Source organism: Corylus avellana, chromosome 11 (assembly GCF_965113065.1).
Source record: "Corylus avellana chromosome 11, dhCorAvel1.hap1.2, whole genome shotgun sequence".
Classification (NCBI taxonomy): domain Eukaryota; kingdom Viridiplantae; phylum Streptophyta; class Magnoliopsida; order Fagales; family Betulaceae; genus Corylus; species Corylus avellana.
In genome coordinates this window covers 1,216,932-1,270,394 of record NC_142500.1, presented here as the reverse complement: position 1 = coordinate 1,270,394, position 53,463 = coordinate 1,216,932, and the positions used below count along the sequence as shown (strand labels likewise).

Sequence of the window (53,463 nt, the reverse complement as noted above, 5' to 3'; positions counted from 1 at the left end):
TCTAACGGTTTAAATAAATGTAAAAGTTTGTATTACCGAGATAAGTGGATTTGACATATTAAAAACTAAAATTATTAAATTTAGTAGTATACAAACTTCTGCATTTGCTTAGACTATTAGATGAAATTGAGGGCTCATATCTTCAACTCAAAAGCTTCTCATCACAATTGAGTTAAAATGAACTCAAACTTACAAAATCTCAGACGTGGAACTCTTGTCACTTATCCCAAAACTAAACAAACAAACAGTATACAAACAGAATGAAAACCCCAAGTAGACAACCAAATAGCAGCTTAAACTGCTGACTCAGGAACTATAACAAGTAGGAACTTTCCAATCAGTCCTATGAAGGATCTGCTCCTCTGAACTCAGTGTTTCCATGCCTACCAGTCCTACATTTTGTCTATGTGGACCGAGAAAAAAGGGGGCTAAGCAGGAAGATGATAGACCACTGCATCAAGCACAAGGTTGCACAGAATATCCCGAAGAGACTTCCCTTTCAGATTCTCCACAGCCCAATCCACAACATCCTCCCAATCAACCTTAGGATTAACCATGTCTTCCATATCCTCTGACTGAAGTTGCAGAGAAGGAATAAATAATCCCTCCCCTCAACACAGCTTCTGCAAAAGGGACACATTTCCTCTGGGTGATTGCTAAATGAGTATGTGGTGAGACTTTTGCAATATAAGAAGATCAAACGTTGAAGTAATTGCAGAGTTTTAGATTACTTAAATCGTAATTATTATCTCAAATGAAACATTTTGTAATTTCAGTATTTATGGCATACGATATGTGATAAATTAAAAAAAAAAAATTAAGAATATTTTTAAATCTTAAATCTCGTCATATATATTCATTTAACTTTAAAAGTAATTAATTAAAATTGAAGGAACTCCAGAATAACATGATCCCTTCACAAACTTGAAGATTAGTTGCTTATCAAAAAAAGGACATGGTTTAGGTCTCCTTCCGTTGTATCACATAAAAAGAAAAAGTAGGAGTGTACAGACCGGGTGGTTATCTAAAAAATTGCTAACCGCTTAGGAGGGGTGGTTAGCGATTTTAGGGATAGGAAAAAACGGTTAATAATTGTTAACCGCCTACTCTTATAAATAATAATATAAATATATATTATATATTTATATTGAAAATATAAAATTAAAACAGAAATATACAATATAAATATATTGTATAGTTTTATCATATTCATTATTTTGAGAACACTTTGATCCAAAATTATTTAAAATAAACTAAAAAAATGAGCACAAAAAGGCTTAAAACACCTCAAAAAGCTCATATAAAAAGAAGTTATTGGTTTGAATAACTACTAACTGCCTAAACAGAATGGTTATTATTATTAAAATTTAATAATCGCCTTAAGCGATTATGGTTAGCAGTTTTAACTATTAACTAATAAGAGTAACTTACACTCCTAAGAAAAAAGGACATGGTTTACGTCTCTCTCACATTCGACTGTGCGTATGGCGACGGACTCGGACTTGATTAATGGACCAGGGCCCGGCCCATGATAGATTCGAGGTTCACTGTCCGAGTTAGCGCGTGTTTAGCAGGGTCTTTTAAATGCGAGACGCAGAGGCATAAACAGTGTGTGAGAGAGAGAGAGAGAGAGAGAGATCCCATTTGGACAGTGTCGTAGTTGAGAGGAGCAGTAGAAGGTGAAGCAGCGATGGAGTCGCAGCCGCAGATCGTGAAGAAGAAGGAGACCAGGGGCAGGAAGCCTAAGCCCAAGGAGGAGAAGAAAGAGGAGGCAGTGAAGGCCAAGGAGGGGAAGAAGGCCCAGCAGCCCAGCGTCGACGACAAGTACACACAGTGGAAGTCCCTCGTTCCCGTCCTCTACGACTGGCTCGCCAACCACAACCTCGTCTGGCCTTCTCTTTCTTGCCGGTAACCACACAAACACGTCTCTCTCTCAGAGTCATTTCTAGGGTTTTGAGCTTGTCTTCAAGTTCTTAGGGTTTATGCTTGTGTGTTCTGTTTGTTTGTTGTTAAGGGGCTAATATTTTTGTTGTTGCTATGAGCAGGTGGGGTCCGCAGCTTGAGCAAGCTACCTACAAGAATCGCCAGCGTCTCTATCTCTCTGAACAGGCAAGTCTGCTAGTTGTCAATTCGATTCGTTAACTAAAATTACGCTATAGGTGGCTTTCTTAAGTACTTTGATTAACGAACGAGTTTATGAGTTTGAGATTTTCTCATGTGAAGCTTGAATTCCACGCTGTTTGCATCAGAATCATACTTTTATGTTGAATATGCAAAGTTTCGTGCGTTTTCTTTTATTATCTCAGTTTCGTGTTGTAAGACGCAAATAATCAATTTGATTAAGATATTTTTATATTATTCTGTTATGTTTGCCAATGCTCTGTGAAGCAAAGAGCTTATTACCATGGCAGTGGAGCGTGATATGCGGTGGCGACTTAACTTTGCCCATCCCACTTTTCCTTTTCCTCCGTTCTATTGTGTAGGGAAAGTGTTTCTCATTGCATGCTTATCCTTAGTGAATCCCTCACATTATTTTGATCTGTTCTGATGCTAATGCTGCAGTTGGATTTTAGATTTGTCTTGTACAAAGCAAGTTTATGGGTCTTCTTTACTATTGGTTATGGTGATTTCCTTGTTCTTTTTGTTCGTTCTAGCTAGGTGCCTCTTTTTGTATACTTCTTGTGTTCCTACGGGTGTCTTATGCTTTTAATGATGTGTCGATCACTTATTAAAAAAAGGGGCCTTCTCTTATTCTTATTATTTTTTTTTTGCCCTTTTTGTTGTCAGACTGATGGCAGTGTTCCAAATACTCTGGTCATTGCGAATTGTGAAGTTGTCAAACCCAGGGTTGCAGCTGCAGAGCACATCTCCCAGGTAACTCATTATTTTGTGATGTTTTTGCTTTCTCCTTCTCGTGCACTACTATAAATCCAATGAGGCTATGCATGCAGCTAAATTCTTTGTTTATCATCAATTGCTTTATTTTTCAGTTCAATGAAGAAGCACGCTCGCCATTTGTAAAGAAGTACAAAACCATCATACATCCTGGAGAGGTACGAGCCGTCCATTCACCAAATGCATGCATATAAAATCACCCATCTACCAAAAAATGAAGTAGACTTTTTTTTTTTTTTTTTTTTTGGTCTGGGTACTTTGTATCAAACCCTTTTAACAGCATGTTACTGTTATTGTGCAAAACTGAAGGAAATAGCTATCCTACAGTTGTAATTTTTCCAATGAAAAGGCTCGTTGCTTTGAGTCTTGTTCAATTTTATTCGTTGTTGCAAATGATGGGGTGCCCATTTATTATTGAATCCCTTGATGCTTATTGCATTAATTATTTAATACCGTTGTTATTATTGAATCCCTTGATGCTTATTGCATTAATTAGTTAATACCAATTTTCAGGTCAACAGAATCAGGGAACTCCCACAGAACTCTAAGATAGTGGCCACTCATACCGACAGTCCTGATGTAAGTGTTTTATGAAGTTTGTCTTGTATATACTTTAGATTGAGTATATTTTATTTGTCTTTGATTTCTATGTTTCATTAACCTGAAAATTTTAATGTTCCTCATAATTGGATATACTAAAACTCAGGTCCTTATTTGGGATGTCGAAGCTCAACCTAACCGTCATGCTGTCCTTGGAGCTACCAATTCTCGTCCAGATTTGGTACATTTTTATTGTCAGAATGTTTTTTTTTTCCCCTCATTGTTAAACTCCCATTTCCTTTATTTATATCATTTTTTTAACTTACTATTTATGGCAAATTCATCCATTATTATCTGAGGGAAAAGCTTCACGTTGGATCTTTATTGTGATGTGAGATTCCTTAGCTTTTGGAATACTAGGATTAACACTACCATTTTGGTAGATTATGCTACAAAAAGTGAAGTTTCTGGGTGCATTTTGGTTCAGGATAGGGCTATAAATGAACCGAACTGTTCACTTATATAGCTTGAACTTGGTTCGAGTTCAGTTTGTTTAATAAATGAGTAACAATATTTTTGGCTCAATTACCAAACAATCCAAGCTTGTATAAATTTGGTTGACTCGTTTTAGGTTCGTGAGAACCTGGTATAAGAACCCGTCTCAAATCGTTTTGAGCTCGTTTGAAGCTCAAAATTGTTAAATTCTTGATTTTGTTTTTCTTTAACCCATCTAGAAAAAAAAAAAAAAAAAAAAAAAAAAAAAAAACTACAGAAAGGGGGCATATTTTTTAATCTTCTGGACCTTCTAGCATCGCTATCTGTGTGGATAATACAATTAATTAGCGGGCCTCTTAGAGTTTCTTTCATGCGGCTAATTTGATATTAGTACAAAATCTGTCAGCCTGTCTCTTTTGTATGGCCTGTACTGATTCTTCTTCTTTCTTTCATGATATTAACATTGATTTTTTTGTTCCTGCAGATTTTGACTGGACATCAAGATAATGCAGAATTTGCTCTTGCAATGTGCCGTACTGAACCCTATGTGCTCTCTGGAGGTGACTATTTTTTCTTTCAAAGTTATTTCTACTATTTCAATTAAGTGTAGAAACTATCTCTCAGATGTTTCTCTCTTTATTCCACAGCCTGAGATGTTATGAATTAACACCTTTCAATATCAATGATAGAATGTGGTGGTAATTTGAGTGAGCTAATGGTGCCTTCTGAGTGTAGGATATCATTTGATGCATGAGTTATCCTATTTCTTTGTTTGCATTTTTAGCAAGCTACGGCTAGTTATCTTGTTCTGGAAGTGTAGTCTTTGTTATATCATGTTTTATGGCATGGATGTGTTGCTTCATGAATCGTGCTGAATGTCACCTCCTATAAATTTGTTGAAATTCCTGCACGCTATGTCCTTTTATTATTATGCTTAATAAAAATGAGTTTTGTCTTCATTAAGATTTTCATCTGAAGAATAAGATTCTTATTTCAGGGAAGGACAAGTCGGTGGTTTTGTGGAGTATTCAGGACCATATATCGACAGCAGCCACATCTCCAGGATCTGGTGGATCAATCATTAAACAAAGCTCTAAACCTGGGGAAGGCAATGATAAAGCTGCTGATAGCCCTTCTGTTGGACCACGGGGTATCTACCTTGGGCATGAAGAAACAGTTGAAGATGTGACGTTCTGTCCATCCAGGTAAATTTGCATGATCTTTGTAAAATGTATCTAGGAATGGTTTGTTATTTCTCTCTCAGAATTCATCATTTTAAATTTCTCTTTTCATGTGGCACATGTAGTTATAGGATTTCATTCATGCTTTCTAATTATCAAGCATCATCTTTAAATTTTTCTATTATGTAATCTATCTGGTGCTGGCTGTAAAAAGTCTGTTTAGTTGCTGAGAAGTTTTAAATTGTGATGATTTCTGATTCCTAATACTTTGTATATGAGTTGGCTTTCCGGAGTGTTGGCATTGTTATTGCTTGGAAATAAAAATATTCTCGATACACCATATTCAATGCGGGATTGGTATTTCTTCTTTTGGAGGTAGGAGTTGGGATTCTTGCATTTTATGGGAATGGGGATGGTCACCTGATTGTGATTATCATGAAACAACAAACTTAATTTCTGTCATTCTCTGAGAATTGACACTTCCCACCTTCAATTCCTTCTTAATGAGTGCAACCTAAAATGTTTAGATGTAACTTCTACTGTTATTTTGACTTTAATAGCAGTGAGCTTACTGGCTATTATGGTTTATGAAATGTCCTATTTCTGACACTTTTATATCTCTGCTGAAGTGCACAGGAGTTTTGTAGTGTTGGTGATGATTCTTGCCTCATATTATGGGATGCACGAGTTGGCTCTAGCCCCGCTGTTAAGGTTTTGTGCCCCATTTTCTTTTTAAATTTTTGGTCTCCTTATTTAAGGCTTTTTATTTTTTTTTGGTTGTCCATTTATGATTTTGGCTATACACTAGTAGCAATACTTTTTTCTTGAATCTGTGACATTTTCTGTAAGATAAGTTCTTGGCTTCTGTTGATTATATTTGTCTGTGTTTTGTTTCTGGTTGACAGGTTGAAAAGGCACATAATGCTGATCTTCACTGTGTTGATTGGAATCCCCATGATGACAACCTTATTCTGACTGGGTATGTTGTAATGTCATGTTTCTTTCAATTTTATCGTCTCACTATATTTTGGGTATGTGATACTCTTCTGGGTTTGATGGTGCTTAATTTTGCACTGGTGGGGAGATACTGAAAACTAGTAGATACATTCAAATTGTTGTAATTTCTTTCCAGGTCAGCAGATAATTCTGTTCGTATGTTTGATCGCCGAAATCTCACTTCAAATGGAGTTGGGTCACCTATATATAAATTTGAGGGTCACAAAGCTGCTGTTCTTTGTGTTCAGGTATTAATAAAGCTTCTTGTTTTCTTCTTCTAAGTATCATACTTTCTACTTTTTATGATGCATATTTGTTGTCCAAACTGGTAGTCTGTAACTTTTGTTATTACTGAAGTATGTTTTCTGTTCCAGTGGTCTCCGGACAAGTCATCTGTCTTTGGAAGTTCTGCAGAGGATGGTCTCTTGAACATCTGGGATTATGAGAAGGTGGAAACTTTTGAACTGTACTTATCTGAGTTTCATTGCTGTTATATGTGTCTGGGATTGCATAGGTCCTTCCTTTCAAGCTGCCAAATATAAACATGTTTGCCTTTTGTATGTTTCTGATTTGTCATTTTGCCACTGTTGATATTGGGTATGTTCACTAACAGGTTTACTTATCAGAAAAAATGTTCACTAACAGGCATGTTTTTCTTAGTCTTTGACAATCTTTTATTTCATGTTGAAGGTTGGTAAAAAGGTAGAGCGAGCAACAAGAAGTCCAAGTTCTCCTCCAGGCTTATTTTTTCAGCATGCTGGGCACAGGTTTGAGTCTGTCTTTTTCACTCCATTGACTTACCCTGAGAAAGACTCTACAGCTAGATAGGGTCTCAGCTACAGGATTATTTTTTACATTCTGTTGTATCTTGGACCATATCTTCTTCTGAACCAGGCCATTATCGACCTGACTCAAAATGCTCCTCATTTGAACTTGGTTTTTGTTTCGTAGCCCTTCAATTATTGGTTTTCTTCTTATCCTGTATTTTCCATCTCATCTTCATGTCCATTTGTACATTTGTTTTATGATCTTCACCATGCTACCCGTGTATACGCACCATGTCCATGAGAACTTTACTTGACTATTGCTGATCTGGTTTGTTGGTTGTCAAAAAGTATATTTTTCTATTTGAGATATGCTTAAATCTCCATGTTGATAGCACTCAGAAACCTTTGCAAACTTGGGAGTCAAATTTTTTTCGTGAAATGGCAATTGTCTAAAGTCCTTTTGCTTGACTTATTTTATCTCTAATGGTTCTTATGTTCCATTTCAAAAAGTTCTCCTTTGCTTGTTTTCGCATTGGGAAATTCTCAACTCGTGTTATGAGATGCACTAGCATAGGGGCCACTGTCTGTGTAATGGCAAAAGTCTTGGGCTGTCAAACACAAGTGTGCAAGTTTGAGCTTTAAGAGCGGTCACTCTATGCCAAAAGAAAAGAAAAAAAATGTTGAAGGATAGTACCATATCCAATTCACCTCTTTCCCAATCCCACTCAAGTGGGACCTGCACTGGGTACTGGCCTTGTTATGAGATGCCCAGCATATAATATTGCACTCCTTTTTAGTCCTGGCTTACATGGTTTAATTGGAAAATTTTGCTTTTCTTCAAGGTGTTTTTAAAGTGTTTGTTTTACTGATTTACTCATAAAGTCTTCACTTTTATGCAGGGACAAAGTTGTTGATTTCCATTGGAATGCATCTGATCCATGGACTATTGTTAGTGTCTCTGATGATTGTGATACTACTGGTGGAGGAGGGACATTGCAGGTATGATGCTCTTGGTTTTCATTTTATTATTTGCTTGCTTGAGTTTTATAATATGTGAACATATAGGTGATCAAATGGGAAATTAGTTCAAGAAATTATTGCCGTACAAGTAATTCAAACATGCACACTGGGAAATATGAGGGAAACTTATGAGAAATTGTGTTGAGATGGACACAAATGAAGCTATAAGCCTGGAGAGATATCTCGTAATTTGTTATAATATCAATGTGCAGCTGCTCAAAAGGGTTCTTACAACAAAAATTGTATTTAAATTTGAATAGCATTATAAAAGTTCTCCATAAGTTTGTTTCAGTTGATTCACAAGACTGACTCTAATCTCTGCACAGATATGGCGCATGAGTGATTTGATCTACAGACCTGAAGAGGAGGTTCTTGCAGAGCTTGAGAAGTTCAAGTCGCATGTGGTTGCTTGTGCTTCAAAGCCTCGAGAGTCCTAAGGACACTTTTACAACACCTGTAAAATAACAGGAAACAAATCTTCTTAGGACCTTATTACATGGGATTTGAGCTTCTGTTTTCAAATTTAGGCGGAGAAATTGCTAGCAATGTCTTTGTAGTTGTAATTGTTGTGGACAAGTCTACAAAAACCCCTTCTCAAGTTCCAGTATGACCCTATTCTATGGATCTAATTTGACTTAACCACAACCGGGCGGTGCATGATTAGCCCTCAATCTCAACTCCCTTGCTAGGAAGTCGAGTTTAGAGCATTATCATGCTTGGAAATCTTTCTCCTCTGGGTAGCATCAAGATCAATTTTGATGCGGCTCTATGGCCACCATTTTATGTCGGGATTCATCAGGGTGGGCGCCCATTTGATGTGGTGTCTATACCCTCTACCTCTTGCCTTCCTAATATGGGTCAAGCGTATGCTATGCTGGTTACTGGTATTCATCTCGCTATTGAATCAGCCTCTTTCTCCTAGCTGGAAAATATATTTCTCGAGGGCGACTCCCTTGCAGTCATTTTAGCTACACCATTTCTGCCGTTGCCATGGACTCTCTTCAACATCTAGCCACCATAGCCAAGTGGCTGGCTTATTGGTTTCCCCTAATGCATATTTTAATTTTAAATTATAACTTTAAAGTTTAATTATATATATCAATCACATAGTCTTTAATAATTTTAATTAATTACTTCCATTCTGCACTTTACAATAAAATCATCGACACAAATTTGTCACATGAGATACATGGGACTCAATACACTCACTGATGTAATATCCAATAATTTTCGCTTGACGAGTTTTTGTTAATTAGTTAAACAGAACGTGATTACAAAAAAAAAAAAGAAAGAAAGAAGTTAAACATGTAGATGGAAGTGCTTATTTAGAATAATTGTATATCACTAAAGATGTGATTAGAAAAATAAAGGACAAGGGTCATGAGTGTATTATGCAAATTAGTGAACCTTGTCTTCCAAATGAAGGTGAAGCTTGACGGCACAAGCAACTACCTCTTTGGCAGTGTCATTACAGCCGAGCCTCTTTATCCTCGAAGGCGATTTCCAAGTTGTTATGATGGCTTTCATCATTATCCTATTATCTAATATTAGAGAATCTTTACTCTAATTTTACATATTATTAATTTTATTCTAATTTCATTTTTTTGAGTTGCTAAAAAAGTTAACATAAGTGCAAACTTCTGCACCTCCTATGTAGCACATTTTGCCGCATCTAGATGTTACTTTGGCTGCATTCCCATATCTCCTCCTCCTCTCCCCTCAGTCCAAATTGTAAGTAAGAAAGACCCACCCCTTTATGTAGTTTAGTTTTTTTTTTTTTTTTTAAATTTTTTTTTATTTGTATATATATATTAGCAAAACACAAATCTACAAGAAGTAAAAGATGTCTAATCCACATTATATTTTACTCAAGATTCGTTCAATTTAACGGTACATAATTTGTTTTATTATATCTAATAATATACATTGTATTACATCATTTAAAAATTTTAAATGACGTGACACCATATACATTATTAGATCTGTATACATTATTAGATTTGTAAAATTTAATATAGAGATGATTTTCTCCCTCCTGTGCACAAATATTAGCATAAAAAATTCTTGCCTATAATAAATTTCATTTATGATCATTCTTGAGAGAGAGATCCGGCCTCGTTTTCTGTATCTTCCTCACCAACACCCTGCATAGGCTGCATACCATGGGCTTCGGAAACAGTACTACTGCATGCATAGTATTGATAAAAATGAATTCTTATCAAATTGAACCAAAATTACTTAAAAACAATAATATGAGATCATGATTTGTACTTCTCATTGATAATTAAAAAGCTAGAACACCAAATTGATCATCAATGTATACCTGGATTCTGCTGGTCCACTGAAACTTGTAATAACAATATTCTCCTGCTGCTCATAACATTCCAACATTTGATCTACAGGCTGGATGTCAAAGGGTTTCACATCTACACCTTCTTCCAAGGTTGACTTATAGTTATAATATCCATCATCGCAGTTGTTCATGTCACATATATAGTCGTAATTAGGCTATAATCATATACAAATTAACCATAATTATAATTAGTCCGACAAAGTATTCTGTATTTTTCAAAAAGCGAAAAGTCATAGCCTTACTAGTTCATGAGGCAGGATTGTTGTGAGATACTTAAACCCATCAAGCTTTTGCTGCTGCTCAATCTTCTCTGTCTCCCGGAAAAAGGCAAGGTGATGATTGACAATCTCAAGTTGCTTTTCGTAAAACTCAATCTGGGACTTGAGACTACGCACAATACCAAGACAGCCATGCACCGGATCATTTCTCCTTGCATTGCCCTCCGTTAGTATTGAGTCAGCAGCTGCTTGCCTCTGGTGTGGCTCAATTACTGCGTTCATGATCTTCACTATGTTGCTCACACCGAATACCCTGTGAGCATTTTGGAATTCCGGATACCTTTTTGCCGGAAAGTATGGAGCTAACTCACATGTTTCGTCACATCTTTTCCTTTGATGTCTGCATGAGGCGCAAGCCTGAGGATTTCCGGCCTCCCTGTTCATTATTGTTTGTCAGCAGTCAGCAGAAGAGAAAATGTGGGAAAAATTGCTTTTCTTTTCAACCAAACACCAATGCATGCACAACAAGACTTTAAATGAGTGAAATATTGTCAGATTTTGTAGAAGATTTTTTGGTATCTTGAATTCAATGGAGTCGGCTGATATATTGCATTACCCGACAAAACCTTAGATTCCCGTTTTAGAAGGCTGTCTGGTCTTAGAGTTTTACAACACACGATGATTATGTCTGTTTCAAGACCATGCAAAGAACTTTCCATCTTAGCGCCAAAGTATTTATGACACAGAAAAAGAAAAAAGAAAAAGGAAAATCAGCTATTGAATTTATAACATCCACGCTGAATTTACAAGAGAACAAAAACGATGACGTAAAGAGATTTAGAGAGACGAACCTCGTCGGGGAGGGAAGAAAGTGATTTAGGGTTCCAAGCCAAAAAATTTATAATTAAAGGCCTTTTAAGATGGGATTCGAATCCTCTTCAATCCATTATGGACGGGAGGGTATCCAATTCATGATTAGGATTTCTTTAACCACAAATATGCCACATGGCATTTCAATAAAAAAATATTAATTAAAACTTAAAAAATTAATAAAAACTATAAAAAAAAAATGGTGGCCGGCCACCCTTTAAGAGGACACGTGGCACATTTGTGACACTTAAAGAAATCCTAGCTATGAACTGGATATCCTCCGGTCCAAGATCCTGTTCCTTTAAGACGATGTTGTTTTCTCCTAAAAAAAAAAAAAAAACCATAAAAACCATGTTTTTTTTGTTAAAAAATCATTAAACATAGAATTACGTCTCTTGAAATTCCATCATAAACTAAAACGGGCTCGTCCTTGCCTCCGACCTTCATTAGGCCCAAATTTTTAAGACAAATTGGTAATGAAGTTTTAAAATGTTCACTATTATTTTTTGGGGTTCATTAGGCCCAAATATAAGTTCATGGGCTGGTAAAGTAGGATCCAAAATGTCTAAACCCGGAAACAGGTCCATGCCCAAAACGACGTCGAGTCTTTTCCTCAGATGCTTCACCATCGAAACGCAACCTTTTTGCTTTAACGCCTCGCCGAGGCCCAGAACCAGAAGAGGCGGCACAGCACCAATACAAAACAAACTTCGTCGCCAAAACGCACCGTTTTGATCCTTAACCATCACTTTTCGGGGGGAGAGAGAGAGAGAGAGAGAGAGAGCGAGAGCAATCATGTCGGAGAAGCCCCAACCGATTCGCGTGTTGTATTGTTCGGTGTGCAGTTTGCCGGCGGAGTACTGCGAGTTCGGACCCGATTTCGAAAAATGCAAGCCCTGGTTGATCCGAAACGCTCCGAACCTTTACCCGGATCTCATCAAAGGTCTCGCCAAAACTCTAACCCTAATTCCGCTCTTTTTTTTTTTTGGAATTTTTTTTAAAGTAATTATATGTGCTTTTTGTGCGCAGAGGCGAATGCGAAGGAAGCTGATAGAGTTACTGAGCAGTTACAGTCCACCGGTATATCTTCGGATGGGGCTACTCCTTCAGGTATGCTTTTGTTACTGGTTTTGATTCTTTAGTTTAATTTCTTTTTTCATTTGGAGAAAGTTTAATTGATTGCTTTAGACTGAAAGAAGAAGAAGAAGCAACAATAGCTATGTGATTTGATATCCTAAGCGCAGGCTCTGGGGATGCCCATCATAGTTGCTCTCCCGATCTGTGGAATTATTACAAAAGAAAAAAAAATGCTCTTTGTGAAATTATAAAACCAAAAATAAATATTTTTTACAAACTGACTTGGCACATGGCACTGCTAATATGGGCTTCTATGGACATTTTATTAATGTTTATTATTGTGTTGAGTTTTTTTGTGCCTGTAGCATCACAATTTTTTTGATACCGTGCAATTTGCAGACCCGTTTGTGGTTTGCAACTCATGGTTGAAAACTGGGGGAAGTTTGACCAGCAAAAGGGTCGGGAAACAATGAATCGCCCTTATCCGTACTTATAATGATGCTTTCTAATTTCTGAACATGACCTCTCATTTTGTTAGAGACTCATATGTGTTAATTGGCCAAAACCCTTCTTGGAGGGGCAGCCAATTTGCAAATAATGACTAATGAACTTAATAGCTGTGTTGTGTTAACTTGACAAAGTATTTTGTTTCTCTGGGTTTTACGTAGCAAAATAATTTATAGTACTCATAGCATTCACATGAGGCATCATCGCAAGGGATTCTGTGCATCAATTTGTTTTTCTGGATGGGGTACCAACCATTAGGATGAGGGCCATATCTCTTTTGAAAAGCCATATGCACAAAAGTGATTAAAAATTTGTATTATTAGTTTAGCTGGATGCACTTTGTGCAACTAAAATGTCAAAATCATTTTCTTTCTTTTTTGAAAGAAAATCATTTATGCCTTTTTTAAGCTGATAATTCTTTATTTATTTATTTATTTTTATGTTGGCACTGTAAAAGATTTGCTATATAGGGTTCAAGGTGTTGAATACTTTTCTCTGTACTTAGATGTGACATTACCTGGTTTATTCTTGTAATTTGATGTTGGGGTTGAATTTTGGACAATATATATGTTTCGTGATATTAATCAGTTCTATTTCTTTCATAAAGTTTGGCATCGACTTGCAAGTTCAAACTTTGCTGACATTCTTTACCTCTCTCTCTCTCTCTCTCTCTGTGGGTTGTTGGGTTTACTTCAGCGCCAAAGGAAGAAGTAAAACGTCTTCCTGGTGGGAAGATAAAGAAAAAAGTAAGAGCTCTGAAAATATTTGTTCCATTGGATTCTGTTTTCATGCAACCTGGTTCGCATGAAACCAGTAATGTAATATAAGATGTTGGGAAACATTGAATTCAATATGATTGAAATTGCTGTTTGATTTCTGTAGGAGAAGCAAGAAGTGGTTATTGAAAAGGTTGTACGTAACAAGCGAAAATGCATCACCACTGTAAAAGGGCTGGAGCTTTTTGGTGAGCACTATGCTGGTTTAAATTTTAAATTTGTTATCTCATCGCCATCATTAACACAGTTCTTATGATTACATTCAGGTGTCAAACTTAGTGATGCTTCAAAGAAGCTTGGGAAAAAGTTTGCTACAGGTGCTTCTGTTGTTAAGGTATGATAGGTTTTGGCAGTAAGTACGAATATCTGTTCTGGTGAAAAATGGTTCTGATCTTTTATAATATGTTTTAAATGATGTTTTCAGGGGCCTACTGAGAAGGAGCAGATTGATGTTCAAGGAGACATATCTTATGACGTTGTGGAGTTCATTACAGAGACCTGGCCTGATGTAAGATACCTTATCTCTTTCTTCAAATGTTATGTGTTGGCTAGACACGTGCTTGATTATTTTCTCATATTGTTGGAATTTAAACAGCATAAAATTTCGACTTGCTCGTTGCCATTAGAAAGGTCATGCCTTTGTAAGCAGATGTGCCAGTATTGAGTAATATATTCTCATCCCAACATGGCTTATCAACATAAGAATATGACTAATATGCGTCCTTCAACCTAAACCTCAACAAACTCTGGCCAAAGTTTAGGTTTTTGGCAAAGGGACAACAATGCACTTTAAATACTTGCTGTTCTTGTTGTATGTTCATTTGCAAATGAGTTTGCTGATTTCGCTGGTATCAGAGACACACATAGTTGGACTAGTTTCTTTGTTTTGGTGGTCAGAGGCATGGATTTCACGTTCTCCAAAACCTCAATTGGGCTTTTGCATTTGCTAATCATGATTGGGGATTTGTTAATAGCGATCCTAGGTTGTGGTGAGGGCATCTGGGTATAATTGTAACTTAAAGCTCATTGAAAGGTCGAAACCCTGTTTTAAACTAATGCTGCTCAATTCTTTTTCTATGGAGAGCTAAGTTCGACAAACCCGAAATTTGTTGTTGACTTCGGTCGCTTCTGAATTTGGATTAATGGTGGAATACAGTATTCAATTTATAGCTGTTGTACCTTGAAGACATTATATATTTGGGAGTTTTGTTTTGTTATCAGAGATGACTTACGATTATTTGAAAACTGAATATGATATTGGCTGTAGGGATGTATTTTTCATTGGGGGTGTAATGAGTTGAACTTTTAACAGTGAACGAAGGTTCAGATTATTTTGCAGGTTCTTTGTCCGGTTGTTTTGGGTGATGTATTATCTTAGTTACTATTTTGGGCTTGATTCCCCTTGAATTTTTTTCCATGCGATGATTATTTTCTCATATTGTGTATTCTGTTCATAAACAATTCCATATTTGTTAAACTATACCTTTTCTTTTTCTTCTCAGGTCCCAGAAACTGCAATTTTCTTTATTGAAGATGGAAGAAAGGTCCCAGCTGCTTGATTTTGGAATCAAGGCGAATAAATAAAATGGAGTGTGGTACCTTGCTTTCATCCTGCCTTTTGTGACTCGTAACCTGATTTCCTGTATATGAGAAAGTAAAGGGGGGCCAGAATTACTAGTTAATGTTACAAGGATCTACTCCCAGTGAGAGTTTTCGGCCCTCTCTACAGTCTCTTGTTATCTTTATGCCAAAGAATAGTAATTGTTTTTGCAGCTTGAAACTGTGTTTTATATATTAATGGATGTGCTTTGCCATCTGCCTTTGTTGTGTATTCTTGTTAATCATAATATCTTACGGAGAAGTAATAGAAAAAAAGCTAATTAAAGGAAAAATCGTTCCATTGTTATGGTCTACATGATGTTCTCATATGAATGATAGCCGTTTATCCAATTGTAGGGGAAAGCAATGGCTGTCAATGAGGCTACAAATTTGGATTTATCCAACTTTATTCTCGAGGGTGACTGTCTGTCAGTGACTCTAAGCTCTCCCACGCAGATATCCTAGTGTCGACTGCAAGATTTTTTCATTTGGCCATGATTCTAAGAACGCTGGCTTGCATGACTGTTCAAGCACGCCAGACTTTTTTTTTTTTTTTTAATAATTAAAATAATAAATCATCCCGGCGTGCAACACGCCAGGCGTGATGTTTAGCATCACCTTTTTTGATTTCATCTCGGATTTGTTTTTTTTTTAAAATAAATTTTTTAATTTTTATTTCAACTATTTTTTTTTTCTACTTGGAGGACAAAAAAGGTTCATAGAAGTGGAGCGAGAATTAACCTGATTTCTTATGCATTAACGAGGATTTAAGTCTAATTTTAATTAAATTTAAATTTAATAGGGGTCAAGTCTAATTTTTAGGCTTATATGTACTAACTATATATAAATATTATATATATATATATATATATATATATTCAAAACTAGGTGAGGGCCGGGGAGGGGGCCATCCGGTCATGGTCCCCCCCTCTAGTGCCGTCCCTATATATCTGGTTGGATGGTGGGAAAAAAAACCTGCCTCTTTAATTTTCTCTCTTTATCTTCTTGTTAAGTACTTATTCTCAATAGCATGTATTACTTACATGTGGCTCAAAGGCTAGGCAGCAAAGGCAGTTGCCTAATTAAAAACACAGTATTAAAAAGCCCTTCAGAAATAAAAACAACTTTAATAACCTCATAAAGTCAAACATTAATATACCTTTAATATCTTTTTGCTACTTTGCTTTTCAAGACATACAAATAAAAATATGAACAACAATTCTAGTGTAACTTATAAAAAAAAAAAAAAAACAATTCTAGTGTAATTTAAATAAAGTAAATAGGAAACTCTATATACCCCTTCAAACTACAACTCAACTGATGATGTCTTCTCTAAACTTTCAATTGTGACAATGTTCCCCTAAACTACCAAAACATTGTCAATGCCCCCCATTGGCGAAACTAACCTTAAAAAAAAAAAAAAAAAAAAAAAAAATTCTAGAGAAAACCTAAAACTAAAAAAAAATAAAAATTCTTTTTTTTTTTAATAAGAAAAAAAATAAAAAAAATTCAATTTTTTTAATAAATATTGAAAACTTTCGTTTTAAAAAAAAAATCGTTTTTTTTAAATTAAATTTTTTCCTTTTTTTTTTAAAAAAAAATTATTTATTTTTTCTAAATTTATAGGGGTATTTTTGTGTTATCGAGAAATCTATAGGAACATTTTTATTTATTTATTTTTATATTTTTGCTAGTCTTGAAGGGACATTGACAATATTGTTTTAGTAGTTTGAAGGGGTATATTGACTATTGTTACCATTCAAAGTTTGGGAGGGGAACATTGTTAATTAGGTGAAAGTTTGAGAGGAGGTATGTGGACTTTACTATAAAATAAATTATAAAATTAAATAATTAATATTTAAATATAAAAAAAGATCTCACTTAAATTTGTTGCTTAGGCTTCAAAATTTATTGAGTCTACCCTAATTAATATTACAAAAGAAAAATAAAAGATAAGGTTGAAATGTCAACCCTAGCTAGCTAATTAGTAATTGGTGTACGTACTAAGAAAAGAGTAGCCCTCAATTAAGTTGTATCCCAACCGAAAGAGAAAGTAGGAAGATTGAATAAATGAAGTTGGAAGTCAAAAGCTGGAAAGAATATTAAATGAGAATAAAAGATTTAATTAGAACTCTTAAACTGCATGAATGTTTTAAAAACTCTCATTAATTATAATTAAATCAATGTCAAACGTGAAAGTATCTTCCAACAAAAGTTATTATGGTATGGTCGGCGCTGTATATGCTCTAAATTAGGAGTTAAATATTTATTAAATGCTCCCTAATTGAGCAAGCCTGGCCGGATAGTCATATTCAAAAGCATGCATTGAACACTTTATTTATTTTTATGTATCTTCCAATCAACGTTATTATGGTAATGTCGGTGTTATATGCCCGTTAAGACAAGTTAAGTAAATGCTAATTTCGGGAATTATTTACTCATTAAGATCCTTCTCTAAAGTAAGTACTCATTCAATTCATCTAAAAAAACAAAGGAGTAATTTTATGGTTAAAATTAGATTTCACATGCTTCATTAAATTCCATGCCATGTATTGTCATTTTCATTTAGGAAATCTTCCAATTCAGTCTGGAGAAATACTTTGTGAATATCGAGTAATTCTATGTGGCCTACTTGTGTCTTACTAAAAATGATGTTGCTATTAAAATCACCACTGAACTTGTGATTGATTATTATTGAATTTTGATCAAAAAATAATTTTAATAGCTACATCATTCTTAATAGGACATAAGTAAAATACAAGTAGATCACCTAAAATTACTCGTAGATATCCGATGTCTTCTCCGGCGTCGTTGCGTGTATCCATAAAAGCGACAAGTTGAGCCGACCTCATTTCCCAAGTCAACCACCAAGATTTCCTTCTATATATATATATATACACTTCTTCTTCCTCCTCCACCATCAACCTCATTTTTCTCTCCAAGAAAGAAAAAAATGGCAGAAATATTCGCAAATATTCCAAAACACTTCGCCATCATGATATCTACTGTAATAATAAGTTTTCTGATACTTTCCACCGTGGGAATATCTCTCCCACCCAATGACATTGCAGATAGATTTCGCAACGACAGTGAAACCATCAAACTAGCCTCAACAGATTACGGTCATATTGTTCAAGAAATCCCAGCAGCAGTTTTTCATCCAACCTCCATTAATGATGCAGCAATCTTGATAAAATTCGCGTACAATTATTATAATAACGCTGTTCCCATGATCACCATAGCAGCCAGGGGTCGGGGCCACTCGGTTCGGGGGCAGGCTATGGCTCGGGGTGGGGTCGTGGTCAACATGACGTCTTTGCAGAATCGAATAAATGGGTCCGGAATATCAGTCTTACGGAGCCCTTTTTTGGGCTTTTTCGCCGATGTGGGAGGCGAACAGCTTTGGATCGACGTGCTGCATGCAACGCTAGAACATGGACTTTCGCCGGTTTCGTGGACCGACTACTTGTACCTCACCGTCGGCGGGACGCTCTCCAACGCAGGGATTAGCGGCCAAACTTTCCGATTTGGTCCTCAGATCAGCAATGTTTATGAATTGGATGTTATCACCGGTATGTTAATTAATTATCTCTCTATTTGTACGGATTTTTCACATTTTTGACCTTATTGATCGATGCAACTTGCAAGACTACCTTTGTTCATTAAAAAGAAACGGCCAACATCGTTTGTTCAAAGGAGTGTTCTCCTATTTTGAGAATGTCAAGACCACTTTTCCTGTTTAGAGAGGTGGTTGAGCGGTCATCTCCATGATCTCGTGATTATTCTTCACATGTTCATGTTGGCCACATGTTATATATCTTTGTGTCTTTTTTTTAATAGGGTAGTTTGGTAATTTAGGCACACGTGCATGAAACACGCTAATGTGTTCCATTCTAAATAACGACCAATTTTGACATGTGAAATTTGAAACTTTGTGGCCGTGTATAGGTTCGGATTGTAGTTAGTTGTAGTTTGGAGGTCAAGTGATGCTAAATTGGGAGAAAAAAATTAAGGTACATTTTACTCATGAGTAAAATGTACCTTAATTTTTTGGCAAATTCTATAGTGAATTCACTCATCTACTATACAAAGATGAGTGAAAAATGGGATGAATAATGATTTTTATCATTTTTAAAAATTGAATGGATAAAGTCCATTTAACTCCCTCAAACTACCACCCAAATGACAATCTACCCCCCAAACTATCAATTGCGACAATTTACCCCCCAAACTACCAAAACAATGACAATATACCCTCAATTAAAAAAAAAATGATGAAATTACCCTTACTAAAATAAAAATAAAAATAAAAATACTAAATTTTAATTTTTAATTTTTTTTTTCAAAAATTTAAGGGTATTTTTGTCCTTTTGAAAATTTTATAGGGGTAAGTTCGTCATTTTGCTAGCATTGGGGGGTACATTGTCATTGTCTTGGTAGTTTGGGGAGTAAATTGTCGTAATTGATAGTTTGAAGGGTAGATTGTCATTGAGGTGATAATTTGAAGGGGTTAAGTGGACTTTACCCAAATTTAATTTACCCTTAAAACACACGTTGTAAGAAAGTTCCATATATAAAGAAAACAATATGATGATATGCTCAAATTAACGAGATTATAAAAAAAAAAAATAATGTGTGAATCTAGAGAGATTGGGATCAAGATCTTCTAAAATTCTTGGAGTATTAATCTAGAGATATGTTATAGTGCAATAAAAAAACCATTTTTTGCGCATAAAAGTCTTAAGTGGCAAGAAGCCACATGCCCATTAGTGAATGGGACCACAGCAACTACAGATAGAGTCTATGACCTCTTGCCACCTAAGACTTTTATCGGTCAAAAAAGATTTTTTTATTGCATTATAACATTAATATCTAAGAAGAGATCGAAAGAATCTTATATTTATTTTGATGAATGCTTTATTGTATTCTCCCATCCTCTCATTTTGAAAATTAACCATTGAATATATATGTAGGCCACCCATTAGCTTAGTTAATACAAAGTAAATATGGCAATAAATATTGATATGAAAAAATCTATCAAAACAATGATTTGAGATTTGAATAAATCAATTCTAATATAATACTCTAGGAATTCCTTTAAGCAAGCATATTTTTTTTATGGGCAATCCAAGAGCTAGATTGAATGAATCGGTTATGTTCAAACTTTGTGCATAGAAAACTAAAATGTGTTGATCCTCCTCTCATTATTTGGTCAACGAAATATAAACAATCACTTCATTCCATATTCTGATAATTAATCTCAGTAATTTCAAAATGGATAAAACCATGAACTTTTATTATTATTATTATTATTATTATTATTATTTTCTATTCATAGGTGTTAGGACTCTTGCAAAAGGGAAAGGCAAAAGAAGTTCCGTTGATTTTATTAGCTAAAATGTTGTGGGTTTAAACTAATTAATTACTTCCCATTGACAACGAGTTCAATTTAATTAGTTGGTTTCGAGAGTGCATATATATAAATATTAGTTTTCATGAATTTAGTTGTCTTGGGCTAACTTACGAGGTTGTTTTTGTTTTGTTCAGGAAAAGGGGATATCGTGACTTGCTCCACCAAGGACAACTCCGAGCTATATTACGCTGTGCTTGGAGGTTTAGGCCAATTTGGGATTATAACCAGAGCAAGGATTGCCCTAAAGCCAGCTCCAACAAGGGTACAATTTACAACGGAATTTGTGTCTTGTTTTATTATTACTAAAACTTCTAATAAATTCACGTAAATGTAACGGTTTGTATTTTAGTAGTTGATACGGCAAGTGTCACGTTATAAGAAAAGTAATACAACGTGACACTTAATGTTCGCGTTTAATTACAATATTAGCTTTGTTTTTTTTGTAGGTTAAGTGGTTACGAATGCTTTACAGCGACTTCTCTGCATTTTCAAGAGACCAAGAACATTTGATCTCAATAAATGGAAGGAAGCAAAGCAATGCATTTGATTATTTAGAAGGCATGCTTCTTCTGAACCAAGGTCCTCCAGATGTTTCCTTTTTCCCAGAACCCTATCAGCCGAGAATAATCTCCCTAGTAACCCAACATGGCATCATCTACTGCATAGAAGCAGCCATATATTATGATGATCGCACGGTTAATACGGTTGACAAGGTACATTAATTATCAAGTTTAAGGTTTTTCTCCATGCTGGGTCGATGGAAATTTCTTCGACCAATTAGTCTATTAATATGATTTTCACGACGATGTTTTATTTCCTTTCTTGTATAGGAACTTCAAGTTTTGGTGAAAGGGTTAAGCTTTCTTCCGGGGTTCATGTTTGAGAAAAATGTATCGTACGTAGATTTTGTGAATAGAGTGGAAAGGGAAGAGCAAATACTTAGATCGAAAGGACTATGGGACATTCCTCATCCATGGTTGAATCTCTTTGTACCAAGATCTCGTATCTCGGATTTCGATTCGGGTGTTTTTAAGAACATCATTCTTAAACAAAACATTTCTGCTGGACTCGTCCTCCTTTACCCCATGAACCGAAACAAGTAAGTTTTTAATTTACAAGTTAAAATTATTAACATATATATTTTAACATGCATGTAAATTGACGTTAAATGTTTCATTTGCAGGTGGGATGATAACATGTCTGCGGTTATACCGGAAGAAGATGTTTTCTACGTTGTAAGTTTGCTGCGTTCAAGTGGCTTCAATATGTGGGAGGCATTTGATCGACAAAATGAAGAAATATTGCAATTTTGTGAGAATGTTGGCATTAAGGTTAAGACATATCTTTCACATTACGAGACACAAGAATCTTGGATAAAACATTTTGGCTCGAAATGGGGATCTTTTCAAGAGAGAAAAGCTCAGTTCGATCCGAAAATGATATTAGCTCCTGGACAGAGAATTTTCGATAAATAGTCAGCCACATGTTCTTGTGATCATACATTAATTCTGGTTTTATTTAATTAAAACAAATCCCTCATTTTGCATTAATTAAGATAAATTCTATTCATACATGAGCTAGCTAGGCAAATGGAAAATGGAACATTTTGTGGATATTTTGTTGTCTTTGAAACACTTTGCCCAGCCCGTGCATTTTTAATTTAAAAGTATATATGTGAGAATTACATGCTCTAAGACAGCATGTCAAATTAATAGACGGGATTAGAGTAATTTTCTCAAACCCAGTTTACCAATATAAGATACAAGTTGTTTTGATTAAACATCATGTTGGTAAACCCAGTTTACCAATATATTCTCAAACCCAGTTTACCAATATAAGATACAAGTTGTTTTGATTAAACATCATGCATGCATGGTACGTACGAGTCGTACGTTCAAACCCGTACGTTATTTGATTTTGGGCCAGTATATATGTCTGTTTATTGAGGAAGTGTAATGCCCATATAATGCACTAGTTAATTAATAGTTTCAAAACATGGTTTTGCTAATCAACCAAACTTGTAAAACTTAGGCTACATGCATGTTGGGCTAGGTTTTGGCCCAAGCTCAGTATATGCAAGGCACAAAGTGTTTAGCTCTAATTATTGTTGAAAATTGTTCAACCAAAAAAAAAAAAAAAAAATTGTTGAAAAGCTTTAATCAAAACTAATGACTTCCATTTAAGATTTGAAGTTATTTTGGAGGTGACATTTGAACAGTGGCATCACCTTTGCTGATGTATCACTTGATAAAAAAGCCTTCAATTAATTAGTGATGTTTCAACCACAAGCGTCACTATTCCTGAATCTCAACCCCACGTTTTGTGATGTTTGATAAGTATTACTATTCAAACGTCACTACTTGAAAATTGACTCTCTTTTTTTTGGGGGGATATAAAGTTCACTTTTCATGCATCACTAATTGTGTCTTTTTTGTTTGTTTGTAGTGTGTCACTCATGCCTCCTCATTTTGTACTAGGCATATATTAACTTTGTTTTTTTTTTTTTTAATGAAAAAGCAACATATATATATACATCAGCCATCCTCAGAGCTGAAAACCAATGTCTTCACAAGCAAAATGGTTTTCACCAAACAGAAAAATAATATAATAACTTCAAAAGGATCATGTTTTCTTAAGTAACTTAATTAAGGTCAAATTGTTAGTGCAATAATTACTCCATAAATAGTATTTTACACATTTTAACTAATTAAATTTCAATTAAAATTTTTTATGTCAAAAAAAGATTTCGTTAGTTATTCCATAAATATTTAATTGGAATATAAATATTTTTTCAATTTAAGGGTGCATGCATGGTTCATATCTGATTCAAAACAATAGAGACTTTTGGTGTAATTTTATAAAACCTCAAGGAAAGTTATAATTAAGTGTAATTTTTTCTTAATTATATTATAGACAAAATAAGAACTTTAATTTATTGCTATTATATGCCTAAATGAGTAAATAATACATAGAATCATGAATCGTTTTTCTTTAACCTATTATATTATTAATCCTGACAACATTTATTAATTATCTATAACCTATTATATTATCTATATATATATATATATATATATATTATCTATATATATCTATAACCTATTTCTTTAACCTATTATATTATCTATATATATATATATATATATATAGATAAAGCCTGCCACCTTCTGTTTAGCACCATGCAAAACCAAAGCATGCCAAATGGGAAACAAAAAGTTGGAAAACAATGATTGAAACGAGTGATATTATCTACAACTCTAGGGACAACTGCTTTATAGTCGGTCCTACGGATGTTTTGCCCTACAATTTTATATCCGTGGGAATCTAGGGCCGACTCGTTAAAGCAGCCAACTTTTTTTTAAAAAAAATCTAAATAATATTTATTTTTAAATTTTAGGTAGGATTTTATCCATTTTCTTCGTTCACACATGTGACAATGCAAACCGGTTTTAAAAATTACATGTTTCGTTAATTAGCTTGGGTTAAATTCTCATATGCTTTTTTCAATAGTTTAAAGCTTATACACATATCGCTTTTAAAACCTGGTTTGTAAAATGATTTTTTCTCCAAAAACAACTATATAACATGTATTTACAATAAAATTTTACAAGCGATATAACATGCATTAATTGGAAAAGAATCAAAATCTTTTTTTTTTTTTTTATGTAATTTAATATGTCTATTGTAGCACTTTCTTTAATTTGTTTGTAAAATTTATTTTAAAAATTTTAATTCTCAAAATAAACCTAAGCAAATCAATATCATAATAGATATCATGTTTTAGAAAACCTTCAAGATTAAGAATTTTTTTTTTTCCTTCAAACTATCATCTTCAAGGACCTAAATTGTGAATTGTTGGAAAATCATCAAACTGGAGAAGAGGAGAAGAATTCAATTTTTGAATAAGATGTGAAAGAAAAAATAAAGAGAAAAATGAGAAGTTATAATAAAGAGTGATTTATAATAGACTATATATGATGCGAAAAAAAGCGCCGGACGTTAAAAAAGGATGAATGTTTGGCCGGTGTCAATAATTAATTTGCCAGTATTTTCTTCATATTCTTCTACATATTCAATAGATCAACCATGAAATTTGTGAGATCAACCATAGGAGAAATGTTGTGTCAATATATATATATATATATATTTCCATATTTTCTCCAGCTCATCTTACAAATCAATAATTAGATTTATGGATTTATGTGAATTGAATCTCACACAAGTCAATGATAGACCCCACAAATTTAAAAGTTGATCTATTGAATTTGTATGAGAATATGAGAAAAATATGGGCAAATTATTGACATTAAACATTTCTCTTCATAAAATGAGACTCTAAAAAAAAAAATAAGTGAGATTTTCCAAGAATTTATGTACATTGAGACTTCCTGTGATTGTAAAGTACGAGACTTTCAATCAGTAATTAATATTTTTACCATAATTGGGGGCCTTAAATGATAGCCTAACTCATCTTAGGTTTACACAAAAAAAAAAAAACAAAAAAACAAATCATATCTAAGGCCTGAGCTGGAGTGGTATTATTAGTATATGAACTTAGGAAGTTTCAATCATTTTGTTGGAGCAAGAGGGCAGAGGGGCCAATCTCAAAACCTTTTGTGTCTTGTTCAGACACGCAGGCCAACTATGGGGTATCATTGGCCTCTTTTACGTACAGATCCCGAAGCTGAGGGAAAAGAAGTCTTTCAGGATCTATAAAGTTCGACAACACTAATTGTGAGTTTGTGGCTAATAATTATTATGATTTAAACATAGAGCATGGATAATTAATACAATGTGCTACCTAGCTACTACTCTAGAAGATAGTTAAGTTGGCTCGATTAATTTGTGAAAACTTTATTAATTAATACCTTAATGTATTTGAGAAGATTGATGAACTCAAATTAACTTAATACAAAAATCAAGAATGAAGCATGTTACACATAATTCTTTTAATCGGCTATATCTCATCTTACAAATCCAATAGATCTACCATTGGATTTACGAATTTTTGTGAATCTCACACAAATTTAATGGTAGATATAGATGGTATGAAAATAGTCCTCCAATGTGATGCATATGGGATTAATAAGCAATAGTGGATTGATCATAAGCATAACCAGCTCATGATTTGGAGCCCCTTTCATGTCATGTTTCCCGTGTGCAGAAGCCGATGTTGGCCAGCATTATTTTGCAAGCTTTGTTTCCACTGTCATCCAGACAACACTCATGATGATCAACAGCCTGGTTGAGACCAGACCCAATGGCCCATGCTGTTGTTTCGACATTATATTTGGTCTTGAAATTCCTCAATGTGAACACTTTAAATTTTGGCTTCTTTTGAAAATTAGCAAGAGCTTCCAGCATGCTTGTTTGGGGACGCCTAATTGACTGACTTGGTGCACGTTCACATCTAAAAGTTGTGGTTTAATTCAGAAGTAAAATGATTGTCAAAAGGGTAAATCAGCAAGTGATCGAGTACTCAAGTTTGTAGTATTGGCTGTCAACATGCACGCACATTAATCAATATATATATATGTACATGTACTTTCTTTATTTTGTCTTTATTATTGCACTTGATTTCCAATTATCCTTTCTTGAGGGTGGATCCTCATAAGGATCTTATGAAATGATTTTGATTTGGATTTTTGCACCACTATTTCTCCTAAATCTAACAATTCATAGTACTCCTCCATCTTGCTAAGAAAGAAAATATGTGTTTTAATTGGCATCTACCGTTTGACTATACTCAAAAGAATGGCATCTACCACCATTTTGTGGAGTACTCGATCAAATACTCCAAGTGCCCTTTCAGGTCAGGTGAATCGACTGGTGGATGATATATACCATGCACCTCCTAGCTGGGAGGCCCTAATTCGAGTTTCCTCTCTTTGTGACGAGTGGATTTACGTGGCCTGCCATATATGGGAGGAGATTTACGACTGGCTTTTTTTAAAATAAAAAATAAAAAATAAAATTAATATAAGGGTATATTTTAATTTAGAGTAATATTACACTTATTCTCACTTTTTTATATAATTTTTATTCGCCTATAAGTACTTTTAAAATTACAATTGAATATGATCATATGGATATTTAATTATATATAATTATTATAATTAAATACTGGATCTGCAAGTGATGCTGACATGCCAAGTACTATAAGAGAGTGTGTGGTGTACGCTCGATACAATCTTAAAAGAGATAATGTGACTATTTTCCCACGCGGCAACATGTTTTTCGGAAGGAAAATTGATGGAAAATGATAATTTGGCAAACATGTTAAAACTTAAACCCAAGTAGTAAAATAGTCATTTTTGAAACCCTAGGTAACTTTTGTACAAAGCTGCGTACCACAAGTTGTAAAATTGGATTTAACCCTAATAATTATTCCATATATTATCTTCTCTCTCTTCATTCGATCTATTATTTTTGTATAAAAGAATTCACCATTGAAAGTCGCCTTGCAAAAAAAAGGTGTGATTAAGTGCTTATATATACATAACTAAGATTATACTTAAGTCGGCCATGTAAAATACTTAGAGCATGTTTGGAATTGCGTTTGAAAAATATAGTTTTTAAGTTAAAAAACGTTTTTTAGCTCTTTTTTTTTTTGTTGTTGGCTTTTTTGACCCTTAAAAGCGCTTTTAATTTTTTTACCAAACGGGTAATTTTTTATTCAAACGAACTTTTTGAGTGTTAAACGCACTTTTAAGCCACTTAAACGCTGACCCAAACAAACCTTTAGAATCGTTATTGTCTCCCTCACTCTCTCGAGCCAATGTTGAGGCTCTCATTCATTAATTAGGTTTTATCTAAGTTCACTATTATTGCTGTCATATCCAGCAAATTAATTAGGTAAATCATCTAATTTTGATTTATTGAGAGCATTCCTAGTTATTTTCTCTACATTTAAAGATCAAAACTACTTTTTGCTTCCCTATGTCAAAATACACCTCAATAACTTTCTTTAATTATTCTCTATATCATATATATATATATATATAGAGGAGAGAGTAGAGAAGAGAGAGAAACATTTTTTATTTTATTTTAATAATTATAAGGATTGCAATAGTGGAACACTATACTTTGGGTTCCACTGTAGTGATCCTCATGGTTGAAGCTCATTTAGAGAGTCCGATGTGGGACGTTTTTTGCGATTTTTTGGACATATTTTCTCAATATATATATTGTCCAAAAAATCATTTCTTCCTAATTAAACTCTCATTCATTCCTACGTACATTTTCCTTCCAACATGTTTGCAGCTTCAAAAACCCATATTTAAGAGTAATTTACATGTGTCTTTCTCTCTCTTTACAAATTTGTTAGTGGCAAGTACTCTGTACTCCTTCTCTATGAGTATATTTGCTCTTTTGTTTTTTCACGTCTGCAAAAACTTCTGGGCTTGTGTCGTCGTAAGCAGCTGTGTCACAAATTCATCGAAGAAATCGAATATAATTGTCGGGTCATATCTCTAATAAGACCAGACTATATTTGTTCGCTAGTATTGTGCTGAAGCGACAGCTTGCAGAGGAAGATTTTGGTATCTCTAGAGGTACATATATCATGGCGCGTGAGTTATCTCCACCAAGGACTGAGCTAGAGGATTTGGTATCTCTACAAGTGCAGTACTAGGGCCGGCGGAGGCCTTAGGCAATTCAAATGTATTTTGTGTAATTTTTTTACGCATTTGTTGCCCATTTTTTAAAATTTATCATTAAATCTGCAAGACCTGCATGAGATTTAGAGGTAGATTTGCACATTTCTTGCACGGAGATGGACAAGAGATGTGTAGGATAATGAAATCAAACATTTCTCGTTTGCAATTTAGACAGTTGCTTAAGGGCCCCAATAGAATAGAAAAATGTTTAAATTGTTTTTATTCACTTGCACATCTTTTGTCTATCTCCGTATAAGAGATGTGCAAATCTACTATAGAATATGTGAAACCCACCGTTCACATGCAATTCAGGTCATTGACTATGATAGTTTGCAAAAAAAATTGATCTTGACAATCTTCTAAAATATGATATCTCTTATGATATTGATGGTTTATATTTATTTTTGTAACTTAAATTTTTAAAAGAAATTTTACAAATAGAAAAATGCTCCAATTAACACATTAAATCATATATAAAAGATTTTATTCTTGTCCAAATGCATGTATCGTTTATTGAATTTTATTGACAATATATACCCGTTGCAATTGATTTTGTAGAAATAAATTTTTAATATTAAAATTGATAAAATCCTACTTAAGATCGACAACGTTACAAGAAAGATTCAATAGATTAGCCATATTATTAATTGAAAAGAAGATGTTAAAAAACCTTAATTAGTAATTTTGCATTCTAAAAAGCAAGAAGAATGATTTTTTAAATGAAAAATATAATATTAACATTGAAATAAATAGTATTTAACTATGAGAAGAGAGACGTATAAAATCCCACATGCATTATTATTTGTTATCAAACTTTACTTTGTCTTGAACCTCGACTTTGGTGATAGGCTACATATATAGGGGATATATAGGGGCTACTTGTTTGCTGGCCATCATGTTGCATGTGCTTTATCCATTTTCTATCAGTTGGGAATTTATTTGAATTCAATTTTCATGTCCATCCTAAATAACTCTACTTTATTTGTAAAATTAAGGGTAGAAATTGAAATTTTGTGGAAATAGTATTATTTGAATTACAACCTTTAGGGTGATATTAAGATAGATTTTGCTATTGTAGATTTGGGCCAAATTGTAATATATTAAACACTAATATTTATGATATATTCCTAATTACGTAGAAATATACTTTCTTTTACATGTTGATCTATCACCATATCGACTACATTCTCTTTTTAAACAAGAGTTCCTTTTGCCAAGCATTCACGCATCATATATAAGAGCCCAACATATGCTCCCAACCATGCAAGCTAGCCATGCGTTATCATGGTAATTAACAATAGATCAAGAACCTCGTGAGAGTTCACCATATAGACGTTGTGTGATACTCACCTTAATTGCTAAATTCTTAATTTCAAAATAAAATATGTATATTTATATATAATATATTAAAAAGCCACTAAATACAAAAGTTGAAGCGATAGCAATAATTAAGTGGCTAGTAGTCATAATTCTGATCATATATTTTCAATATATATGATAATTCATATTATTATTATTATTTTGACTCATTTATAATCACTTGTTTTTTTCCCGAAACAAGATTCACACAGAAACATTGCACCTAGACAAAAGCGAAACAGTGACACGAGGTCCAAAAAAAACAGAGAGACAAGTACATATTAGGTTGGCCTGAAACTAAATGGGGCTGACGGATATCATAGTATCTATAAAGTACATGGGTTTGATTGGCTGATTGCATATCTCTCTCGTGGACTCTCTTGCTACACACATGAACCAACCCACCGTGCATTTTGATTGATTGATTGATTGATTGATTTGGAGAGAAAATTCCACACAACTGACACCCCTAGCTAGCTTCACCAAAATTTGACCTACATGACATGCACTTGAGATCGATGCCCTCTTGTTTTCATTTTCAGAATCCTTCCCCATTTGATTTTGAGCTGCTTCTTTATTTCCATCCTTATAAATTAATATTGGATAAGTATATATGGGTTTAAAAGTTTAATTAAAAAAGAAGTTTGAGAGTAATTAATATCTATTGTGGTGGGTACAAATTCCAAAGAAGAGAGATGGAGGTGATAATTAGGGCACAGGAAGCAAAGGTACCGTTGCATGCCGGGCTTCACGGGCAGGAGCGTATAATTAAAAAATGAGAGAGCATCTAGACGCACTTTGGAGGGATATGATTCCATATCTTTGAGGAAACGTCTATTCTGTTGGCTCATCAAATCTCTCAGTAGGCGCCCCATAGTACAGACAGTATCAAAGCACGACAGCTCTATAAGAGTAAAACCATCGAGCAAGTGGCATGCACTAGTGGGCTAATTTTGTCATAACTCCTCTACATTACCTTCCTCCTTGATCATTTTGTCGATCGGACATGGAGCAGCCTCCATGCCTCACCTACACCGACCCAGCTACGTGCCCCTCCATTATTTATATACCCAAACCTAGGCTTTTCTATCCATCCATCCATACTCCATCATGATTATATATGCAATCTACTACATCAATGATTTGTGTATTCTTCACATTTATTTTATATTAAATATTAATCATGTATCATGTTTCAAGTGACATCTTATATTAATCATTTGAAAAAAATAAAATTCATTTAAAACGTACCAAGTTAATTGGTGCAAAATGAGTGTAAATAGTAGAATTACTTTTATTGTTTACATAAAAATAATGCTTATTTATATTCCAGCGTTCATTTCACGTACATTTCTGTCAACTCAAGGGACTAGAATGTGAATAAGCATTTATCTACTGTTTTTATATAGTTTGTGTTAGCATTTATCTGAAATATATATTAGAATAGATATTGATGCATTAGAATAATAAATTTTTTTTTTTTATATCATGAGGTACGTAAGTAAGTACCTAAATGTATTCAAACATATATTTATCATTAATTTAAAAGCACATAAAGAAATAATTCTACCATATATGTCAGAGAAAAGGAAAATCCCAATGCTAAATCTGTTTAAGTAAGTAATTAAGAACATAATATATATGTGTGTATCAAAGGAGAATATGTGAAGTATGCTTTTTGCTTTCTTTTCCAAGTTAAGAGTAACTTAATTAAATGTTAATTAGACTGTCGTTGGATTTGGGAAGAAAATGAAGACAAGTAATTGAATTAATGAAGCAAATTACAGGTTAATTAATTTACTTGTTAAATTTGTTTATTTTTTTACCTTTAAGTAGGGCTAGGCTAGTGGATTAATTATATAATAAATAAATAGAAAAAGTTTTAAGTGTAGTTTCCCCGGAGAGACAAGGAGGACCAAAAGGGACCCTGATGTGTCGTGTCTTCGTACTTTATGACTTTCACTTTGCTGGACCTTCATGCACATACGTGTGGACGGATATGATTGCAGTACGTGAGGGCAATCAAATTGAGATGGTTTTGGCGGTGGATATAGTTGTTGTTTTGGACCACGTGATCCTCTTTGCTGGCAATCTTGGATCCCCAGAAAGATTTCCAATATCTTAGAATAGTCCTCCCCCCCACCTTCTCCACGAGCACCCTCCTAGTCTTTATCCATGTCTTTCTGCACAGCCATCTCTCTCTCTCTGTGTGCTTTGCATGCCGAACAATCATGACCCATCAAAACTCAATTTGTAATCTCCTTTTACCTTAAGACAAATTAAACCATTATTCACAACAAACTTTTAAATACATTTTATATATATATATCCCATTATTTATTCTTTTTTCAAATGAGAATTGAATGAAGATAGATACTTTTGAGAAGTTTGTAGATCGTCTTATCCTTTGAATTCCTTGCCTCCCCAAAAGTCTAGTAAAAAACTTGGTCCAAATTCGTATCTTGGTGGACAACCAAATCTATTTTATCAGATATTATAGGGGGTGAGAATCGGGAGATACATTGAGACTGAGTTGTCATCAGCATTTGAGGAAATTTCTATGGAAATTAATTAATGGTATTGTACCACACAAAATCATAGACCCGATAGTTTCAAAGATTCCCACATTTTTGCTTGCTTATGGAGACAACATATATGTATATGCACGTGGTTTGTCTTTTCAAATGTTTGAATTATTCTAGATATTGTTGTACAAAGATGATTTTCCAAGCATGATTGCAGATAATCTTTTATTTTGTTTTTTTTTGTTTATAAGTTATATATTCCAAGAGAATATAGGACGACCAACTTTTTATACCATTGGTTAGGTAGAGGACCTAACTATCACTATTTGGCCATGTGGAAAGGCATGCTTAGTTGTGTCACGAAGTTTCTTCATTTTATATTATTCATTTGTAAGTTACCTATACAAGTTATCACTTTAAAGAGATTTTTTTTTTTTTTTTTTGGCTAGAGCTATTTGAAAATAAAATATAGCATTTCATTTTCATGGGTTACGTATAGATTAGACATGCATGGGGCAGACATAAGCATGCCATGTATTCTGAATTATAAATTATAGGGTTTTTATAGAATATGGAAGCATGGTGGGGGGTCTTGCTATCCGATAGCTCCTCCTACCTATGAGATCTTCAGGTCAAAGATATTCATTTGTTGGATGGATCGGTTTTGTTTAGTCTAATCTCAATTCCCAAACAAAATCTTTGCCTCCAGACCTGATGATATCTTTGTCTATACTGTACCTACCTTCAGTATATAGATATATTTGCAAGAGAATAATTAATAAGATATAAATAATTGATTGTACTTTAATTTGTTAATTATTCTTCTACAAATAAATTAAAACTATGTTTATAACTATATGTTTAACATTGGCAGGGGCCAGGGCTATATATTTCTTGCAACTTATTCCACCAGATTCTCCCTTGTACATGGCATGGGATTTGTTTTAATTTCTTGTTATATTTTTGTAAATGCATGCAAGATGCTGAATATTAAAAATATTAACTTATCAGCAAAGTTTATATATATACATATATATAGAGTACATCTTAATTATTATTGCCTTTGAAGTATATATGCAAACAGCTAGCTAGCGTATTTAATTAGTATAACTAATTGATCAGCAGTTTTATTTATTTAGTTTTAATTTCCCTTTTAAAATTGAAATTAGAAACATAATTTTTTCTTTTCTTTTTGAAACAATATCTAATTTGCTCCTGGCCTGTCCCATTGAAGAAAAAAAAAAGATCTAGAATTGAGATTTGGTGGAGTGACTTCTGAGACAACATGGGCTGGTTAATTAATCATCATTAAAATCCAAATTGACTTCCACCAATTACATGTTGGCTTAGATACACACAAACAAGATCTACAATGAAGAAAATTCTGGTTTGATGTTCACACCCAATTGATCTTTCTCCATCAGTGAATCTCTAGGTTGAAGATAAGGCCTTGATTCGTAAGAATTGCTCCAAACCAAAAAGAAAATCTCCAAGATCCTTTTGATGATTACCTAATTTTGACCACTTTTTCATCCAGGATTTGGAAACGACTAATTAATTTCTAATTAAAAACAACAATTTGGTACGTATAGAAAGAGCACCAATTGACCAAACTTGACTATTCGTGCTCATACCCCCCCAAAAAAAAGAGATTAATCTTGACCATGAGAATATGTATGATCAACGGTCTAGATCTATACTTAATTTGTCGGTCCTTAATTGATTATATTGTTGGGCCCACAGAATGAAGACTTCTGTTGATGGCTTAGAATCTTCATGATCATGGTGATGCATAAACAAACACATATAGAAACGTATTAAAATTAAAATTTTAATCCTATATATGAGTCTATGACACGAGCAACTCGTGGCGTTGGAAAAGAAAGAGGGAGAAAAAAATGAGTCCAACGTGGTCCTCTTAGCTTGTCCCACAGTAGCTTTGAATAAACATACACATATGGTAGGTAACGCCGTCGTTTCCTATGCAAAAGCCAAAGATTTTCTTCCTTTCATAATATTAAAGGCCATCCATTGTTTCTTAAAGATTGGGACCCTAGTCGGGAAGAAATAGACTTTTCGGTCAATGCCAGATTCATAATCTGTTATGATTTTAAGGGCGTTAAAAGAGCTTAAAAATATTTTTAGTATTTAAAAAGTTGTGCTTAACAAAAGCTGGCGTGTTTGGTAAAAAATTCCAAAAATACTTCTTTAACTTTTTACTCTAAAAATGATCAAAACACACTTTTGGCAAAAGCTTAAAAATAAAGCTTTTGCCAAAAAACACTTTTTTACTTAAAAGCTTTATTTCTCAAACACAATCCAAAAAATGCTCTAAGTACAATATTCTTAGGGTCTGTTTGGGTGTACGTTTGAGGGACATAAAAATGTGTTTAACATTCGAAAGTCCGTTTGAAGAAAAAAAAAAAAAAAAGCTGTTTAGTAAAAAAAAAAATTGAAAGCTCTTCTAAGGGTCTAAAAAACCTAAAAATTATCCAAACGTACTTTTGACAAAAACTTAAAAATAAAGCTTTTGTTAAAAAACGATTTTTGATTTAAAAGTTCTATTTCTCAAACGCAATCTTAAATAGGCTCTTAATCATGCGTATAAACTTGAAAGTCTCCCATTGCAAACTAGTTTTCAAGAGTGGTTTTTACCTACGATTTGTATCATTTGACATTAGAGCCAAGCACCATGTAACAAATTTGAGTCATGGTGGAGGCGACCTATAGGATAGAGTGAGTTACGGTGGACGTCAAATTCAGAGCATAGTGGTATGTTATGATCCGAAGTATTTTAAATGGTTATGTTACAATCTTAAGTGTCTTATATGACTTAAGTACAATCTTAATTATGTGTATATATGCTTTTGAGTACCTCTCCTTGTAAGCCGATTTTCAATTGTGAGTTTTATTTGAAGTTTGCATCATTTCGTATCAGATCTAGCCACCATGTTGAGCATGAGATTGGACACAATGCAAGGGTAGAACCAAACAGTAGGTAATATATCCAGTAAAGATCCTAAAATGACCGTTAATGATTCTTGCATTTCTAAGGACCGCATGAGACGAGAATAGATAGAAAAGGGACACCAAGAGGATCCCCGAGTGGTAACAACAACAACCAAGGTGATCAAGTGGTTGTTGAGGAAAAGTTATTGCTGAAAACCACATAAGAACTAGGAGACAGTAATCTATTAAAAACAAAGAGCGGTAAAAAACAAAAGAAAGTACGAAAATACAACCAAAAGTTAACAATAGAAATACAACAACAACTACAATGGTGGATGAAGATGGCCCTTGAAAAAAGATTGCATCTCACACGACTCGGGAGATCCATGCATCGGTGAGTGAGAATCACATGCCGGCGCATGAAGGTCACACACAGGCGGCAAATTGGAGCGAGGGGAGGGGTGGATGAAAGTGGAGATGCTGAAGTAAGCGGTGGGGAGGCTCGTCAGAGGGGAAAATGGACCAAGGAGACCAGATCTAGGTTTAGATAACCAAGCTCTAGTCTTCAAACTATTCTGGTGTGCAATCCGCAGGCTCGGAAAGGAGCAGAGATGGTGTGTGGCAAGGCAAAGGCCGATGAACTAGAGGCGGAGGAATGGTGAAGCACAGAGGAGATGTCGCTGCTGGAAAGGGAGGGAAAAAAACCAAAGAGCCAAAAGGAGATGGGGAAAAACCAAAGGAAAAAAAAAAAAAAAGGAAAAGGAGGAAGGGGAAGAAGGAGAAGTAGTGAGAGAAGACTCTATCTGCGGCATCCCACATTACTTGGGTATGGAGATGGAGATGTGCTTAAATGTATACTTACGCATTTTTATGACAACAACGTGTTTTAAAGCCGTGATGGTCATGATCCTACTAGAACTCCGTAGTTAAGCGAGTTTATGTAAGAGTAGTATTAGGATGAGTGACCTCCTATGAAGTCTGGTTCCGGGGAGCCAAAAGTAGATAATATTGTATGTCAATGGGGTGGGGTGTTACAAATGGTATCAGAGTTATTGCCCAATCTGAGATGGGGGGAGCGTGTACAAGCCCATGAAGGTCATTAGTGGGCATTCGTTGGGACGCCAAGAATGAGTTAATCCCACGAGGGTCGCCAGGGGGGACGCTGGGTTCTAAGAATGGGTGATTGTGGCGTCTCACATCGCTTGGGTATAGAGATGGAGATGTGCTTAAATGTATACTTACACCATTTATGGTAACAATGCGTTTTAAAGCCGTGATGGTCACAATGAGAAAAATATCGGGTTCTTTTGCTTTATCATATGATCCTATCAGAACTCTGTAGTTAAGCGAGCTCATGCGAAAGTAATACCAAGATGGGTGACTTCCTAGGAAGTTTGGTTCGGGGAAGCCAAAAGCGGACAATATTGTGTGTCAATGGGATGGGTGTTACACTATCCCTCTTCCCCCCGGAACAATCGTAGTAGGCGGCGGAGAACCTCACAAGTAGAAATGACTACTTTTACTCTAGAGATAAGGAGGAACTTCTCTCTCTAGAAAGAGAGATAAGAATGCCAGTTGTTGCTAACCGAGGAATAATAAGATTCATAATGGAACATCTTCATATATTCTTTCTATTGATAAAGGAAACATCTTAAGTGTTGTCGCTAATAAACTCTCTTATATTGATGTTGCTACTGGTGAAGCCCATGCTGCCATGTTAGCTATGAACCTTGCCTCCTTAATGACAATTTGCAATCTTCTCTTGGAAGGAGATTCCCTATGTGCTATCCTAGCAATTACAAAGGATCATCTTTATCTTGGAATGGATCATTGCTCCCATTATTGAAGACATTTTATCTAAGCTGGCTTCCTAGGTAGCTTCTAAAGCCTCTAGAGTGTTAATTTTAGAGCACATTATGTTACAAAGTGGGCTGCCACCAATCTTACATTTGGAAGCATTCACACTTCCTTTTCCCTCTTTTTCTCCATTCATATGTGGTAAGGGCCACCTTGTAATTTTCACTTTCCCCATCTAATTGTTTAAAAAAAAAAAAAAAAAAAGAAGTTTCCTCTATATATACCACCCAACCTCTCCCTCTCTCTTCACCACAACCACAAACACCACCAACTCCTTCACTCGTTTCCTTTCTTCCTCTCTCCAAAAATGGCTGCTAATTCTCCAACAATACCATATCTCATAGTCATTTTCTTAACATACATAAGCCGTTTGATGCCCACCTTAGGAAATCCAAACCCGTGGACAAATTTGCTGCCAGCCAAGCTTCAAACCCTCCAAGTCGCAAACAGGCTTCGCGATGACCCTGATGCCATCAAACTAGCCTCTACGGATTATGGCAATATTGTTCGAGAGATCCCAGCCGCTGTTCTTTATCCATCTTCCGTCAATGATATTGCAAGCTTAATAAAGTTTGCGCACACTAGCTCCACTCCTTTCACTATAGCTGCCAGAGGCCAAGGCCATTCTGTTCGAGGACAGGCAATGGCTCGAAATGGGGTTGTCGTGGACATGACATCCTTAAAAAACCACAGAAATGGCTACGGAATCACTGTCTCCTGGAGCCCTTCCATGGGGTTTTATGCTGACGTAGGGGGGGAGCAGCTTTGGGTAGATGTCTTGCATGCCACGCTTGAACATGGACTTGCACCGGTGTCGTGGACCGACTATTTGTACATAACGGTTGGGGGGACGCTCTCTAATGCCGGGATTGGTGGGCAAACCTTCCGTTACGGTCCTCAGATCAGCAATGTGTACGAAATGGATGTCATCAATGGTATTATTCTCAATTTTTAAAGCAGAAAATGACATCGATATATATATATAGTGGGTTTTTAAAGATATATTGACTCATATTATAATGAGTCTTCTCAATGGGGCCTACGTTTGAAAAGTTTTTGGACATAAGCTCACACGGGGTCCTAGACAGAGCTTAAATTGTCGTTTTGTTTAATTTTTAGTTGGTTGGTTGGTTTGGTTTAATTATTCACTAATATTTTACTTTTATATATATATATATAAACTTGTATTTTGTTGCATGTAGCATGCAGCTATATATATATAGTTAAGTTAACTGATGAGGTTTTTCACTTGTTTGCATCCAGGGAAAGGGGATTTTGTGACTTGCTCACCACAAAAGAACACGAAGCTTTTTCATGCGGTTCTTGGAGGTTTGGGGCAGTTTGGAATTATAGCCAGAGCCAGAATTGTCCTAGAGCCATCACCAAAGAGGGTATGTACATGTGCAGATCACCATTGACTTAGATTTATTTTTGTCGTTCCCGCTGTCCAGTCTAATGTCGATTTTTGAAGTTTCCTTAACTCAGTAATGTGTTATCATCATCATCATCACTACTGTCATGATGATGATAAAGACTGATAAAAATCCATCCCCAACTACTCCACAATTTTATTTTTTTTTTTAAATTTTTTTTTTGGCATTATTATCAAGATATAACGATTAAATTCACTAAGCAAATCCAATTAATATAGATCTGGTTGTGTACATCACATAATTAAGCATTCGGATCAAGCCTAAAAACCATCTCATTCTCTCTTTTACTTTGCCAATAAAAAAGTAATTTCTTGTCCTATTAATTAACTCCATATTCTAACAAGCTAGGGACCACAATTTTTTTTATTTTTTTGGGGTGGAGGGTAAATTGCTCTTGTTGTCGTTATATATTGTTGAGGAAATTTGAACTCGCAAACTCTTTTAATTAAGCGGTAGCATTAAGATTTGAATTTATAACATTGGTTTGGATACTATATATATATATATATATATATATATATACATGTTAAATCATCAGTATTTATCTTAAAAGTTTAAGTCAATAAAAAATAGCACGGCCATATTATTGGCTAATATCTGTGAATTTATTTGTTTCTAGGTCAAGTGGGTTCGAATGCTTTACAATGACTTCTCAGCATTTGCTAGAGACCAAGAGCATTTGGTTTCAATCAATGGAAGGAAGCAAAAGAATGCACTTGATTACTTGGAAGGTTTACTTCTCATGGACCAGGGTCCTCCTGATAATTGGAGATCATCCTTTTTTCCATTATCCGATCACTCCAGAATTATTGCCCTTGTAACCAAATATGGAATCATCTACTGTCTAGAAGTGGCCAAATTTTATGATGATCGCAGCATTAATTCTGTAGACAAGGTACATATATATATATATACATCATCAATATCCTTCTAGCAAATTAATTTTAATTAATGATCTAATATAATTTTTTTTTTCTTAATAGGAACTCCAAAATATGTTTGAAGGAATGAGCTTTATCCCGGGATATAAATTTGAGAAAGATATCTCATATGTAGATTTTCTCAATAGAGTCCGAAGTGGAGAGCTAAAGCTTCAGTCACAAGGACTATGGGATGTTCCTCATCCGTGGCTGAATCTCTTTGTGCCGAAATCTCAAATCTCGGATTTCAATTCTGGTGTTTTCAAGGACATTGTATTTAACCGTAATATTACAACAGGGCCTGTTCTTGTTTATCCCCTGAACCGTAGCAAGTGGGATGATAGAATGTCTGCGGTTGTACCAGATGAGGATGTTTTCTACACCATAGGGTTTTTGCATTCAAGTGGGTTTGATGACTGGAAAGCCCTTGATGTGCTAAACAAAGAGATACTGCTGTTTTGTTATAATGCTGGAATTGAGGTTAAGCAATATCTTCCCAAATATTACAGGACAAAGGAAGAATGGAAAAGCCATTTTGGAAAGAAATGGAGAACTTTTCAAGAGAGAAAATATCAGTTTGATCCGAAAATGATTCTATCACCAGGACAGAGAATTTTCAATGACAATTAGTGCATCAACTATTAATTATTAGTACCAGTAATTGGAGTTTAATTAGAATTAATTAGAAGGGGAAATTGGGTTATTATAATAATTATCCTTTTTTTCTTTTGTTGAGGGTTTTTTGTATCACTGTTGATGAGTAGTTAATTTAATTTTCAGGAATTTAATGTAGGAGATATAATTAATATATCTTTTGTACTCTTGAGGGTCCATATTAATTAATGGCTATATATTATTGGACATATATATTCTTCACTCTACTTGCCTTTTGTTTTATTAATTATTTATTTATCGGACGATATTAATTATGATTGTTCATGCATGTAGTTCGAACTTAATGGTCCCCAAATCCAGTTGGAGTACCCACTGATGACCATTGAAAATTTCCTTGATGCTATTTTCTTGGTCAAACTGTTGTTGCTTACCTAACTTCTGATACACGGTTCTGTTTTTAATGATGGGAATCCTGTAGATAACGTAATGTTTAAACAATGTTGGCTTCATATGGAATATATATATATATATATATATAAGTTTTTATTATTTCTTTTTTTGTTTGAGGAATATATATATAAGTTTACGGGTCTGCCGAGGAAAAAAAACAAAGTCTTGGTTGCTATCACAATTATCTTAGCTTGCTGGTTAAGGGTGATCATATATAGGTAGCTGGCTGTGGATAAGAAGTTAAGCTAGCTAGCTTATTTGTTGTTAAGGATTCAGGAGGATTATGGAGAAAAATATGACAAAGGCCCTATTTTCAATTACGTCAGCTTTAACCTGATGAGACCAACGGTTGCTATGAGTACCATAATTTTTCTTTTTATTTTTTATTTTTTTTATTGTTATATACAACATTTTTATCTTACAATGCTAACATCGCATCGATCCTAATCAATTATTAAATTTTTTTTTAAAAAAAAAAAAAAAAACGACTGATCCAAAAGTTGGTTGAGACTTCCATATCAGCACTATGAGATAATTGTGTGATAAAAATATGATTTATAACATAACTCGGTTTTTTTTCCTAGGTTATGTCATGTGGCACTTGTAGAGTAATGCTATATTTAGCATTCTTATATAATTACTATACAATTTGATGAGAACACTTAAAAAAATAATAATAATAAATTAAAATAAGAGTTAATTTTTACTGTCACGTTATCTCAGTTGAATAATAGTCTTCTACTAGTTAACATTACTCAATGTTAAATACTACACTCGCATTTCATTGGATTGATGTGGTAATGTTTATCAAATTTTCAATTATTTTTTTTAATAAGGCAGGATCCAAAAGCGGAGGAATATTAATTGTCATATCAACTCAATGAAATAAAAATTAAATGTGAGTATAGATTACTAATACGTGTACATTAGTACATACAAAAGTCATTAATCACACCCAAATTTGACACAAATTCAGGTAAAGTTCTCGATCCCCATAACCTTTTTTTCTCTTTTCAGTAATAAACACTAAATTAACCTTTATATAATGATTAAAGGGAATTAAAAACACAGGCTTGCCCAACATCCAAAAAAAAAAGAAAGGGGGCAAGATTCCAAAGCTAGTGATAGGCAGTCCCAGCCTAGGGTGGGGGAGCCTATATATAGAGAGAGAGAGAGAGGGGTTGAATTGGTAATGATTAATTAGGAAAAAAGAAACACATGCTTTACGGCCTGAAGGCGGGCTAATTACAGACAAACTTGTTTTACAGACGTTTAATTGTAAATCCATAAAGCATGTTTCCAACTCGTATTGCAGCTCGCGGGCAACCAGGAAACATCATGAGTAATTTCCACCCAAAATCATCCTTGACTTTTCTCAAGTGCTTAATACAATATACCCTTCTTTTTCTGCCTTTTTCACTCTAATTCCATGACAGGATCCAAACATTCGGACAACCTCATTATTAAGATCTTTGACTATAACATAACATGCCTGCAACTATTAAACTACTATGTTTCTCATATCATATATACCCCTGCTTTTTTAGCCCTTTTTGCCACGAGGACGGATAAATTAAAGGAAATTAATCCTTTAATTAAACTCAATTTTTATTTTTATTTTTATAAAAAAAAAACACTTTATCTATCCAACAAACACTTCATATATATTTTTTTTTTCTTTTTAAAATAACGATAAGCTGCCTTTTGAAGCTTATCAATTTTTATGAAGCCCATATATATATATAATTTAATATTGCTTGGAATTTTCTCTAATATGTACAACAGCCTCGTGTTTTCTAGTTGGGCATAGCCTGCTGCTCAGAACTTTCACTAATGGGCCAGATACTTGATAGTCATGGTCTTGGGCATTTGGTGAAAGAAATATCTTAGAAAAAGAAAACACTTATGCATGAGTAATGTTAGAAGTTATTCTAAAATCGATTACCATTTGATTTGTAATTGATTATTATTAACTTTTAATTAAATTATAATTTTAAAAGCCACCTTATTTATCGAATGACACAAGTGGAACATAGTAACAAAGGATAAGTCTTTAGTGAAATATATATATAGTTCAATGTATTTGTTTTTTTTTTTAAGCTAAAGTTCTTTTTGAAGAATATTTTTCGTATTTCATGAATTATATACACTTACTAATCGATTTAATTTGGGAGCATGGAGGGATGGTTTTTGGTTGTGGTTTCGGTCCTACTTAAAGCTTAAGTCCTAGGTGGTGTGGTAATAATTTCCTATGAAAGCCAAATAGCTAAAAATAGTTTCGATATTATTTTTCAAATTTTGATCATTTTAAAAAAAAAAAAAATAGTATATTTCTAAAAAAAAGAATACATATTTTCATTGGAATGAAATACTTTAGGGATAAATGCAAAATTAATCTATGTTATTGGCCTAAATTACAAATAACTCTGTGGTATAAAAAATAATTCATAGATCCTCAGGATAGGCCAAAATAACAGTTTACTCTCTAAAATCAATTTCCATTAAATAACTTAACATAATTCGTTACTTTGTCACGTGATACCCAATAAAAACACGACATATGTTAGCATCATTTTAGGACACCAGCTAAGATTACACATCAGTCATCACTCCAAGTCATACTGCTACAATAAATTAACATAATCTCTTCTATTCCCAAAATTTTACTCCGTACGTAACCCTCTCTCATTTTCACCTTCCTCGCCACGATTTGGGAGCATTTTGCTATAATTTGACAGTCACATCTTCTAATCATTGAAAAATAAATAAAAACAACATTCAAGTTAATAAATTGTGACAAAGTTTTCCTTTAAATTAAGTTGGAAAAAGTTGGATTACTCTTTTTATTAAACTGGCATTTGTCTTTAGAGCAAGAAAATTGAATTCATGGACTAAACTGTTATTTTGGCCTACCCTAAGGACTTATAAATTATTTTTTATACTACATTGAATGATTTATAATTTAGGCTAACTAGAGGGACCTACAAATTATTTGTTATACCACCTAGAATGATTTGTAATTTAGGTCAACCACAATAACCAATTTTACATTTATCCCAATATTTTATGCCGAAACAAAACCACGAGTTATTTTTGTAACAAGTTACGTATGAGTAATACTATACATCAATCACCCATACCCCTATCCACCCAAAGTCTATGTGATATGGTCTTTCATAACATTTAGTGGATGAAGATTGATTTTTTAGCGGAGACAAATTTCCTCCAAGCCAGTTTGGAGGAAATTTCCTTCAACCTATTTTAATAAGTGGCAAGTGTCATTCAATATTTTTATTTTTATTTTTTTAAAGATTAATGTTTAGGTTCTTAGGTTAGTAGAATGAGAATAAATGACTCTTAAAAATATTTTAAAAAATATGTGAAAGATTATATATACTTGTCACCTATTAAAGTAGGTTAAAGAAAATTTATTTCAAACCAGTTTAAAAAAAATTTATGTCTTTTTTTAGCTGAGAGTACCACGCCACGTAGACTTTGAATGCATGAATACGCGCGCATGCATGACATTCAACTCTCAATTGTGCACTTCAGTGTTAAAATAATAGGGACGCATGGTGCCTACATCTTTTTAACTAAAATCTTTTGTGATCTTCAACTAAAATCTATGGTTATAAATATATAACATTGACGTACACTGACAGGACCAAATCTTGTAAGTTAATCCACCTGATTCTCCCGCGTGCCTATGGCTTGATCATATTTCTTTGCTATATTAATAAGTCATCAACATAGATTACGTATTTTGGTGCAGTATTTTTTGTATGCAGCCTATGGGCAACCTACAAAATAAAGAAATCGTATAGGTTTTTACACTTGTTGAATTACAAGCTCAATGTAGCTGGAGAGATAGCATATCTAAGAGAGTCTATGATATCTTGGAATTTGTATTCCTAATTAAATGGGTGTGATTCTGTAGTTATGGATTGAGATTCTCCATATATATTGCATTAATTGCTGTATTAATGCAATGTTTTCATGAGGAAGGAATATTCTGATTTATTTTCTTTTGACAGCTTGATTATCTTGTATGTAGAGACAAATAGAGTGGAACCCACAAGGAATACTTATCCCCATCAAGGTATATACTTCTTCTTATACTTGTCTTCAAAAAACAACTAGCATATTTTAGTATATAAGCCATTAAAGATCGATATATATGTAGTTTTGATGTGTATATATTAACTCTTAAGTAAAAAATTATAGTTACAAAAAAAATAAAAATAAAAAGTAAAAAGACCCTAAACTATGTTTGTCAATGGCCTTAAAAAAAGGAAGTGGTCTACAACTATATATCAGATTTGATTGATATGGTAAAAAAAAAAAAAGTTTTAATTTGTATGAAAAAGTGAAAAAATAAAATAAAATTATGTTGTAGTGATTTTTTTTATTTAAATAGTAATAAAAAGTGAATAATGTGACGTAAAAAATAAAAATATTAAAAGTTAATTTTGAGAGAAATAGTATAAGAATTTATTTATTTCTACCATGGGCAAACAGAGCCTAAGAGCCCCCTAACTCAAAATTGACAGGGTCGTTGAATTTGGAGTGAGACAACACGTACGGGCGGCTGGGCCTGGGTGATTAATTATCACAGGAATCCAAATTGACTTGGTGGGATAACCTGTAGCCCTTAGATAGAGGCAAACAAGATCATCTACAATGAAGAAAATCTGGTTTGATGTCTACCCGAATATTCTTCTTTTCCCACCGATGATTTGTGACAATTCCTGAGCCAAATCAAAAGGAAATCTTCAAGATCCTTGTGATGAATTTTGAAAATTTGACCGTTTTCATATATCCCGTAGATATGCAAACAACATTCAAAAGCGACATATTAGAAAAAAAAACATTCAAAAGCGACATGAGATTATGATTCAAACGGTACTCTATTCTTCTAGGTTGGTCATTGATAGACCCACAAGAATAAAGACTTATGTGGGGGAAATATTAAGTGTACGTTTTTCTAGTATTTTTTTTTTTTTTATCTTTTTAATTGTGATGTGATTTTTAAAATTATCGTTGAATTTGAGATTATCATTATTGACTTTTAATTTATTAGTGATTTTAAAAGACACATCACAATTAAGAGGACACTAAAAGAATACTAAAATAACACCTACTATTTCCCCTTCTGTGGGTGGCTTTGAATTTTCATGATCATGAATCAAAAAAAAAAAATTATAAAAATGTTAATCAATTCGTGACGTACGTTTTTGGAGAGAAAAGGGAATCGAGATCTTGGTGAGAAAATCTCCTGTGTTTGGCTTCGAATCTTCATGATCATGATGATGCATACACAAACACACAAAAAAACGTTTAACATGTCAAAATTTGATCCTGTAAAACGATCGGTCGCATTAATTCATATCGTTGGGGGAAGACAGAGAAGAAAAATATGAAATCCAAGAACAAGATCTTGTCCTTCCGCCGTATCTTTGAATAAACATGCATGTATGCGTCAGAATACGACGTCATTAATTTCCTATACAAAAGCCAAAGACTCTTGCGTCCTAGTTTCCTGCGACTTTCACCTACACCGGTACCACCAAACACCTCCCCAACACCCTCTTCAATAGTTTCCTGCTTCCAATCTAATTCATTGATGATCAGGATCATGCATATATACAGCCTACATAAACACAAAAACATTTAACATGTAAATTTCAATCCTACGTACAAGCATTAATTCTTTGTCGTTGACTTGTAGGGGCCGGAAGACAGAGGAGGAAACTTCACCTCCATTTACCATCAAATTTGTAATCTCTTTTCAAACTTTTTATTTTTGCAATACGAGAAATGTTAGAAGTACTAACTCTTTTATTAATATATGGCTGGATACCAACATGATGTGGAACTTATTTTCAGAAATTATCAAAACATTTAATAAAGAAAAATGATATGAATACCAATAAATAAGCTCAATGTGAGTGACCTCTTAGGGAGTTGTTCTCTTTTTTTTTTTTTTTCTTTTATATATATATATTCAAAAAGGGTAGGCCGAAAAGACCAATTGTGGCTATCCTACTTAGACATGATCATATTAACACTTACCCGCTGAGAGCTGCACAAGAAGGGCCTAGACGGTGAGAACCGCTGACTCTCTCTCAAGTCTGACTGAACCATAATCTGACCCAACCCCACCAGTGCATCAATGAGAATCAAACATATGTGGAAATTTTTCATTGCAAAAATTCGAATCCACGCCCTACTACATGCTCTGACCACTTGAAAACTTTCTTGAACCATTGAACCACTACCCTTGATGGTAGGTCACTACATGTTTGAATCCTCCTACACATCTTATGAGAGACATGATAGTTGTATTTTATAAATTTTATGGTTGTAAAACAAGAATTTACATCACATGTACGTACTGACATGCCATGTGCATGCTGTGTAAGTTAACACTAATAAATGAGAGATATTGCAAATTGAATAATAGATTAGTAAGATACATTTCAAAAATTAAAATATTTGAAAAAAAAAATTACAAATTAAGATCGAGGTAACTAAATTATTGAAGGCAAGTGGTAGTTTCCCGATGCAAAGAATGAATCCAAGATCTTGTCCTTCCGTATCTTTGACAAACATACAATACGTAGATCATGACCTCATTTCCTATATGCAAACGCCAAAGGCTTTCATCCATTTCCATGCAACTTTCCTCTATATATATCACCCAATCTTTATACTCTCCCTCCACAACCATCACCTCCTTCTTCAATCATTTCCTCTCTTCCTCTCTCAACAATGGCAGAAAACTTTCTAATTATAGCATATTTCATGGTCATAATATTTATATATATAAGCCCTCTGATCATGTCAAGCCCACCAAAGCTTCAAAACCTTCCCATATCAACCACGCTCCGCAATGACCCTGATGCCATTAATCAAGCCTCTAGCGATTACGGCAATATCGTTAAAGAGATCCCAGCCGCAGTTCTTTACCCATCTTCCATAAATGATATTGCATCCTTGATAAAATTTGCGAACAATAATTCTTCTCATTTTAATATAGCTGCTGCAGGGCAGAGCCATTCTGTCCGCGGGCAGGCAATGGCTCGTGATGGGGTGGTGGTGAATATGAGAGCCTTGGAAGAGCGTGGAAATATTGTAGTCTCGTGGAGCCCTTCCTTGGGATTTTTTGCCGATGTGGGAGGGGAGCAGCTTTGGGGGGATGTGTTGCGTGCAACACTAGAACATGGACTTTCACCGGTGTCGTGGACTGACTACGTGTACCTAACTGTTGGGGGGACACTATCCAATGCCGGGATTAGCGGGCAAACCTTCCGTTTTGGTCCACAGATCAACAACGTGTTTGAAATGGATGTTATCACTGGTATGAAAATAGTTTTTGGAAACCAAAAGTCGGTAGGTTTTTTCCACGCTCCTAGCTAGTTGAACATATATGTTGACTAATACGAGGATCCTTTCATTTGTTTAATTTGTGGTTAGTTGGTTTGGTTTAATCATGATTTTGTGTTTCAGCAGATTTTTGCACGGCCGAATGTATGTACTGCAGGTTCCTGTAAAATAAGGAAAAAGTCACGAGAAAAATGTCAGTCTTGGTGTACCCTACTATTTTTGTGAAAATTAACCCTAATTTTTGTATTTTTTTACGTCACATAAACCACTTTTTATTACTATTCAAATAAAAAAATCACTATAAAACAATTTTTATTTTTTTTATTTTTTATTTTTTTACTTTTTCATATAAAACATTCTTATTTTTTTTTCTTACATCAATCAAATCTGCTACCGTTTGAATCAACTTCATTTTTCAAGTCCCTTGACAAACACAGCCATAGTTTTGAGATTAAAACTGAATGGAGAGAGTTTTTAGGGTTGTAGTGAGCATGCATTTTTTTGTTAAGGGGGGAATAGTGGCTCTTTTAAAGTGAGACTCCCTAGTGGTGATTCCTGGTGAAGTTGTCTGATTTGTGCAAGAGTCGTCTAATTATTTGGTAATACTGACCCTTTTAACGTGAGGCTCCCCGGAGGAAATGATCCCTTATATTGGAGTTGTATAATTTGTGCAAAAACTAACTATTTGCCTGCCGTGGAGAGAGTACGTTTTCAGGCCGGGTTAGTGAGCACGTATACCTATTTTCTGGAATAGTGACGACCCTTTTAACGTGAGGCTTCTTGGAGGAAGTGATCCCTGATGGAGTTGTATAATTTGTGCAAATTAAAGCTATCTAATTATTATTTGCCACGAAAAGACCTTTTAGGATTGTAGTGGGCACATATACCTATTTTCTAGAATAGTGACCCTTAATTTTAAGGAGAGGTTCTTTAGAGGTGATCATTCCTGATGGACTTGTCTGATATGTGGAAGAACGGTCTAATTATTTGTCATGTAATTGTTTGAGTGGGACTATTGTTATTTATATCCACACCACGTCACTATATAATATTTTAGTTTAGAGAAATGTTATACATACATCTTTTGCCTATTTTTTGTTCATAATTTACTATTGAATCTATAAGACTTATATATAGTCTCACGTATTAATGGTAGATTTAACAATTTCTTGTATAAAGATGAACAAAAAATGAAAATCAAACATTTATCTTAATTTATGTAACCTTGTAATTTTACTGCATCTGCATGCAGCTATATCTATAATTAGGGTTTACTTATCAGCCGGTTTGTGCTTTGTTTGATACAGGAACGGGAGATTTTGTGACTTGCTCTCCAGAAAAGAATACGAATCTCTTTTATGCAGTTCTTGGAGGTTTAGGTCAATTTGGAATTATAACCAGAGCGAGAATCCCCCTGGAGCCATCACCAAAGAGGGTACTTACAAATTAAGCACATTATTATATATGATTAAGATCTACATCCATAATTAATTATTAATTAATTACCATGTGCTGTTAATATTGTTATAAAGGTCAAATGGGTTCGAATGCTTTACAATGACTTCTCAGCATTTGCTAGAGACCAACAACGTTTGATTTCAACCAATGGAAGGAAGCAAAGCAATGCACTCAATTACCTGGAAGGTCAACTTCTCATGAATCAGGGTTCTCTGGGCTCTCCTGGTGATTGGAGATTGTCCTTTTTTCCATCAAACGATCACTCCAGAATTATCTCTCTAATTAAAAAATATGGAATTATCTACTGCCTAGAAGTCGCCAAATATTATGATGATCACACTCTTGAGTCTGTGGACGAGGTATATATACATATATTATAAGATGAATGCTAGGCTTACAAACAAATTTTACAAAAAAAACTTTTACAACATGATTGGAAATGAAATAAATTTAACTTTTGAAAAATTCAATTATATTGTGCCACATCATGTTGTAAAAGTTTTTTAAAAAAGATTTGTTTGTAAGTTTAACATTTTTCATATTATAATCATCAACAGCCAGTAATTAATTACTTTAATTAATTTAGAATATTCTCTTAATATATGTGTGTGTTTTACTTGATAGGAACTCCAAGTTTTATTCGAAGGGTTGAGCTTTATCACAGGATATATGTTTGAGAAAGACGTCTCATATGTAGATTTTATTAGTAGAGCTGGAGGAAATGAAGATGATGATGATGATCAGCCAAAGCTTGCTCAACCGTGGCTAAATCTCTTTGTACCAAAATCTCAGATCTCAGATTTCAATTATGGTGTTTTGATGGACATTGTTCTGAAGCGCAATATTACCACAGGACTTGTACTTTTTTACCCCATGAACCGAAACAAGTAGGTCTTCTGAAATACCATGTAAATGAATGCATATATATATATATATATACACACACATATGAATAAATAAATATGTAATATTAATATAATTTATGTTACTTGCAGGTGGGATGATAGGATGACTGCGGTAACACCAGATGAAGATGTTTTCTACACCATAGGGTTTTTGCATTCAAGTGGGCTTGATGAGTGGGAACCCTTTGATGCACAAAACAAAGACATACTTCAGTTTTGCTATGATGCTGGTATTAAGGTTAAGCAGTATCTTCCTAACCACAAGACAAAGGAAGAATGGGAAAAGCATTTTGGCATCAAGTGGAGAACTGTGCTTGAGAGAAAGGCTCTATTTGACCCCAAAATGATACTATCACCAGGACAAAGAATTTTTAATAACAGTTAAATTTATAAGCATAAATACATGTGATCGATTGAAAGTATTGCAGGGAAAATATAAGGCTATCCTTTTTCGTTTGTAGTTTGAATTTTACATTTATGTTTCTCGTACTTAGTCTTTTTTCGTTTTCATTATGGGCTTTCGTATGTGTCGTTCGTAGTTTTCAGAAATTTGATGTAGAAACTATATATAATATGCATGTATTATTTACGCTTGATGGTCCGTTAATGGAAGACTAGTGTTTTTATTATAATTTTCTTATAAATTCAAGAAGCAGTTTACATAAATCATTGCCTCTCTGTGCCCCCAGATTCAAATATTCAATCACACTGCCTTGATTCTCTCTTCCATTTTGAGACCTAACCACCTTTGACTATCACCAAAACCCACTGACGCACAGTAATGCCACCATCATCTGTCTGGCATATTTGCAATCACCAATGAAACGCGACCATTGCACCAATGTGAAAGCCCCTCGCACCGTCCTCAAGGTCTTTTGGGTGATTTAACCGCCCTCTTTAGCTGATTGTGGGGACATTTTGGTCAACCAATTGGTTGAGGATTTTTGGCTAAAGCCGTAAACTCTCCGTTGTTTAAGTTAGCATCTTATACGTAGATAAAAATATAGGACTAGTTTGCATCTAATCTCCATAAATCGGTGTGTATCTAGTGAGATATGTAAGAGAGAGAGATGAGTCTCAGAGAGAGAGACGTGAGTGATGAAGAGATCCTTCTGAGAAGGAGAGGGGGAGAAATGAGTCTCCTCCCTTCTTAGAAGGATTCGTAGGAGAGAAAAAAATTCCTAGGTGCAACAAAGGTGGACATGTGTCATGGGGAGATATTTTCTCCCCAACACCTGGTTTTTTTTTTTTTTTCTCAACACTTCTCCCTCAACCATACTACGCCAACCCAAATCCTCACACAACCTTAAAACCCCATTTACAAACCTCAGTACTCCTCATTTTTCACACACTTCAACAATAACCATTACTCGACCACAAATACAAAAACACAAACACAAAAACAAAAACACAAACCTAATCACAACATCATCACTACAATTTCAACACAACGAACATACTATGAAAGTTTCCATACAAAACTCCACATCACAACATCAACATCAAATAATCCCCACTTCACCACCAACAACAATAATACCATCAATATATGACAAATTATTACCCTATAAACACGACAACAAAACAACACAAAAACTCTAACATAACAATCAAAAAGTGCAAAGGAGACTCATCCTTGAATCTCTCCCTCCCCAAACAAAGGTTGAGGAAGAAATATACTTTTTCCTTCATCAGCCCCTTATATTTTAAATGTCTGGCATAAACATTAAAATTTGAGTTTGATTAAACAAATTTACCTTCGATCGAGCGAAACATGGTAGTTCATATTAAATTGCCCATTAAATCTCATCACGCATAAACCTTTGTTTAATATTGTTAAATAAACAGAGCCACTCTTGAAGAGGCAGTTTGTCTCAACTTAGATAAATTTAGCTCAATCTCGATTTGTTTAACAAATGAGTTGACTATAAACAAAAAAATACTCTCAATTATTAAATGAGACATACTCGTATGAGTTTGATTAAACCCAGTTAATGATCGCGAATGTATATGTAACACCTTGACTTATTATTTAAGTCGTAAGTAGAAAGAAATATCTCATTTTTTACGTTAAATTACTAGTGTTATTATGTAACACCTCTGACTTAACTTTTTTTTTTTTTTTTATTTTTATGTAACACCTCGACTTTTTGGTAATAGTGAAAAAGGTAAAAGCAGCTACGCACAAGTCGTTTACTGAAGAAGCAAATATTTGTGCTTCAAGCGTTTTAAAACAGAGAAGACTAGAAGAGAAATACACATAAGCTAATTAAGTATTAATCGGTGAACAATTCGTGATAAAAGACTTCAGCGAAGTATTTATGAAAAGTTATTATTGTTAATTTTGAATCTGTTAATTTTATGTCTAAGCTTTTGAGTTTAACACGTGTTGATTTTTATTTTTATTTTTATTATTTAAATTAATTAATTATGATATTGGATTTGTAAGTGGAGAGCCCCTAGAGATATTATAATTTTTTTTAGGGGAAACTTCACTTTGACCCCTTGAATTTTTATCCGATTTTACAAACTTTCTGAACTTCCAAATCTCTTATTTTGGACCCCTAAACTTTTAATTACTCTTAATTAGTATCATTCAATTAATTTTAGTCGTTAAAAATACAAAAAAAAGACCAAAATGTCCTTGATTTTCTTTTTCTTTTTTTTTTTTTTAAAATAAAAAACGTTTTAAAAGTTGAAATTTTATACAAAAATCCGGTATATAAACGTCGTGTAACGTTTAAAATATGACGGAAAGGTCCACATTTACAGTAATTGAAAGTTCAGAGGTCCAAAATGAGATATTTGAAAGTTTAAGGGAAGTTTCTAAATTGAGTGGAAGTTCAGGGGATGGTGAAGTTTTCCTTTTTTTTATTATAAATTCTTTACAAACCGAAGTTGCAGTCCACATGAACAATCATGTTAATAACTAAAATTTATATTGTCATGAGATAATCCACATGACATTTACCACATTTACAAATTGACTTGACGATCCATATGACATTTATTATATTAACTACTAAAATATTGTCTATCACCTGTTACTTTATATAACACTTATCTTGTTCTTAAGAGGTAGTTTAATTGGTTAGAGATCATGTCTCATGAAACAGAGGTAACTAGTTAGAATTTCTTCCTCTTGTGTGAACATATAAAAAAAATAAAATAAATAAAATAAAACTCATCTCTATGGAATTTATGAAAAAAATTATAATAAAATCTAATGGGACACGGCAAG

The 53,463-nt window shown here is 34.1% G+C and overlaps 6 protein-coding genes across 6 annotated transcripts; 5 read left to right on the top strand and 1 right to left on the bottom strand.

Annotated features, from left to right (window-relative positions):
• The first annotated feature begins 1,601 nt into the window (after nucleotides 1-1,601).
• On the top strand, nucleotides 1,602-8,501 carry NFC5 (nucleosome/chromatin assembly factor group C5). The gene is made up of 15 exons (XM_059576294.2): nucleotides 1,602-1,908; nucleotides 2,046-2,109; nucleotides 2,788-2,874; nucleotides 2,991-3,053; nucleotides 3,409-3,474; nucleotides 3,602-3,676; nucleotides 4,415-4,490; nucleotides 4,928-5,135; nucleotides 5,741-5,822; nucleotides 6,017-6,090; nucleotides 6,244-6,355; nucleotides 6,482-6,556; nucleotides 6,798-6,874; nucleotides 7,774-7,873; nucleotides 8,221-8,501. The coding sequence occupies exons 1-15, from the start codon at nucleotides 1,691-1,693 to the stop codon at nucleotides 8,329-8,331; spliced, it is 1,488 nt and encodes a 495-aa protein (XP_059432277.1). The 5' UTR covers nucleotides 1,602-1,690; the 3' UTR covers nucleotides 8,332-8,501.
• A 1,483-nt stretch (nucleotides 8,502-9,984) lies between these two features.
• LOC132165218 (LOB domain-containing protein 4-like) lies at nucleotides 9,985-10,935 on the bottom strand. The gene is made up of 3 exons (XM_088511752.1): nucleotides 10,490-10,935; nucleotides 10,218-10,342; nucleotides 9,985-10,078 (listed from the first exon to the last, which is right to left on the bottom strand). Exons 1-3 carry the CDS (start codon nucleotides 10,907-10,909, stop codon nucleotides 9,985-9,987), a joined length of 639 nt encoding a protein of 212 aa, XP_088367878.1. The 5' UTR covers nucleotides 10,910-10,935.
• A 1,040-nt stretch (nucleotides 10,936-11,975) lies between these two features.
• LOC132165610 (Translation initiation factor SUI1 family protein) lies at nucleotides 11,976-15,509 on the top strand. Its single transcript, XM_059576243.2, has 7 exons — nucleotides 11,976-12,278; nucleotides 12,365-12,445; nucleotides 13,616-13,665; nucleotides 13,802-13,883; nucleotides 13,962-14,029; nucleotides 14,120-14,203; nucleotides 15,198-15,509. The coding sequence occupies exons 1-7, from the start codon at nucleotides 12,131-12,133 to the stop codon at nucleotides 15,252-15,254; spliced, it is 570 nt and encodes a 189-aa protein (XP_059432226.1). The 5' UTR covers nucleotides 11,976-12,130; the 3' UTR covers nucleotides 15,255-15,509.
• Nucleotides 15,510-18,228: 2,719 nt separating this feature from the next.
• Nucleotides 18,229-22,320, top strand: LOC132166383 (cytokinin dehydrogenase 3-like). The gene is made up of 5 exons (XM_059577187.2): nucleotides 18,229-18,866; nucleotides 20,842-20,969; nucleotides 21,154-21,420; nucleotides 21,538-21,806; nucleotides 21,891-22,320. Exons 1-5 carry the CDS (start codon nucleotides 18,248-18,250, stop codon nucleotides 22,180-22,182), a joined length of 1,575 nt encoding a protein of 524 aa, XP_059433170.2. The 5' UTR covers nucleotides 18,229-18,247; the 3' UTR covers nucleotides 22,183-22,320.
• A 15,009-nt stretch (nucleotides 22,321-37,329) lies between these two features.
• Nucleotides 37,330-40,139, top strand: LOC132166434 (cytokinin dehydrogenase 3-like). The gene is made up of 4 exons (XM_059577249.2): nucleotides 37,330-37,990; nucleotides 38,319-38,446; nucleotides 39,108-39,383; nucleotides 39,472-40,139. The coding sequence occupies exons 1-4, from the start codon at nucleotides 37,363-37,365 to the stop codon at nucleotides 40,036-40,038; spliced, it is 1,599 nt and encodes a 532-aa protein (XP_059433232.2). The 5' UTR covers nucleotides 37,330-37,362; the 3' UTR covers nucleotides 40,039-40,139.
• A 7,105-nt stretch (nucleotides 40,140-47,244) lies between these two features.
• On the top strand, nucleotides 47,245-50,629 carry LOC132166621 (cytokinin dehydrogenase 3-like). The gene is made up of 5 exons (XM_059577470.2): nucleotides 47,245-47,833; nucleotides 49,167-49,294; nucleotides 49,392-49,676; nucleotides 49,942-50,204; nucleotides 50,313-50,629. Exons 1-5 carry the CDS (start codon nucleotides 47,245-47,247, stop codon nucleotides 50,605-50,607), a joined length of 1,560 nt encoding a protein of 519 aa, XP_059433453.2. The 3' UTR covers nucleotides 50,608-50,629.
• The last annotated feature ends 2,834 nt before the right edge of the window (nucleotides 50,630-53,463 follow it).

What these genes read in the sequence shown, in the direction of transcription:
- NFC5 (XM_059576294.2), top strand. Translation starts at nt 1,691, where the DNA reads ATGGAGTCGCAGCCGCAGATCGTGAAGAAGAAGGAGACCAGGGGCAGG. An exon ending in CCAATTCTCGTCCAGATTTG is followed by an intron (nt 3,677 to 4,414) that starts GTACATTTTTAT and finishes TTGTTCCTGCAG; the next exon opens with ATTTTGACTGGACATCAAGA. An exon ending in GCTCTAGCCCCGCTGTTAAG is followed by an intron (nt 5,823 to 6,016) that starts GTTTTGTGCCCC and finishes TCTGGTTGACAG; the next exon opens with GTTGAAAAGGCACATAATGC.
- LOC132165218 (XM_088511752.1), bottom strand. Translation starts at nt 10,909, where the DNA reads ATGAACAGGGAGGCCGGAAATCCTCAGGCTTGCGCCTCATGCAGACAT. An exon ending in CAATCCTGCCTCATGAACTA is followed by an intron (nt 10,343 to 10,489) that starts GTAAGGCTATGA and finishes TATAACTATAAG; the next exon opens with TCAACCTTGGAAGAAGGTGT. An exon ending in AGTGGACCAGCAGAATCCAG is followed by an intron (nt 10,079 to 10,217) that starts GTATACATTGAT and finishes CTATGCATGCAG; the next exon opens with TAGTACTGTTTCCGAAGCCC.
- LOC132165610 (XM_059576243.2), top strand. Translation starts at nt 12,131, where the DNA reads ATGTCGGAGAAGCCCCAACCGATTCGCGTGTTGTATTGTTCGGTGTGC. An exon ending in TTACCCGGATCTCATCAAAG is followed by an intron (nt 12,279 to 12,364) that starts GTCTCGCCAAAA and finishes TTTTGTGCGCAG; the next exon opens with AGGCGAATGCGAAGGAAGCT. An exon ending in CAGGTGCTTCTGTTGTTAAG is followed by an intron (nt 14,030 to 14,119) that starts GTATGATAGGTT and finishes TGATGTTTTCAG; the next exon opens with GGGCCTACTGAGAAGGAGCA.
- LOC132166383 (XM_059577187.2), top strand. Translation starts at nt 18,248, where the DNA reads ATGGCAGAAATATTCGCAAATATTCCAAAACACTTCGCCATCATGATA. An exon ending in TGAATTGGATGTTATCACCG is followed by an intron (nt 18,867 to 20,841) that starts GTATGTTAATTA and finishes TGTTTTGTTCAG; the next exon opens with GAAAAGGGGATATCGTGACT. An exon ending in TAAAGCCAGCTCCAACAAGG is followed by an intron (nt 20,970 to 21,153) that starts GTACAATTTACA and finishes TTTTTTTTGTAG; the next exon opens with GTTAAGTGGTTACGAATGCT.
- LOC132166434 (XM_059577249.2), top strand. Translation starts at nt 37,363, where the DNA reads ATGGCTGCTAATTCTCCAACAATACCATATCTCATAGTCATTTTCTTA. An exon ending in CGAAATGGATGTCATCAATG is followed by an intron (nt 37,991 to 38,318) that starts GTATTATTCTCA and finishes GTTTGCATCCAG; the next exon opens with GGAAAGGGGATTTTGTGACT. An exon ending in TAGAGCCATCACCAAAGAGG is followed by an intron (nt 38,447 to 39,107) that starts GTATGTACATGT and finishes ATTTGTTTCTAG; the next exon opens with GTCAAGTGGGTTCGAATGCT.
- LOC132166621 (XM_059577470.2), top strand. Translation starts at nt 47,245, where the DNA reads ATGGCAGAAAACTTTCTAATTATAGCATATTTCATGGTCATAATATTT. An exon ending in TGGAGCCATCACCAAAGAGG is followed by an intron (nt 49,295 to 49,391) that starts GTACTTACAAAT and finishes ATTGTTATAAAG; the next exon opens with GTCAAATGGGTTCGAATGCT. An exon ending in TACCCCATGAACCGAAACAA is followed by an intron (nt 50,205 to 50,312) that starts GTAGGTCTTCTG and finishes TGTTACTTGCAG; the next exon opens with GTGGGATGATAGGATGACTG.